The 65551-nt window shown below is 44.8% G+C and overlaps 2 protein-coding genes across 2 annotated transcripts; both read left to right on the plus strand.

The window, feature by feature from the left end:
- Window positions 1-15706: 15706 nt before the first annotated feature.
- Window positions 15707-25930, plus strand: LOC134821024 (major surface trophozoite antigen 11-like). The gene is made up of 10 exons (XM_063831687.1): window positions 15707-15710; window positions 15901-16163; window positions 16550-16709; window positions 17758-17907; window positions 18053-18205; window positions 19745-19897; window positions 20912-21040; window positions 24835-24987; window positions 25173-25325; window positions 25632-25930. Exons 1-10 carry the CDS (start codon window positions 15707-15709, stop codon window positions 25928-25930), a joined length of 1617 nt encoding a protein of 538 aa, XP_063687757.1.
- LOC134820724 (plasminogen-like) lies at window positions 24898-37595 on the plus strand. Its single transcript, XM_063831299.1, has 15 exons — window positions 24898-24987; window positions 25173-25325; window positions 25632-26091; window positions 26262-26541; window positions 26859-27021; window positions 28951-29062; window positions 29323-29400; window positions 29609-29724; window positions 30154-30253; window positions 30641-30886; window positions 31178-31259; window positions 35374-35519; window positions 36562-36674; window positions 36780-36909; window positions 37469-37595. Exons 5-15 carry the CDS (start codon window positions 26896-26898, stop codon window positions 37498-37500), a joined length of 1281 nt encoding a protein of 426 aa, XP_063687369.1. The 5' UTR covers window positions 24898-24987; window positions 25173-25325; window positions 25632-26091; window positions 26262-26541; window positions 26859-26895; the 3' UTR covers window positions 37501-37595.
- The last annotated feature ends 27956 nt before the right edge of the window (window positions 37596-65551 follow it).

Consider the following 65551-nt stretch of genomic DNA (forward strand, 5'->3'; position numbering starts at 1 on the left):
CTAGATAAGTACTCTAGGTAGGTACTCTAGGTAGATACTCTAGGTAGGTACTCTAGATAGTACTCTAGGTAGGTACTCTAGGTAGATACTCTAGGTAGGTACTCTAGATAAGTACTCTAGGTAGGTACTCTAGGTAGGTACTCTATGTAGGTACTCTAGGTAAGTACTCTAGGTAGTTACTCTAGGTAGGTACTCTAGGTAGGTACTCTAGGTAGGTACTCTAGGTAGGTATTCTAGGTAGGTACTCTAGATAAGTACTCTAGGTAGGTACTCTAGGTAGTTACTCTAGGTAGGTACTCTAGATAAGTACTCTAGGTAGGTACTCTAGGTAGATACTCTAGGTAGGTACTCTAGATAAGTACTCTAGATAAGTACTCTAGGTAGGTACTCTAGGTAAGTACTCTAGGTAGGTACTCTAGGTAGGTATTCTAGGTAGGTACTCTAGATAAGTACTCTAGGTAGGTACTCTAGGTAGATACTCTAGGTAGGTACTCTAGATAAGTACTCTAGGTAGGTACTCTAGGTAGGTACTCTAGGTAGGTACTCTAGTTAGATACTCTAGGTAGGTACTCTAGGTAGGTACTCTAGGTAGGTACTCTAGTTAGATACTCTAGGTAGGTAATCTAGGTGGGTACTCTAGGTAGGTACTCTAGGTAGATACTCTAGGTAAGTACTCTAGGTAGGTACTCTAGGTAGGTACTCTAGGTAGGTACTCTAGGTAGGTACTCTAGGCAGATACTCTAGATAAGTACTCTAGGTAGGTACTCTAGGTAGGTACACTAGGTAAGTACTCTAGGTAGGTACTCTAGGTAGGTACTCTAGGTAGGTACTCTAGGCAGATACTCTAGATAAGTACTCTAGGTAGGTACTCTAGGTAGGTACTCTAGGTAGGTACTCTAGTTAGATACTCTAGGTAGGTAATCTAGGTGGGTACTCTAGGTAGGTACTCTAGGTAGATACTCTAGGTAAGTACTCTAGGTAGGTACTCTAGGTAGGTACTCTAGTTAGATACTCTAGGTAGGTACTCTAGGTAGGTAATCTAGGTGGGTACTCTAGGTAGGTACTCTAGGTAGGTACTCTAGGTAGGTACTCTAAATAAGTACTCTAGGTAGGTAATCTAGGTGGGTACTCTAGGTAGGTACTCTAGGTAGATACTCTAGGTAGGTACTCTAGGTAGGTACTCTAGGTAGGTACTCTAGGTAGGTACTCTAGGTAGGTACTCTAGGTAGGTACTCTAGGTAGGTACTCTAGGTAGATACTCTAGGTAAGTACTCTAGGTAGGTACTCTAGGTAGGTACTCTAGGTAAGTACTCTAGGTAGGTACTCTAGGTAGGTACTCTAGGTAGGTACTCTAGGTAGGTACTCTAGGTAGGTACTCTAGGTAGATACTCTAGGTAGTACTCTAGGTAGGTACTCTAGGTAGGTACTCTAGGTAGGTACTCTAGGTAGGTACTCTAGGTAGGTACTCTAGGTAGGTACTCTAGGTAGGTACTCTAGGTAGGTACTCTAGGTAGGTACTCTAGGTAGGTACTCTAGGTAGGTACTCTAGGTAGGTACTCTAGGTAGGTACTCTAGGTAGGTACTCTAGGTAGATACTCTAGGTAGGTACTCTAGGTAGGTACTCTAGGTAGGTACTCTAGGTAGGTACTCTAGGTAGGTACTCTAGGCAGATACTCTAGATAAGTACTCTAGGTAGGTACTCTAGGTAGGTACTCTAGGTATGTACTCTAGGTAGGTACTCTAGGTAGGTACTCTAGGTAGGTACTCTAGGCAGATACTCTAGATAAGTACTCTAGGTAGGTACTCTAGGTAGGTACTCTAGGTATGTACTCTAGGTAGGTACTCTAGGTAGGTACTCTAGGTAGGTACTCTAGGTAAGTACCCTAGGTAGGTACTCTAGGTAGGTACTCTAGATAAGTACTCTAGGTAGGTACTCTAGGTAGGTACTCTAGGTAGGTACTCTAGGTAGGTACTCTAGGCATAGTACTCTAGGTAAGTACTCTAGGTAGGTACTCTAGGTAGGTACTCTAGGTAGGTACTCTAGGTAAGTACTCTAGGTAGGTACTCTAGGTAGATACTCTAGGTAGGTACTCTAGATAAGTACTCTAGGTAGGTACTCTAGGTAGGTACTCTAGGTAGGTACTCTAGGTAGGTACTCTAGGTAGGTACTCTAGGTAGGTACTCTAGGTAGGTACTCTAGGTAGGTACTCTAGGTAGGTACTCTAGGTAGGTACTCTAGGTAGGTACTCTAGGTAGATACTCTAGGTAGGTACTCTAGGTAGGTACTCTAGGTAGGTACTCTAGGTAGGTACTCTAGGTAGGTACTCTAGGTAGGTACTCTAGGTAGGTACTCTAGGTAGGTACTCTAGGTAGGTACTCTAGGTAGGTACTCTAGGTAGGTACTCTAGGTAGGTACTCTAGGTAGGTACTCTAGGTAGGTACTCTAGGTAGGTACTCTAGGTAGGTACTCTAGGTAGGTACTCTAGGTAGTACTCTAGGTAGGTACTCTAGGTAGGTACTCTAGGTAGGTACTCTAGGTAGGTACTCTAGGTAGGTACTCTAGGTAGGTACTCTAGGTAGGTACTCTAGGTAGGTACTCTAGGTAGGTACTCTAGGTAGGTACTCTAGGTAGGTACTCTAGGTAGGTACTCTAGGTAGGTACTCTAGGTAGGTACTCTAGGTAGGTACTCTAGGTAGGTACTCTAGGTAGGTACTCTAGGTAGGTACTCTAGGTAGGTACTCTAGGTAGGTACTCTAGGTAGGTACTCTAGGTAGGTACTCTAGGTAGGTACTCTAGGTAGGTACTCTAGGTAGGTACTCTAGGTAGGTACTCTAGGTAGGTACTCTAGGTAGGTACTCTAGGTAGGTACTCTAGGTAGGTACTCTAGGTAGGTACTCTAGGTAGGTACTCTAGGTAGGTACTCTAGGTAGGTACTCTAGGTAGGTACTCTAGGTAGGTACTCTAGGTAGGTACTCTAGGTAGGTACTCTAGGTAGGTACTCTAGGTAGGTACTCTAGGTAGGTACTCTAGGTAGGTACTCTAGGTAGGTACTCTAGGTAGGTACTCTAGGTAGGTACTCTAGGTAGGTACTCTAGGTAGGTACTCTAGGTAGTACTCTAGGTAGGTACTCTAGGTAAGTACTCTAGGTAGGTACTCTAGGTAGGTACTCTAGGTAGGTACTCTAGGTAGATACTCTAGGTAAGTACTCTAGGTAGGTACTCTAGGTAGGTACACTAGGTAAGTACTCTAGGTAGGTACTCTAGGTAGGTACTCTAGGTAGGTACTCTAGGTAGATACTCTAGATAGTACTCTAGGTAGGTACTCTAGGTAGGTACTCTAGGTAGGTACTCTAGGTAGATACTCTAGGTAGGTACTCTAGGTAGGTACTCTAGGTAGGTACTCTAGGTAGATACTCTAGGTAGGTACTCTAGGTAGGTACTCTAGGTAGGTACTCTAGGTAGATACTCTAGGTAGGTACTCTAGGTAGGTACTCTAGGTAGGTACTCTAGGTAGGTACTCTAGGTAGGTACTCTAGGTAGGTACTCTAGGTAGGTACTCTAGGTAGGTACTCTAGGTAGGTACTCTAGGTAGGTACTCTAGGTAGATACTCTAGGTAGGTACTCTAGGTAGGTACTCTAGGTAGGTACTCTAGGTAGGTACTCTAGGTAGGTACTCTAGGTAGGTACTCTAGGTAGGTACTCTAGGTAGGTACTCTAGGTAGGTACTCTAGGTAGGTACTCTAGGTAGGTACTCTAGGTAGGTACTCTAGGTAGGTACTCTAGGTAGGTACTCTAGGTAGGTACTCTAGGTAGGTACTCTAGGTAGGTACTCTAGGTAGGTACTCTAGGTAAGTACTCTAGGTAGGTACTCTAGGTAGGTACTCTAGGTAGGTACTCTAGGTAGGTACTCTAGGTAGGTACTCTAGGTAGGTACTCTAGGTAGGTACTCTAGGTAGGTACTCTAGGTAGGTACTCTAGGTAGGTACTCTAGGTAGGTACTCTAGGTAGGTACTCTAGGTAGGTACTCTAGGTAGGTACTCTAGGTAGGTACTCTAGGTAGGTACTCTAGGTAGGTACTCTAGGTAGGTACTCTAGGTAGGTACTCTAGGTAGGTACTCTAGGTAGGTACTCTAGGTAGGTACTCTAGGTAGGTACTCTAGGTAAGTACTCTAGGTAGGTACTCTAGGTAGGTACTCTAGGTAGGTACTCTAGGTAAGTACTCTAGGTAGGTACTCTAGGTAGATACTCTAGGTAGGTACTCTAGGTAGTACTCTAGGTAGGTACTCTAGGTAGGTACTCTAGGTAGGTACTCTAGGTAGATACTCTAGGTAGGTACTCTAGGTAGGTACTCTAGGTAGGTACTCTAGGTAGGTACTCTAGGTAGGTACTCTAGGTAGGTACTCTAGGTAGGTACTCTAGGTAGATACTCTAGGTAGTACTCTAGGTAGGTACTCTAGGTAGGTACTCTAGGTAGGTACTCTAGGTAGGTACTCTAGGCAGATACTCTAGATAAGTACTCTAGGTAGGTACTCTAGGTAGGTACTCTAGGTAAGTACTCTAGGTAGGTACTCTAGGTAGGTACTCTAGGTAGGTACTCTAGGCAGATACTCTAGATAAGTACTCTAGGTAGGTACTCTAGGTAGGTACTCTAGGTAGGTACTCTAGGTAGATACTCTAGGTAGGTACTCTAGGTAGGTACTCTAGGTAGGTACTCTAGGTAGATACTCTAGGTAGGTACTCTAGGTAGGTACTCTAGGTAGGTACTCTAGGTAGGTACTCTAGGTAGGTACTCTAGGTAGGTACTCTAGGTAGGTACTCTAGGTAGGTACTCTAGGTAAGTACTCTAGGTAGGTACTCTAGGTAGGTACTCTAGGTAAGTACTCTAGGTAGGTACTCTAGGTAGGTACTCTAGGTAGGTACTCTAGGTAGGTACTCTAGGTAGGTACTCTAGGTAGATACTCTAGGTAAGTACTCTAGGTAGGTACTCTAGGTAGGTACTCTAGGTAGGTACTCTAGGTAGGTACTCTATAAAATGGTACCATAGTAATATAGTGTGGTAACCAATTAATGGTTGGAAACATATTTTATGCTTACCAAATCGTATTCTTAGCCCCATATTTATTTCCACTTTCTGGCTGCCAATCACAAGCTATAATAGGATTGTTATATAAGCATCTTTGAACGTGTTCCAAATAACATAATGGTAACAAAACACAACTTTTCGATATATGTTAAATAATACTGCTGTTCAAATGACAAAGGCTAGAACCGCACGCAACACCGAGACCTCGAGATGAGGATAGAATTACACACACACTAATAACCGGGCTCTTTTTACATAATTCACATTCCAGAACAACAACAGAATAGTTCCTTCAACATTAGATCATTATATCGCATAACGAACGCGCTAAATCTCTCTAAGTAAGTCAGGCACGTAGACAGGGGGGGGCTAGGGGGGCGGCAGCCCCCCCCCCCCCCCCCCCCCCCCCCCGGAAAAAATCAAACCCCAGAAAAAAGATAAGCCCCCTAATCCCCATGGTCGCCTGGTAACTGGGCTGTGTTTATGACTGCAGTCAGTCAAAGATTTGAACTGTGGATTAGTAAATATTTGTCATAACATCCAAGCAAACATTCTAGAAGACTTCTATAAATAGTCAATAGTGTCCCCTAGACCGTAGGAAATGTAAAAATCTTAAGACGATGAGGCCTGAGACCTGAGTAAGTCGTAAATTCTGATTGGAGAATGCAGATTGCTGTTGTGAAGTTACCAAATTTACGTGAGTACTTGATTCTTTTCAATCCCAGTTTATTGCTGTCCTACAAATTTCTTTAATGCCAAATGTCGTCTAAAACACCCTGTTTCGCAAAAATTTTCCGGGGGGCTGCGCCCCCCTAGCCCCCGCCAAGAGGCTCTGCTCCTGGACCCCGCTGGGGGCTGCGCCCCCAGACCCCTGCCACAGCTTGCTCGCTTCGCTCGCTGCGCAGCTGGATTGGACACGTCGGCTCGCTTCGCTCGCCGACAGCCCCCCTCAAAGAAAAATCCTGGCTACGTCCCTGAAGTAAGTGACTGTTCATATGTCAGCTCTCCTCCAAATATGTACTTGGGTTTATATAATACGCGTGACATTTTCATCATCAGACGAAAGTTAAGAGCTTATGAGTTATAGAGTTGTTTGAAAAATTCCGGTCCTCGATAAATTGTGGCGACCTTGATCTGCTTTATAATATGTGTAATTGGATGTATTTTGCTCGAGATCAATGATTTAATGAACCGACAAAGTTTTCGGATATTATTTTGTAAAAATTTGAAATTACGGTGCAAATTAGATCTAGCTACCAAGACACTATCACGATCTAATTACTCAAAATAAAATAGTAACAAAATGCAGTGGGAAACTTGTGACCGCACCAAAAACCTTTCTCCTGGAGGAGGAGGAGGAGGAGGAGGAGGAGGAGGAGGAGGAGGAGGAGGAGGAGGAGGAGGAGGAGGAGGAGGAGGAGGAGGAGGAGGAGGAGGAGGAGGAGGAGGAGGAGGAGGAGGAGGAGGAGGAGGAGGAGGAGGAGGAGGAGGAGGAGGAGGAGGAGGAGGAGGAGGAGGAGGAGGAGGAGGAGGAGGAGGAGGAGGAGGAGGAGGAGGAGGAGGAGGAGGAGGAGGAGGAGGAGGAGGAGGAGGAGGAGGAGGAGGAGGAGGAGGAGGAGGAGGAGGAGGAGGAGGAGGAGGAGGAGGAGGAGGAGGAGGAGGAGGAGGAGGAGGAGGAGGAGGAGGAGGAGGAGGAGGAGGAGGAGGAGGAGGAGGAGGAGGAGGAGGAGGAGGAGGAGGAGGAGGAGGAGGAGGAGGAGGAGGAGGAGGAGGAGGAGGAGGAGGAGGAGGAGGAGGAGGAGGACGAGGAGGAGGAGGAGGACGAGGAGGAGGAGGAGGAGGAGGAGGAGGAAGAGGAGGAGGTAAGTACTCTAAGTGGGTACTCTAAGTAGGTACTCTTAGTAGGTACCTTAAATGGGTATTCTAGGTAGGTACTCTAGGTTAGTACTCTAGGTAGGTACTCTTAGTAGGTACCTTAAATGGGTACTCTAGGTAGTTACTCTCTTAGTCCTTATGTAGGAATCTAGGTAGAAATTTCTGGGAGGAAATCTAGGAAAGGTTCTCTAGGTAGGTAAAAAAAAAAAAAAAACCCAAATTTTTTTAGGTGGGTACTCTAGGTGGGAACTTTAGGGTATATTGGTAACAAGGTGGGTAACTCTAGGTATTTTGGAAACTCTGGGTAGGTAATGGGGAAAGGGTATTCTAGGTAGATATTTTTCTCGGTATTTTAAAATTTTAGGTGGGGTACTCTGGTAGGTTACTCTAGGGGGAAAGGGGTTACTCTGGGTAGGTACTCTGGGGGTTTAAAGGGGGTACCTAGGAAAGGTCCTCTAGGTAGGTACTCTAGGTAAAGGAGCCTTTATTTATTAAATCAAAATTTAACCCAAAAAACCCTAAGTTTTTAAAAAACAAAATTCCCCAACAAGGCTCCGGTTCAGCAAATGCAAAATTTTACACAATGTTTTTAAGGAAGGTCATTTGATTCATTGATCATATGCCCCCCTAAAGCATTGTGTATCTACTCACCAAAAAAAATGGGTGTCCTTTTACTAAAAATGCTTTCCCAATTGATTTTAAAAAGGGAATCATTTTATTACGCCGACATCTCAAAAGGGTTTACTGCACTCTTTTCAAACCCAAAATATAGTTTTATAACCATTTCAAGATGGTTTTTTTAAATTAAATCATTTTAAATCAGTTTGCCCGGGGTAGGTAGGGGGGAGGAGGGGAGGGGGGGCGGAGGGGCCGGGAGGAAAGGGGAGGGGGGGAGGAGGGGAGGGGAGGGGAGGGGAGGGGGGGAGGGGAAGAGGAGGGCGGGAGGGGGGAAAACGGGAGGGGAGGGGGGCGGGGGAGGAGGGGTAGGGGAGGGGAGGGGAAGGCGGGGGGAGGGGGAGGAGGGGGGGCGGGAGGGGTGGGGGGCGGGAGGGGAGGCCGGAGGGAGGGGAGGGAGGGGGCGGAAGGGAGGGGAGGGGAGGGGACGGGGGGGCCGGAGGGAGGGGAGGGGAGGGAGGGAGGGGGGCCGGAGGGACCCGGGGGCGGGCGGGGGCCGGGACGGGACGGAGGGGAGCGGGGGGGGGGGGGAGGGGAAAGTCTTAGTGGGAAACTTAAGTGGTACTTTTAAAGGGTGGGGGTACCTTACTTGGTCTTTAGGTAGGGGTATTTCTAGGTTAGTTTAGGGGTAGGGGTATTTCTTAGTGGTACCTTAAATGGGTATTTTGGGAGGTTTTTATTTGGGTAGGGAACTTAGGAAAGGGGTACTGGGTAGGTACACCCCCCCTGGTCGGTTTTGGGACGGGAAATTTTAAAAGTTAGGGGTCTAGGAGTTATTTCCTCGGTGGGGTATTTAAGCGGGTCTTTTGGGGGGGTTAAAGGTACTTGGGGGGTTTGGGTTTTTAAATTTAAGGTTTTGGGCCAACCCTAAAATTAAAAATCAAATTTTCAAAAACCCCAAAGTTCAAAAAAAAAATACAAAAATCCCTTTAAATTTATTATCAAAAAGCTTTAAAAAAGGTTAGGGGCGAAAAACCCCTTTGCATTTGATTACCCCAAAAAAAAAATTGGGGTTTTCTTCCAAAAATTGAAATTTAGAAAAAAGGGGGAAATTTAAATCCGAAAATTTGTTTGCCCATTTTAACAAAAATGTTTTTAAATTTTTAAAAATTTTATTTTACTTTTAATCCCCCTTAAAAGGGAGGGTAACTGCAAGGGGGAAAAAAAGGGGGAACTTTTCCCGGGGAAAAATTTGTTTTAAAGGGGAAGGGGGTATTTACTTGGGGGAAAGGGGAAAATTGGCTCCCCGGGAAACGGGGCCCTTAAAATTTACCCCGGGAAAAAAGGGGGAAATTGGGAAAGGGGGTTACGGGGTTTTTATTGTTTAGCTTTCGGGGAAACTTTCGGGGTTGGGGGTCCGGGGACGGGGTAATTTTTTTGGGTTTTAAAAGGGGGATTTTAAATTACCACCCAAAACTTAAATTTTTAAAAATTACAAAGGGGGTCCTTAAAACTTTTCGTTTCTTATTTAAAGGGAAAAAGGGCCCCGGGGTGCGGGGTTTTGGGGGTACTTTTAAAACGGGGGTACCCCGGGTCCGGGGGGTTTATTTTACAAAATAGCCCCCGAATCGGGGTTGTAAAAAAATGATTTTTTTTTGAAAATTTTTGGTTTTTAAAATTTTCCCCTTTGGCCCCGGCAAAGGAAAGGAGTACCACAATGACTAATTTTAAACCATTTTCCAAATTTTTGTTTAAAAATTAATACAATTTTAAATAAATTTTTTAAATTTGGGGGTAAAGGCCAGCCCCAAAAAGGTGTTTTTCCCTGCAAAATTTTTTTTTGGGAAGAAAAATTGGGCCCCTTTTCCCCCTTTTTCCCAAAAATTTTTGGGGGGTTTTGGGGGGGGCCCCCCCTGCAAATTTTAAAAAACCCTTTACGTTAGTTACTTGGGAGGGTTTAAACCGGAAGGCCGGAAAAAAACGGGGAACTTGGGGGAAAAAATAGGGGGTTTAAGGTTCTGGTTAGGGAAAGTTTTGGACTACGGGGGAAACTGGGTGCCTTATTTAATTTATTTACGGGTAAAAAAACCGGAAAGGGGTTTTTTTGGGGTTTAACTGGTGGGTTTGGAACTTGGGTAGCGGGGTACGGGGTTTTTTAAACCCCGGGGACCTGGGTCCCTGAAATTTACTAGGAAAACGGTACTGAAGTACGGGGTTTAAAGCTGGCTTCGGGTTCGGGGTGTTTGGACGGGGTACTTTTTTTGGGGAAAAGCCTTAAAAGGGGGTACCAACCCAAATTTTAAACTTTTTAACTTACTGATTTAAAACTTATTTTTGGGGGTTAATTAAAAAAGCGGGGTCCCGGGTACCAAAAAATAAGTAGGCCCCCCGGTTATTTATCCTGGTAGGGGGTTAAACTTAGCTTTTATTTTAAACTTTTCGGGGTTATTGGGTTCGGGGTAGGGGTACGGGGAAACGGGTAGAAAAAAAAACCGGAAGGGGGTACGGGGTTTTGGGGTATTGGGGGGTTTTCCGGGAACCTTTTTGGGTACCCGGGGAACTGAAATTAACGGTAGGGGGAAATAAAAATTTATTTTAGGCACCCGGGTAAGCTGGTTGTACGCTTTTATTTGAAAACTTGGGTTTCCCCCTTTTCCCGGGTTTATGGGGGGGGGGCGGGTCCCCCCCCGGGGATTTTCCCCTACCCCGGGTAGGGGTAGCTGGGAAGCTGGGTGTAGTGGGTGGGGGGGTTAGCGGGGTAGCGGGGTTTACCCGGGTAGCGGGGTGTAGCGGGGTTTACCCGGGTACCGGGGTTTGGGGTTCGGGGGTCCCGGGTTTGGGGTAGCTGGGTAGCTGGGTACCCCGGGTAGCGGTAGCTGGGAGCCGGGTAGTTTTGGGTGCTGGGGGTAGCTGGGTAGCGGGGTAGCTGGTGCTGGGTAGCTGGGTACCCGGGTTGCTGGGTACGGGGGAAACCTGGGTGCTGGGTACCGGGTAGCGGGGGTGGGCGGGTTTACGGGGTAGGGGGGGTAGATGGGTAAACTGGGTAGCTGGGTACTGGGTGCGGGGTAGTGGGTATTTGGGTAGCTGGGTAGCGGGGGTCCCTGGTAGCTGGGTAGCGGGTTTGTGGGAAACTGGGGGGGGGTAGCTGGGTAACGGGGGAGCTGGGTACCCGGGAGCGGGGTTACCCGGGTAGCGGGGTCCCTGGGGCTGGGTACCCGGGTGCGGGGAAACTGGGTGGGGTTGTTGGGTATGGGTACCCTGGGTAGCGGGTTTTGCTGGGTACCCGGGTAGCTGGGTACTGGGAAACCGGGGTAGCTGGGTATGGGTAGCTGGGTAGCTGGGTAGCTGGGTACCCGGGTAGCTGGGTGGGCTGGGTGCTGGGTAGTTTGGGGTAGCTGGGTAGCGGGTAGCGGGTTTTGGGTAGCGGGGTATTTGGGTGGGTTGGGGTACTGGTAGCTGGGTAGGGGGTACCCGGGTAGCTGGGTACCCGGGTAGCGGGGTATGGGTCCCTGGGAAAGGGGGTAGCGGGGAAATTGGGGACCCTGGGTCCCCGGGTACCCTGGGTACGGGGTAGCGGGGTAGCCGGGAAAGGCGGGTAGTGGGTACCCGGAAAGTGGGTGGTTTGGGTAGGGGGTTAGGGGGTACGGGACCGGGTCCTGGGTAGCGGTAGGGGGGTAGCGGGTACGGGGTTTGTGGGTAGCGGGGTTGCTGGGTAGCTGGGTAGGGGTGCTGGGACCCCGGGTATTTGGGAAAAGGGGTTTTGTTGGGAGCGGAAAAAGGCTGGGTCTGGAAAATTTTCCCCAAATTTTCCCAAAATTTAAAGGTATTTGCCCAAAAACCCTGTCGAACGATTAAATTTCTGCGCCCCTCTTGGTGATTATAAATTCTACAAGTTTCGTTTGGCATTAATTAAAAACCGTTGTGATTTTCAAAAAAAGGGCAAATTTTTACGTGATTCAAGCTCGCAAATCCCTCGTAAAATTTTTAATCTTAAGCTTTTAAAATCCATTTTAAAATTTTAGTTTTTTAAAAAATAAAAATGTTTTAGGCGATTTTCTTTTTGTTTTTGTAATAAATTTTGGGTCAACTTTCCCCCCCTTTAAAATTCTGAAACAATTTGACATGAAGAGTGGCTACAATCTTGTGAACAAATTTTACGATCAGGGCGGCTGGGAATGAAATTTAATTAACCCCTGGAAAACGAAAAGAAACCACCCCCTCGTCTGACAGGGGTGCTCAACAAAGGGGGTGTAAAAATACCCTTTCCCTTTAAAACCTTTTCCCACTAAACCCCCTTTACTTCAAATCCCCCTCAAAAACCAGAGCTAGCAACCTAGAAACCAAGAAACCCACTATAGCACCAAAACGAACCCCTCCGACTAAATTTGGGAAGGGGGCTGTATTGTTTGTCCTGTTTTTTTGTGCCCAGGACTGGGGGCCTAGGTTACTAGGGTAACTAATTATTTCAATTATGGTTATTGTAAAAATTTAAATTTTAACTAGGGAAAAAACCTATTTTTTTGGGAAAATTTTAAATAGCGCCCCTTGGTAATGTTTTTCCCTTTCTTACTTTAGTGTAACTATGGAAACTTTATTCTTTTTACTTGTAGTGTAACTTAAAAAGAAAAAGGAATTTTAAACCGGTTTTCCCCCCGAAGTTTAAGGCCTTGAAGGTGGAAAACTTTTTGGAAAACCAAAGGAATTTGGGCCCACACTAATAGTGAAATTATTTAACCGGGAATGTTTTATAACCACCAAAAGGCTTTTTAAAATACAGTTTTTGGGTAATGGCCGACCTTTGCCCCCCGGGAACCTTTTTTAAATTTGCCCCATTTTTTTGGGGGCACTTTTTCCCCAAAAAGTAATTGGAAAATATTTATTTTAATTTTGGGTAACTATATTAACTTTTTAAAATTTTTTAATTTAAATAGGGCCCCTTTATGGAAAACCTTTTATTTTAATTTTAACTGTATTGTAACTATGGTAACTGTTTAATTTCTTTTTTAAAAAATTTTGTAGTGTAACTATGGAAAATGGTTACCTTTTTTAAAATTTGAAAGTGTAACTAGAAAACAAGTAGGTAACTTTGGTAACTATTTGTGTAACTTGGAAAACTAAATTGAAACAAAGGGAAACCCAGTCGTGTTTAAACAGGTGTAAAAAAAGGGAACGGGTGTAATAGGCCCTTTTCTTGTTATGGAAACTGTAAAAATTTTGGGTCCCCCGGGTATTAAACTTTAATGTGGTAACATGGAAAACTAGTGGTGTAACTTGGAACTGTATGTAACTATGGAACTAGAAGGAAAAACTAGGGAAAAATATTTGTTTTAACTAGGGGCCCTAGTATGAACTAGGTAACTAGTGGTGAAACTATGGAATATTTGTGAAACTATGGTAACTATGTGTAACTATGGAAATAGTAGTGTAACTAGGTTAACTAGTAGTGAAAACAGGGAACAGTAGTGTAACAAAGGAAACTATTTATAAAAACAATTTAAACTCCCCTCGGAACTTTGTTTCGGGTTGGAGTGTACGGGTGTCCTGCGGGACAGAAGCTAAAAAACCCCGGACAGGTGAGATTACGACTGGCCCCAGGCCCACTACTCTACCCGGACCCCCCTTTCTGTCCCCCTTTTGGGCGGGGCCCGTCCAGTGGGGGGGCGCCCTTTTAAATTGTCCCCCCTGCCCTTTGGGGCATGTTCTCCAGATATGAGGGTTAGTAGTAACTATGGTAACTTGTTTTTCCCTTGGAAATTTGTGGGGGTTCCCTTTAATAATTTGTAGTTTTAAACAAGTAACTTGTATTTTTAAAAAGGAAATTGTGTTTTAACAAGGTAACTTGTATTTTAATTTGGGTAACTTGTAGTTTTCCCTTGGTAATTGGGAAATTTTAACAAAGGAAACTTGTATTTTAAACAAAGGTACTTTTTAGTTTAAATAAGGAAACTTGTAGGTTAAAAAAGGGAAAATTTTTAGTTTTTTTAACTCGTTTTAAATGGTAATAAATTACAGATACGGGGGTAATATGTAACTTTGGAAAACTATAAGAGTTTTTACTTGGAAACAAAAATCCTCACCCCGCGGGGTTAGAGTGTTTTAAAGCTTGTCCTGTCGGAACCTTTGCTGAACAGTCCGGTTCGTTTATGTGCTCTCATTGCCCGGAGGGTAGATACAGGACAGGGGGGTTTTACAGGGGGTATTGAAATAACCTTTAAACTTCTTTCTTCTCTTTATTGTATAACAAAACGTTAAACACTTTTTTCCCTTCCTTTAAATACTTACTTTTTTAAGGGGGGTTTTCCCAAACCTTCCTTATTTTCCCCTTTATTTCCCACCCTTTTAATTTTTAAAAACTATTAAAATTTTCTCTTCACCCATTTCTTGTTTTATATTATCATTATGTTTAAAAAATCCGGCCCCTTTTGGAGGGGGAAAAACTGGTTTAGGGAATAAAAATTTTTCATTTTAAAAAGGGGGGGGGGGGTGGGGGGGGGGGGGGGGGGGGTTTTGGGGGGGGGGGGGGGGGGGGGGGGGGGAAAGGGTTTGAAATTTGGGTGAACCCCCAAAATTCTTAAATCCGTTTAAAACCCCTTTTCCCCCCATTTTTAACCTTTTTTTAATTGTAAGGTTTTGAAACCCTTTTTAAGGAAAACCCCCTATGTGTTTTGTAACATTGAATTTTGTGGGAACTTTCCTAAGGCTTTGAATTTAATTTTTTGGTGTGTCATGGTCTTTTTTCCCCCCGGGGTAATTTTTATTTTCCTTTTTAAACCCAAGTAGGTAAAGGTTTTAGTTTTTTAAATTGGGTTTGTTTAACCAGGGACTGCAGGGAAAAAGGAAAATTTTATTATTTTATTAAACAAAATAGGAAATTTTTGGAATTGAGTAAAAAATTTTGGGTTTGGGGAATATTAAACTTGATTTTAAAAGGGGGAAAGGGGGGGGGGGGGGACGGGGTTTGGCAGTGCGTAAAGTCCCCAAAGGGTCTTACATTTCCTAAGGTAGTTTAATTTATGGTAACTTTTATTTTTAATTATGGTGATATGGAAACCTTGTGGGTGTAACTATGGAAAACTTGTTCAGGGGCTGAAGTGCCCTAAGGGGGTACACTTTAAGGGGGGGACGCTTGTTTTGACTGTATACGGGAAACCCTTTACAACGACGCGGGGGGAATGAGGGAGTGAAAAAGGATCCCCGGGCGGGTTTCTTTTCTAAAGGAGGTAAATTCTTTGCTAAATGTGGCTATTTAATATTTATTTACAATAACACACGTGCAATTAGTTTATTTACATACTGACTTTGCATGTGCAATTTTGTATATTAACTAATGAATAACCTTCAACGTGCAATTAACATTGAAATTTTAACGTGCATGTTTTTAATCAAATAGCATCGCACGTGCTGGTTTGTAATCAATTAATATTGCACGTGCAGGTTTGTTTAAAAAATCAAATTACCTTTGCCGTGCGGGTTTTTTAAAAAATTAACATTCCCCAAAAGTTTCAGGGTTTGTTATCAATTAACTTTGCCTTCGGTTTTTAAAAAATTTAACATTGCACTTTGGGGCTTTGGGGTTTTGAAAATCAATTAAACCTTTTTGAAAATTTGCCGGGGGTTTTAAAATTAATTTAAACCATTGCACGTCCCGGTGACGAGAATTTTTGGGCCGTGCCCGGGGGGTTCAGTACAGCCCAGTCGGGTTCCTCTTCCAGCACCAAGGAAAGGGCCCGGAGAATAAGTCCAACTTCCCACAAGTGCCAAAAGTGCCAAAAAGGTCATTTAAAAAAATTTTATTTTTCAGTACTATTTAGTGCGTTTTCGGGTAAACTTGTAAAGCATGTTATTAAGTGAAGATAAGAGATCTAGAACCACTAACCGTTTATTTACTAGATATTTATTTATTTTTTTAAATGGGTTTTTATTTATTTTTTCCCGTATTTTTTTAAAATTCTGGGAAAGGGTTTAGAAAAATTTTTAAAGGGACCTTTAAAAATTTAATTTTTTAAATTGAAAAAAGGTTGTAATTTTCTGTCCCCGGGGTCCCTACTCAGTTTCAGGGGTTAACCAGATGTGGGAAAAACTATAAAACCATTTTTGAAACCCTCCAGTCCCCGGGTGTATTATAGAAACCCGATGTGTAACACAAAAAACCGGATGTAGTAATTTTAGCCCCCATATTAGAAAACTTTTAAAAAACCCAGTTTGTATTTAACTTTTTAGTCCCAAAACGTAGAAAAAATATAGTAACCAGATTTTAGAAAACTTTTGTAACCGGGACGTGTAACTTGTAAAAAAGGACTTTAGTAATTTTAATTTTCTGTCGCCAGGTCACTACTCAGATCACGGAGTAGCGGAATGTGATCCTTGTCCCCCCGGATCCTTTATAGACTTCACCGGGGCTACTTACTGCAAGTCCTGTCCTGTCGGCCACTACCGCCAGAAGCCGGGATATGACGACTGTGAGCCGTGTCAGAAGGGCTCAGCTGCTGAGGTGGAGGGGAGTTTGCAGTGCCCTAAGTGTCTGGTGGGCGAGCACCAGGGCCAGGAGGGACAGGCTACGTGCGACAAGTGTCCCGCCGGCTACTTCCAGGTAATGTGCGACAAGTGTCCCGCCGGCTACTTCCAGGTAATGTGCGACAAGTGTCCCGCCGGCTACTTCCAGGTAATGTGCGACAAGTGTCCCGCCGGCTACTTCCAGGTAATGTGCGACAAGTGTCCCGCCGGCTACTTCCAGGTAATCCAGGTGCATATTATCTTCTTTATCCCCTGTTTTTCTTATTTTCAGAGTGACTTTGTTAACTGGATCCTCTCGCCTGTAAAAGGGACTTCTAGCCTAATAATATAGGGACTAATGGGTGAAATGATGATTTGTACTTTCACCCACTAAAGTCTCCTCATTTTCCTCAGATAATAATATAGGGACTATTGGGTGAAATGATGATTTATACTTTTACCCACTAAACTCTTTTTCCTCAGAACAAAGTAGGAGCGGAGAAGTGTGAGGCGTGTCCAGCAGGAACATTCTCCCAGCAAGGGTCTGGGTACTGCGTGAAATGTCCGGCTGGATCCTACACTGACAAGGAGGGACAGGGACAGTGTTATCTCTGTCCTGCTGGGTCTTTCAATGACGACGAAGGTAGTTGTGGTTATTATCTAGCATTAATTTATTAGATGATCATATATTCAATTAGATAAGTTAAGTCTCTAACCCTCCCCCTCCCAGGCCCCTAACTCTAACCCTCCCACCTCCCAGGCCCCTAACTCTAACCCTCCCCCCCCCCAGGCCCCTAACTCTAACCCTCCCCCTCCCAGGCCCCTAACTCTGACCCTCCCCCCTCCCAGGCCCCTAACTCTAACCCTCCCCCTCCCAGGACTCTAACCCTCCCCCTCCCAGGCCCCTAACTCTAACCCTCCCCCCCTCCCAGGCCCCTAACTCTAACCCTCCCCCCTCCCAGGCCCCTAACTCTAACCCTCCCCCTCCCAGGCCCCTAACTCTAACCCTCCCCCCTCCCAGGCCCCTAACTCTAACCCTCCCCCTCAGGCTCTACAGGGTGTGACCCATGTGCAGCAGGAAGTGCGGCCCCTAACTCTAACCCTCCCCCTCAGGCTCTACAGGGTGTGACCCATGTGCAGCAGGAAGTGCGGCCCCTAACTCTAACCTCCCCCTCAGGCTCTACTGGGTGTGACCTATGTGCAGCAGGAAGTGCGGCCCCTAACTCTAACCTCCCCCTCAGGCTCTACAGGGTGTGACCTATGTGCAGCAGGAAGTGCGGCCCCTAACTCTAACCTCCCCCTCAGGCTCTACAGGGTGTGACCTATGTGCAGCAGAAAGTGCGGCCCCTAACTCTAACCTCCCCCTCAGGCTCTACAGGGTGTGACCCATGTGCAGCGGGAAGTGCGGCCCCTAACTCTAACCCTCCCCCTCAGGCTCTACAGGGTGTGACCCATGTGCAGCAGGAAGTGCGGCCCCTAACTCTAACCTCCCCCTCAGGCTCTACAGGGTGTGACCTATATGCAGCAGGAAGTGCGGCCCCTAACTGTAACCCTCCCCCTCAGGCTCTACAGGGTGTGACCCATGTGCAGCAGGAAGTGCGGCCCCTAACTCTAACTCTCCCCCTCAGGCTCTAGAGGGTGTGACCCATGTGCAGCAGGAAGTGCGGCCCTAACTCTAACCTCCCCCTCAGGCTCTACAGGGTGTGACCTATGTGCAGCAGGAAGTGCGGCCCCTAAAGCTGGAGCTGCTATGTGCGAGGTTTGCGGGGCTGGTTTCTACTCTGAACAGGGGGCTGACGAGTGTTTAGAGTGCAAACCCGGACATTACAACGACCAGGACGGTACGTTGTTTTACTTGTTACCATGGTTACACTCCTGTTATCATGGTTTTACCTTTATCTTTGTTGTGTTAGTGTTAGTAAACTTGGTGTTCATCATTAATTAGGAGTCAAACTTACCTTGAAAAAAATTTACATTTCACCCCAGGTTCCGGGACCTGTATAGCGTGCAGTGCAGGAAGTTTTGCACCAGGCACTGGTAATACAGAGTGTGTTCCTTGTCCGGCCGGCCAATACTCTGAGAGTGATGCTGCTGATAAGTGTGTAGATTGTCAAGCTGGTACTGTTGCTGAAGTGGAAGGTTAGTGCTCCGTTACCATGGTTACACTCCTGTTATCATGGTTACACTCCTTTTATCATGGTTACACTCCTATTTACGGGTTTATCAATCGTTTTTATCTAAGAGATGTATCAGTTCAATTCTTTTCTAACTGAATTACGTAACCAAATAAGGTAATAACCCTCCCCCTACACCAGGGTCCACGTGATGCCCAAATAAGGTAATATCCCTCCCCCTACACCAGGGTCCACGTGATGCCCAAATAAGGTAATAACCCTCCCCCTACACCACGGTCCACGTGATACCCAAATAAGGTAATAACCCTCCCCCTACACCACGGTCCACGTGATGCCCAAATAAGGTAATAACCCTCCCCCTACACCAGGGTCCACGTGATACCCAAATAAGGTAATAACCCTCCCCCTACACCACGGTCCACGTGATGCCCAAATAAGGTAATAACCCTCCCCCTACACCAGGGTCCACGTGATACCCAAATAAGGTAATAACCCTCCCCCTACACCAGGGTCCACGTGATGCCCAAATAAGGTAATAACCCTCCCCCTACACCACGGTCCACGTGATGCCCAAATAAGGTAATAACCCTTCCCCTACACCAGGGTCCACGTGATACCCAAATAAGGTAATAACCCTTCTCCTACACCAGGGTCCACGTGATGCCCAAATAAGGTAATAACCCTCCCCCTACACCAGGGTCCACGTGATGACCAAATAAGGTAATAACCCTCCCCCTACACCACGGTCCACGTGATGCCCAAATAAGGTAATAACCCTCCCCCTACACCAGGGTCCACGTGATGACCAAATAAGGTAATAACCCTCCCCCTACACCAGGGTCCACGTGATGCCCAAATAAGGTAATAACCCTCCCCCTACACCAGGGTCCACGTGATGCCCAAATAAGGTAATAACCCTCCCCCTACACCAGGGTCCACGTGATGCCCAAATAAGGTAATAACCCTCCCCCTACACCAGGCTCCACGTGATACCCAAATAAGGTAATAACCCTCCCCCTACACCAGGGTCCACGTGATGCCCAAATAAGGTAATAACCCTCCCCCTACACCAGGGTCCACGTGATGACCAAATAAGGTAATAACCCTCCCCCTACACCAGGGTCCACGTGATGCCCAAATAAGGTAATAACCCTCCCCCTACACCAGGGTCCACGTGATGCCCAAATAAGGTAATAACCCTCCCCCTACACCAGGGTCCACGTGATGCCCAAATAAGGTAATAACCCTCCCCCTACACCAGGCTCCACGTGATACCCAAATAAGGTGATAACCCTCCCCCTACACCAGGGTCCACGTGATGCCCAAATAAGGTAATAACCCTCCCCCTACACCAGGCTCCACGTGATGCCCAAATAAGGTAATAACCCTCCCCCTACACCAGGCTCCACGTGATGCCCAAATAAGGTAATAACCCTCCCCCTACACCAGGGTCCACGTGATGCCCAAATAAGGTAATATCCCTCCCCTTACACCAGGCTCCACGTGATGCCCAAATAAGGTAATAACCCTCCCCCTACACCAGGCTCCACGAAGTGCGCTGCTTGCTCTGCTGGTACTTTTGCGTACGGGGAAGGGAACCTCAAATGTAAAGAATGTTCCAAAGGTTCCTTCTCTGGTAGTGACGGTATGGACCACTGCAACAAGTGCTCTGCAGGCTCCTTTTCTTCTGAAGACGGTTAGTGCTCTGTTACCATGGTTACGCAGGTATGGAATTAAACAGGAATTAAACAGGAATTAAACAGGAATTAAACAGGAATTAAACAGGAATTTAATACAGCAATTCATAAAGACGATCAGAACTCTAAAAATCGAGAGAATGCTATAAAAATAAAATCTTAAAAATTAACCGTGTTACAATTTCTCGAAAGAAAAAAAATCGAATATAATAATTTAAATACGATTAAAAAGTCATGGAGATGAGATCTATGTCTCGGTGCATAAGTTAAAAGTAGTCACGGAAAAACCCACCCCCCCCCACCCCACCCCCACCACCACCAAAACCCCCCCCCAAACCCCCCCCAAACCCCCCTCCCCCCACTACCCCCACCCAACCCCCCCCACTAAAACCCCCCCCCTAACCCCCCACTAACCCCCACCCCAACCCCCCCCCTCCCCCCCCACACTAAAATCACCTCACCCCCCCTAAACCCCCCTAAACCCCCACACCCCACCACACAAACCCCCCACCACAAACAACCCCACCCCAACACCCCCAAACCCCCCCTCCCCCCCCCTAACACCACCCCTCCCCACACACTAACACCACACCCAACAAACCCCCCCCAAAAACCCCCCTAACCCCCACTAAAACACCCCCTAAACCACACCACCCACCACACTAACCCCACATAACACCACAAAAACACCACATAACCTACCCTAAACACCACACTAACACCCTAACACCCCACTAAACCCCCCCTAAACCCCACTAACACCCCCATAAACCCCCACTAAACACCCCCCTTAAAACCACATTAAAAACCACCTAACACCACACTAACACCACACTAACACCACACTAACACCACACTAACACCCACTTTCCCCCACACTCCCCTCACACAACCCAAACCCCCTAACACCACATAACCCACATAACACCAAACTTAAAACCCCCACTAACCCACACTAACACCCCTAAACCCACTAAACCACACTAACACCACACTAACACCACACTTCGCAGGTTCCTCTAATTGCACATTGTGTCCCGCGGGCAGTTTAAATTGGGCAGGGGGGAGCCTATCCCGCAACCCCTGCTCTTTGGTACCCCCCGGCAACTGGGAAAGGGTCTCTAAAGTTTCTCTGCCTGTGGGTCCCGGGTCCATTTCTGGCAAAGGGGGGTATTGATAAAACCCCTCCCCAAAACACTAAACCCCCCCCCCTCCCCCCCTTCTTTTACCCCCCTAACCCCCCCTACCCAAAAATTTTTCCCACTTTAAAACCCTCCCCCAAACCCCTTTTTCTCCCCCCCTAACCCCTCCCTAACCCCTTTTCTTACACACTAACCCCCTTCCCCCCAACCACTTATTTTTACCCCCCTAAACCCCCCCCTAACCCCTTACTCCCACCACCCCTAACCCCCCCTAACCACTTTCTTTCCAACCCAAAACCCCCCCCCTAACCCCTTTTTTTACCACATAAACCCCCCCCCTAACCCCTTACTTCTACCCAAATAACCCCCCCCCTAACCACTTACTCCTTTCCACACTAACCCCTCCCCTCACCCCCTTTCTTCACCCCACTTAACCCCTCCCCTAACCTCTTACTCTACCACACTAACCCCTCCCCCTAACCACTTACTTCTACCACACTAACCCCTCCCCCTAACCACTTACTCCTACCACACTAACCCCTCCCCTCACCCCTTACTTCTACCACACTAACCCCTCCCCCTAACCACTTACTTCTACCACACTAACCCCTCCCCCTAACCCCTTTTCTCCACACTAACCCCCCCTGACCCCTTTTTTCCTACAACCCCCAAACCCCCCCCTTTAACCCCCACCCCCCCACCCAAAAACTAACCCCCCCCAACCCTATTCTAACATAACCCCTCCCCAAACCCCTTACTTTTTCCCCCCTAAACCCCTCCTTCCTACCCCTTACCCCACTAAAACCCCCCCCCTCCCCTTACTTCTACCAAAAAACCCCCCTTAAACCCCCCCCCCCTCCCCCCCCTTACTTTTCCACCCCTAACCCCTCCCCTCCCCCTTTTCTACCCCACTAACCCCCCCCTACCCTTCTTCTACCCACTAACCCCCCCCCCAAAACCCCCTTTCTTTACCCCACTAACCCCTCCCCCTAACCCTTACTTCTTTTCCCCATAACCCCCCCCCCTCACCCCCCCTTCTTTACCACATAACCCCCCCCCCCCTAACCCCTTTCTTTACCCCACTAACCCCCCCCTCACCCCCCTTTCTTCTACCACACTAAAACCCCCCCCCAAAACCCCTTTCTTCTACCAAAACTAAACCCCCCCCCCTACCCCCTTTCCCCATAACCCCTCCCCCCCCCCTTTTCTTTTCCACATAACCCCCCCCCCTAAACCCTTAAATTTAACATTTAAACCCCCCCCCCTAAACCCTTCCCCCTACCACACTAAACCTCCCCCCAACCCAAATTCTTTTTTTCCCCCTAAAACCCCCCCCCTAACCCTTTCTCTACCCCCTACCCCCCCCCCAACCTTTTTTCTCCCACTAACCTCCCCCTAAACCCCCTTTCCTTTTAACCCACAACCCTCCCCCCCCTTTTACCCCCCACCCCCCTCCCCCCCCCCCTTTTCTTTAACCCCCCCCCCCCTCCCCCCCTTTTTACTTCCCCCATTAAACCCCCCCCCCAACCTTTACCTACCCCCCACCACCCATAAGCCATAAACACAACCCCCACCCCACCCACAACCAACACCCCCACCACACCCATACCCCACCCCCATCCAACAACCCCCCACCCACCCACCCCCCAACCACTACACACCCCCCACCCACCCCAACAAACCCCCACACCCCACCCTACACATCTACACCCCCTACCCTCCAACCCTTCCAAACCCACACCCCCACCCCATCATACCCCCCACCCCCACACCACCAACACCACCCCCCCCACCCCACCCAACCAACCACCCCCACCCACCACCCAACAACACCCCCCCCCCACCCCATCAACCAACATCAACCCCCACCCCACCACCAAACACCCCCCCCCCCCACCCCCCCCTCCCAACCCCCCCCACCCCCCCCCCCCCCCCCCCCCCCCCCCCCCCCCCCCCCCCCCCCCCCCCCCCCCCCCCCCCACCCCCCCCCCCCCCCCCCCCCCCCCCCCCCCCCCCCCCCCCCCCCCCCCCCCCCCCCCCCCCCCCCCCCCCCCCCCCCCCCCCCCCCCCCCCCCACCCCCCCCCCCCCCCCCCCCCCCCCCCCCCCCCCCCCCCCCCCCCCCCCACCCCCCCCCCCCCCCCCCCCCCCCCCCCCCCCCCCCCCCCCCCCCCCCCCCCCCCCCCCCCCCCCCCCCCCCCCCCCCCCCCCCCCCCCCCCCCCCCCCCCCCCCCCCCCCCCCCCCCCCCCCCCCCCCCCCCCCCCCCCCCCCCCCCCCCCCCCCCCCCCCCCCCCCCCCCCCCCCCCCCCCCCCCCCCCCCCCCCCCCCCCCCCCCCCCCCCCCCCCCCCCCCCCCCCCCCCCCCCCCCCCCCCCCCCCCCCCCCCCCCCCCCCCCCCCCCCCCCCCCCCCCCCCCCCCCCCCCCCCCCCCCCCCCCCCCCCCCCCCACCCCCCCCCCCCCCCCCCCCACCCACACCCCCCACCCCCACAACCCCCCCCCCCCCCACCCCAACCCCAACCGCCTCCCCCCCACCCAACACCTCCACCCACCCCCTCCCACCCACCCACATTCCACCCCCCCACCCCTCCCACCCCATTCCATCCCCCCACCCCTCCCCACACCCTAACCTACACCCCCCCCCCACCCCACCCCCCTTCAACCCCCCACCCCCCCACCCCCAACCGACCCCCCCACCCCCCCCCACCCCCCTTCTACTACCCCACCTCACCCACCCTCCCCTCAACCCCCCCTTACCAAAAAACCCCCCCCACCCCTCAAAAAACCTTAACCCTTTCCCACCTACCCCCTCCCCTCAACCCCTTCTTCTACCACCCCAACCCCCCCTACCCTTTTTCTACCAAAATAACCCCCCCCTCCCCCCCCTCCACACTCCCCCCCCCCTCCCCCCTTTCTTCAACCCTCCCCCCCCAACCCCACTTCCCCCCACATCACCCCTTCCCCCCAAAAACCCTTCCCTTTTACCCCCTAACCCCCCCCCCTACCCCTTACTTTACCCCCCCCCCCTCCCCCTAACCCCTTTTCTACCCCACTAAAAACCCCCCCCCAAACCCTTTCTTCAAACCCCAAAAAACCCCCCCTCACCCCCTTTCTTTAAACACTAAAACCCCCCCCCCCCCTTAAAATTTTTACCCCAATAACCCCCCCCCAAAACCCTTTTCTTTCCCCCACTAACCCCCCCCTCACCCTTCCCCTTTTCCCCACAAAACCCCCCCCCCTAACCTCTTAAATTTACCCCACTAAAACCCCCCCCTCCCCCCTTTTTTCTACCACACAACCCCTCCCCCCAACCCTTTCCCTTTTACCCCACAAAAACCCCCCCCCCTAACCCTTACTTCTCCCCCCCTAACCCCTCCCCCCAACCCTTCTTCACCACACAAAACCCCCCCCCCTAACCCTTATTTACCAACTAAAACCCCTTTCCCCTTTAATTACTTTACCCCACTAACCCCTCCCTCACCCCTTACTTCTACCACACTAACCCCTCCCCCTCACCCCTTACTTCTACCACACTAACCCCTCCCCCTAACCCTCTTACTTCTACCACACTAACCCCTCCCCCTCACCCCTTACTTCTACCACACTAACCCCTCCCCCTAACCTCTTACTTCTACCACACTAACCCCTCCCCTCACCCCTTACTTCTACCACACTAACCCCTCCCCCTAACCTCTTACTTCTACCACACTAACCCCTCCCCCTAACCCTCTTACTTCTACCACACTAACCCCTCCCCCTAACCCCTTACTTCTACCACACTAACCCCTCCCTTGTCAGGACAGTCAGAGTGTTCCCCGTGTCCAGCTGGACACGCTCAAAGTCTCCCTGCTCAGGACTCCTGCTACATCTGTCAACCAGGCCAGTACTCACCCACTGAGGGTAGCACTAGGTGTTCCCAGTGTCCCGCTGGTTCCTTCTCCAACCAAGCAGGTTAGTAACCTAGTAACCAGTTTGTAACCTAGTAACCAGCTAGTAACCAGCATTAGGTGTTCTCAGTGTCCGGCTGGTTTCGTCCTAACAACCTGTCACCCTGACAACATGTCACCCTAACAACCTGTCACCCTAACAACCTGTTACCCTAACGACATGTTACCCTAACAACCTGTCACCTTCAGGAAAGTCCTTCTGCACGGTGTGTCAGGGAGGTTGGTACCAGCCCTACCCCAAGCAGAAGGAGTGTAAGATCTGCCAAGCAGGGACTGCTCAGGGTAAGGAGGGGGCTACAGAGTGTAATGTGTGTGAACCTGGCTCCTTCAGCAACAAAGATGGTTAGTGATATTTTTATATTTTCAACCTTACAAACTGTCACCCTAACAACCTGTCACCCTAACAACCTGACCCCTAACAACCTATCATTCTAAAGTTCTAACAACCTATCACCCTAACAACCTGTCACCCTAACAACCTGTCACCCTAACAACATATTCCCTAGCAATCTGACCCCTAACAACCTGTCACCCTAACAACCTATCCCATAACAACCTATCCCCTAACAACATATCACCCTAACAACCTGACCCCTAACAACCTGTCACCCTAACAACCTATTCCCTAACAACCTATTACCCTAACAGGAGCACTAGATTGCATCCCCTGCGCTGAGGGATCCTCCCAAGGTAACGAAGGGCAGACTAGCTGTAACGTATGTAAAGGAGGGCAGTACGCCGGAGGGGAAGGTAACCTGAAGTGCGGGGAGTGCGCTGCAGGCTCCTTCTCCCAGTCAGGGGCGGGTAACTGCACCCTCTGTTCTGCTGGTTCCTACTCCACCTCCACCTCCTCCCGCTCCAAGTGCTCTCTCTGTGAACCCGGCAGGTTCGCCTCAGGAGAGGGTAATACGGAGTGTCTGAGTTGTGAGGCCTGGGTCCTATGCTGAGTACTGGGGGACCGGACAGTGCGACCTCTGTGCTCCCGGACACTATGTTAACTTCAAGGGATCTACCAAGTGTTTGGAGTGTAAGGTTGGGTTTGAAGCTCCTGCAAATGGGACGGCTCTCTGCGCTGCTTGCCAACCTGGCTCCTTTGCTAATGAAACTGGTTTACACTTTACACACTTTCTGCTCACATACTCAGTTCTCATTTCTCCTCAGTTCCTCTTTGTTACTGTCTATTTACCAGTCTATTTACCACTTGTAACCTGACTCCCCCTCTATCTGTCTATATACCACTTTATTTACCACTTGTAACCAGTCTTCCCCCTCCTCCAGGATCAGTGAAGTGTACGGAGTGCTCCCCTGGTCAGTTTAACCCGTACGAGATAGCAACCTCCTGTACACACTGTCCGGCTGGGTCGGTGTCTGGAGAGAGTGGAGCTGCTGAGTGTACAGAGTGTGGAGGGGGGAGTGTTGCTGGGGAGGATGGGCTCGCTCAGTGCACTCAGTGTACTCCGGGTTATTACTCTGTGGAGAGGACTCTGTGTGCTCCTTGTGCTCCTGGCTCCTTTAACAATATTACCGGGGCCAGCCAGTGTCAACTGTGTGGTGTGGGGTGAGTGAGGGTATTGTTTGTTATTTTTCAATCATGAAATTAAATGCCAAAGATATACAACTTACAATTTTTGACTGGTTCAAATTCTTTGATGGCCTTCAAATCAGTACGAATAATAAAAAATTGGCCAAGGAATAAGAATTTTAGTGCCAAAAATGTGGACCCCCAAGTGGTATCAAAACTCGAATTAAATAGGTAATAATTATTTTAGTCTCTTGAGTCTTGACACCACTCTAGGGTTAGAAAAGGGTTCCTGCTAGTGTTATATAATACACAAACTAGCAATTACGTTACTTAATCATTTAATTAAACACCAGGTACGACGCCCCCCAGAACGCGAGTCTTGCTTGTGACATGTGTGAGCCCGGTGCCTTCTCCGACAACCCCGGCACACCTGAGTGCAGTCTCTGTTCTCCGGGTCATGTTGTGGATATCTCCGGAGCTGAGGGATGTGATGCTTGTCCTCAGGGATACGAACAGGTATTATAAGGGGTGTGATGCTTGTGCTCAGGGATACGAACAGGTATTATAAGGGGTGTGATGCTTGTCCTCAGGGATACGAACAGGTATTATAAGGGGTGTGATGCTTGTCCTCAGGAGTACGAACAGGTATTATAAGGGGTGTGATGCTTGTCCTCAGGGGTACGAACAGGTATTATAAGGGGTGTGGTGCTTGTCCTCAGGGATACGAACAGGTATTATAAGGGGTGTGATGCTTGTCCTCAGGGATACGAACAGGTATTATAAGGGGTGTAGTGCTTGTCCTCAGGGATACGAACAGGTATTATAAGGGGTGTGATGCTTGTCCTCAGGGATACGAACAGGTATTATAAGGGGTGTGATGCTTGTCCTCAGGGGTACGAACAGGTATTATAAGGGGTGTAATGCTTGTCCTCAGGGGTACGAACAGGTATTATAAGGGGTGTGATGCTTGTGCTCAGGGATACGAACAGGTATTATAAGGGGTGTGGTGCTTGTGCTCAGGGATACGAACAGGTATTATAAGGGGTGTGATGCTTGTCCTCAGGGGTACGAACAGGTATTATAAGGGGTGTGATGCTTGTGCTCAGGGGTACGAACAGGTATTATAAGGGGTGTGATGCTTGTCCTCAGGGATACGAACAGGTATTATAAGGGGTGTGATGCTTGTCCTCAGGGGTACGAACAGGTATTATAAGGGGTGTAATGCTTGTCCTCAGGGGTACGAACAGGTATTATAAGGGGTGTGATGCTTGTCCTCAGGGATACGAACAGGTATTATAAGGGGTGTGGTGCTTGTCCTCAGGGGTACGAACAGGTATTATAAGGGGTGTGATGCTTGTCCTCAGGGGTACGAACAGGTAATATAAGGGGTGTGATGCTTGTCCTCAGGATACGAACAGGTATTATAAGGGGTGTGATGCTTGTCCTCAGGGGTACGAACAGGTATTATAAGGGGTGTAGTGCTTGTCCTCAGGGATACGAACAGGTATTATAAGGGGTGTGTTGCTTGTCCTCAGGGGTACGAACAGGTATTATAAGGGGTGTGATGCTTGTCCTCAGGGGTACGAACAGGTATTATAAGGGGTGTGATGCTTGTCCTCAGGGATACGAACAGGTAATATAAGGGGTGTGGTGCTTGTCCTCAGGGGTACGAACAGGTATTATAAGGGGTGTAGTGCTTGTCCTCAGGGATACGAACAGGTATTATAAGGGGTGTGTTGCTTGTCCTCAGGGGTACGAACAGGTATTATAAGGGGTGTGATGCTTGTGCTCAGGGATACGAACACGTATTATAAGGGGTGTGATGCTTGTCCTCAGGGGTACGAACAGGTATTATGAGGGGTGTGATGCTTGTGCTCAGGGATACGAACACGTATTATAAGGGGTGTGATGCTTGTCCTCAGGGATACGAACAGGTATTATAAGGGGTGTAGTGCTTGTCCTCAGGGGTACGAACAGGTATTATAAGGGGTGTGATGCTTGTCCTCAGGATACGAACAGGTATTATAAGGGGTGTGATGCTTGTCCTCAGGGATACGAACAGGTATTATAAGGGGTGTGGTGCTTGTCCTCAGGGATACGAACAGGTATTATAAGGGGTGTGATGCTTGTCCTCAGGGGTACGAACAGGTATTATAAGGGGTGTGATGCTTGTCCTCAGGGATACGAACAGGTATTATAAGGGGTGTGATGCTTGTCCTCAGGGATACGAACAGGTATTATAAGGGGTGTGATGCTTGTCCTCAGGGGTACGAACAGGTATTATAAGGGGTGTGATGCTTGTCCTCAGGGATACGAACAGGTATTATAAGGGGTGTGATGCTTGTGCTCAGGGATACGAACAAGTATTCTTAGTACTAACTACCAGTGTTTGTTAGACTGACAGCAGGTCTATCGCTCTATTCCAGCTATATAATATAATTTCAGCCTAAAGCAGGAGCGACTGAGTGTAAGATTTGTCCGGAGGGAACCTACACTGACTCAGAAGGAAGTGATAACTGTGTGTCCTGTCCGAGAGGAACGTACCAAAATAAGCAGGGTTAGTAACCTAGTAACCAGCTAGTAACCTAGTAACCAGCTAGTAACCAGCTAGTTACCTAGTAACCAGCAAGTAACCAGCTAGTAACCAGCTAGTAACCAGCTAGTAACTGTGTGTCCTGCCCGAATGGAACGTACCAAAATAAGCAGGGTTTGTTTATGAAAAAGTTAAAAGAAGACCTGATTTAACCATAAAACGTTAGTTTATAAACTTGTATAACCACTGATTTATATCAGCGGTAACCATGGTAACTATATCAGGAGGTAACACCTGCTCTCCTTGTCCTGATGGGAAGACTACATCAGCTGAAGGAACGACCGGAATAGAAAAGTGTTATTGTAAGTATTGAATGTAACCCCCCCTCCCCCTCCCCCAGTGTTATTGTTAGTATTGAATGAAGCACCCCCTCCCCCTTCCTTTTATGAGGGATTTTATTAGACTCCAATTTTGCACAGCGAGAACTGTTTGTTTTTCAACTTAGTTAACGTTTAGCTTAACTTTAAATTTTTATACATTTTTACAAAATAGTGTAACCCACTTTTGCAGGGGAGCAGTGCCCTATCGGTTACCATAGAAACTCGGAGACTAATGATTGTGACGAGTGTTCTCAGGGAACCTTCACAGACACTGTAGAGTCTCCTGAGTGTACGCCTTGTGCTATGGTGGGTTATACAACAACAACGTGTTACGCCACTGTAACACACACAACACACCAGTGTTACGCCACTGTTACACTGTAACACACAAAACACACACAACACACCAGTGTTACGCCACTGTAACACACACAACATACCAGTGTTACGCCACTGTAACACACACAACACACCAGTGTTACGCCACTGTAACACACAACACACCAGTGTTACGCCACTGTAACACACTCAACACACCAGTGTTACGCCAATGTAACACACACAACACACCAGTGTTACGCCACTGTAACACACACAACACACCAGTGTTACGCCACTGTAACACAACAACACAGATTCACAGACACTCAACACAGATTCAGAGACACTCAACACAGATTTAGAAAGTTTTAAACTACATTTTGTATAGTTCAGATTAAATAATATTGTCTCCAGGGCTTCTTCAACCCGATCAGAAGACAGAGAAAGTGTCTTCAGTGCCCTGTAAAACACTGGACCAGATCTACTGGCTCCATTCACCCCACCGACTGTATCGGTAAGTAACCTAGTAACCAGATAGTAACCTAGTAACCAGATAGTAACCTAGTAACCAGATAGTAACCTAGTAACCAGATAGTAACCTAGTAACCAGATAGTAACCTAGTAACCAGATAGTAACCTAGTAACCAGATAGTAACCTAGTAACCAGATAGTAACCTAGTAACCAGATAGTAACCTAGTAACCATATAGTAACCTAGTAACCAGATAGTAACCTAGTTACCAGATAGTAACCTAGTAACCAGATAGTAACCTAGTAACCATATAGTAACCTAGTAACCAGATAGTAACCTAGTTACGAGATATTAAACTAGTAACCAGCTAGGAACCTAGTTACCAGATAGTAACCTAGTAACCAGCTAGTAACTGTAACTTTATGATCAGGACCTATAATGACGATGTGTGATGGCACTAATATGACGGGTAACTGTACGACTTATTACGATGTAGAGCTATCAGTGCCCTTCACCGCTCAGTCCCTTGAAGTAAAGGCCGGCAAGTTCAAGGTCTGTTCAGGCAAGAAAATGTACCTGAAATGTGAGATGATCTCCTACCCGTTCAGGGTTGATGACGTCACTGATGACGTCACCAGACAGCTCTCTTTCAGTCCGCTCAGTTTGGAGTCTGACAGTGAGTTAACAGTATTTAGTGTGTCTTGTTAAACTTATAATTATCATAAAACATTGTTACATATTATGTCTGATTAAACATTGTTACATATTATGTCTGATTAGTGAACATTGTTAAATATTATGTCGATGATTGATCTAAGAATATAATTTGGTATGAGGGAATCTTCTCCTTGATTCAATAATATCACATGTAAAATGCTTTACTTTAACAGTAAAAAAGTCAGTGTAACTATAGTTACAAAGGCAGTGTTACTATGGTAACTTTACCACTCCCCCTTTCTCCTCTCAGTTGACGACTCGTTCTGCTACGAAAACAGAGGAGAAGAGTTCGCTCCCACACGTTTCTACAACGCCACTATCAACGGACACGGGTGAGTGGCTTTTCATAGCTGTGAGGGAACTCTCAGACACTTAATACTTTAGTTACTATAGCAATTATAATCCATGCTCTATAATACTCTTGTTGCTATAGCTACTATAATCCATACTCTATGCTCTAGTTGCTATAGCAACTATAATCCATATTATAAACTCTAGTTGCTATAGCAACTATAATCCATACTCTATGCTCTAGTTGCTATAGCAACTATAATCCATACTCTATAATACTCTTGTTGCTATAGCAACTATATTCCATACTCTATGCTCTAGTTGCTATATCAACTATAATCCATACTCTATAATACTCTTGTTGCTATAGCAACTATATTCTATACTCTATGCTCTAGTTGCTATATCAACTATAATCCATACTCTATAATACTCTTGTTGCTATAGCAACTATATTCCATACTCTATGCTCTAGTTGCTATATCAACTATAATCCATACTCTATAATACTCTTGTTGCTATAGCAACTATATTCTATACTCTATGCTCTAGTTGCTATATCAACTATAATCCATACTCTATAATACTCTTGTTGCTATAGCAACTATATTCTATACTCTATGCTCTAGTTGCTATAGCAACTATAACCCCATGTAATCTCACTTCCACTGCAGGTGTAAGAACTGGATATAGCAACTATAACCCCATGTAATCTCACTTCCACTGCAGGTGTAAGAACTGGATATAGCAACTATAACCCCATGTAATCTCACTTCCACTGCAGGTGTAAGAACTGGATATAGCAACTATAACCCCATGTAATCTCACTTCCACTGCAGGTGTAAGAACTGGATATAGCAACTATAACCCCATGTAATCTAACTTCCACTGCAGGTGTAAGAACTGGCTATAGCAACTATAACCCCATGTAATCTCACTTCCACTGCAGGTGTAAGAACTGGCTATAGCAACTATAACCCCATGTAATCTCACTTCCACTGCAGGTGTAAGAACTGGCTATAGCAACTATAACCCCATGTAATCTAACTTCCACTGCAGGTGTAAGAACTGGCTATAGCAACTATAACCCCATGTAATCTCACTTCCACTGCAGGTGTAAGAACTGGCTATAGCAACTATAACCCCATGTAATCTAACTTCCACTGCAGGTGTAAGAACTGGCTATAGCAACTATAACCCCATGTAATCTAACTTCCACTGCAGGTGTAAGAACTGGCTATAGCAACTATAACCCCGTGTAATCTCACTTCCACTGCAGGTGTAAGAACTGGATATAGCAACTATAACCCCATGTAATCTCACTTCCACTGCAGGTGTAAGAACTGGCTATAGCAACTATAACCCCATGTAATCTAACTTCCACTGCAGGTGTAAGAACTGGCTATAGCAACTATAACCCCATGTAATCTCACTTCCACTGCAGGTGTAAGAACTGGCTATAGCAACTATAACCCCATGTAATCTAACTTCCACTGCAGGTGTAAGAACTGGCTATAGCAACTATAACCCCATGTAATCTAACTTCCACTGCAGGTGTAAGAACTGGCTATAGCAACTATAACCCCATGTAATCTCACTTCCACTGCAGGTGTAAGAACTGGATATAGCAACTATAACCCCATGTAATCTCACTTCCACTGCAGGTGTAAGAACTGGCTATAGCAACTATAACCCCATGTAATCTAACTTCCACTGCAGGTGTAAGAACTGGCTATAGCAACTATAACCCCATGTAATCTCACTTCCACTGCAGGTGTAAGAACTGGCTATAGCAACTATAACCCCATGTAATCTCACTTCCACTGCAGGTGTAAGAACTGGCTATAGCAACTATAACCCCATGTAATCTAACTTCCACTGCAGGTGTAAGAACTGGCTATAGCAACTATAACCCCATGTAATCTAACTTCCACTGCAGGTGTAAGAACTGGCTATAGCAACTATAACCCCATGTAATCTAACTTCCACTGCAGGTGTAAGAACTGGCTATAGCAACTATAACCCCATGTAATCTAACTTCCACTGCAGGTGTAAGAACTGGCTATAGCAACTATAACCCCATGTAATCTAACTTCCACTGCAGGTGTAAGAACTGGCTATAGCAACTATAACCCCATGTAATCTAACTTCCACTGCAGGTGTAAGAACTGGCTATAGCAACTATAACCCCATGTAATCTAACTTCCACTGCAGGTGTAAGAACTGGCTATAGCAACTATAACCCCGTGTAATCTAACTTCCACTGCAGGTGTAAGAACTGGCTATAGCAACTATAACCCCATGTAATCTAACTTCCACTGCAGGTGTAAGAACTGGCTATAGCAACTATAACCCCATGTAATCTCACTTCCACTGCAGGTGTAAGAACTGGCTATAGCAACTATAACCCCATGTAATCTAACTTCCACTGCAGGTGTAAGAACTGGCTATAGCAACTATAACCCCATGTAATCTAACTTCCACTGCAGGTGTAAGAACTGGATATAGCAACTATAACCCCATGTAATCTCACTTCCACTGCAGGTGTAAGAACTGGCTATAGCAACTATAACCCCATGTAATCTCACTTCCACTGCAGGTGTAAGAACTGGATATAGCAACTATAACCCCATGTAATCTCACTTCCACTGCAGGTGTAAGAACTGGCTATAGCAACTATAACCCCATGTAATCTAACTTCCACTGCAGGTGTAAGAACTGGCTATAGCAACTATAACCCCATGTAATCTCACTTCCACTGCAGGTGTAAGAACTGGATATAGCAACTATAACCCCATGTAATCTAACTTCCACTGCAGGTGTAAGAACTGGCTATAGCAACTATAACCCCATGTAATCTAACTTCCACTGCAGGTGTAAGAACTGGCTATAGCTCTATAGCAACTATAACCCCATGTAATCTAACTTCCACTGCAGGTGTAAGAACTGGCTATAGCAACTATAACCCCATGTAATCTAACTTCCACTGCAGGTGTAAGAACTGGCTATAGCAACTATAACCCCATGTAATCTAACTTCCACTGCAGGTGTAAGAACTGGCTATAGCAACTATAACCCCATGTAATCTAACTTCCACTGCAGGTGTAAGAACTGGATATAGCAACTATAACCCCATGTAATCTCACTTCCACTGCAGGTGTAAGAACTGGCTATAGCAACTATAACCCCATGTAATCTCACTTCCACTGCAGGTGTAAGAACTGGCTATAGCAACTATAACCCCATGTAATCTAACTTCCACTGCAGGTGTAAGAACTGGCTATAGCAACTATAACCCCATGTAATCTCACTTCCACTGCAGGTGTAAGAACTGGATATAGCAACTATAACCCCATGTAATCTAACTTCCACTGCAGGTGTAAGAACTGGCTATAGCAACTATAACCCCATGTAATCTAACTTCCACTGCAGGTGTAAGAACTGGATATAGCAACTATAACCCCATGTAATCTCACTTCCACTGCAGGTGTAAGAACTGGATATAGCAACTATAACCCCATGTAATCTAACTTCCACTGCAGGTGTAAGAACTGGCTATAGCAACTATAACCCCATGTAATCTCACTTCCACTGCAGGTGTAAGAACTGGCTATAGCAACTATAACCCCATGTAATCTCACTTCCACTGCAGGTGTAAGAACTGGATATAGCAACTATAACCCCATGTAATCTCACTTCCACTGCAGGTGTAAGAACTGGCTATAGCAACTATAACCCCATGTAATCTAACTTCCACTGCAGGTGTAAGAACTGGCTATAGCAACTATAACCCCGTGTAATCTAACTTCCACTGCAGGTGTAAGAACTGGCTATAGCAACTATAACCCCATGTAATCTCACTTCCACTGCAGGTGTAAGAACTGGCTATAGCAACTATAACCCCATGTAATCTAACTTCCACTGCAGGTGTAAGAACTGGCTATAGCTCTATAGCAACTATAACCCCATGTAATCTCACTTCCACTGCAGGTGTAAGAACTGGATATAGCAACTATAACCCCATGTAATCTAACTTCCACTGCAGGTGTAAGAACTGGCTATAGCAACTATAACCCCATGTAATCTCACTTCCACTGCAGGTGTAAGAACTGGCTATAGCAACTATAACCCCATGTAATCTCACTTCCACTGCAGGTGTAAGAACTGGATGGACACTCAGCACCCGGAAGCGGGAGATAGCACGTACTGTGCTAATCCTGACCCTAAACAGAAGAGCGAGCCGTGGTGCTACACACACGACCCTGCCGTGGAATGGGAATACTGCTCTGTTCCTAAGTGTGGTCAGTAGTGTTACTATTATTTTAATATTATCTAATACTGCTCTGTTCCTAAGTGTGGTCAGTAGTGTTACTATATTATCTAATACTGCTCTGTTCCTAAGTGTGGTCAGTAGTGTTACTATTATCTAAGTTTTACTTTATATAGTCACTAATATTATCTAATACTGCTCTGTTCCTAAGTGTGGTCAGTTTTACTTTATATAGTCACTAATATTATCTAATACTGCTCTGTTCCTAAGTGTGGTCAGTAGTGTTACTATTATCTAATACTGCTCTGTTCCTAAGTGTGGTCAGTAGTGTTACTATTATCTAAGTTTTACTTTATATAGTCACTAATATTATCTAATACTGCTCTGTTCCTAAGTGTGGTCAGTTTTACTTTATATAGTCACTAATATTATCTAATACTGCTCTGTTCCTAAGTGTGGTCAGTAGTGTTACTATTATCTAAGTTTTACTTTATATAGTCACTAATATTATTTAATACTGCTCTGTTCCTAAGTGTGGTCAGTTTTACTTTATATAGTCACTAATATTATCTAATACTGCTCTGTTCCTAAGTGTGGTCAGTAGTGTTACTATTATCTAATACTGATCTGTTCCTAAGTGTGGTCAGTAGTGTTACTATTATCTAATACTGCTCAGTTCCTAAGTGTGGTCAGTAGTGTTACTATTATCTAATACTGTTCTGTTCCTAAGTGTGGTCAGTAGTGTTACTATTATCTAATACTGCTCTGTTCCTAAGTGTGGTCAGTAGTGTTACTATTATCTAATACTGCTCTGTTCCTAAGTGTGGTCAGTAGTGTTACTATGTAATACTATTTAATATGATCTAATACTGCTCTGTTCTTAAGTGTGGTCAGTAGTGTTACTATGTAATACTATTTAATATGATCTAATACTGCTCTGTTCCTAAGTGTGGTCAGTTTTAATTTATATGGGGTGTTACTATGGTTACATTACCTTGTATAGTAGTGTTACTATGGTGACGTTACCTTATATGGTAGTTTGCAGACAATTAACCACTTTGATCCTTCCTCAGTTTGGGACTTTGAGTGCTACACTGGTACTGGGTTTGAGTACAGGGGCACTCTAGCCCGCACTGAACAAGGCTACACTTGCCAGAACTGGCAGAGCGACTGGCCCCATCCTCATGTTAGTTTAATATTTTATTTGTTATTTGCTAAACTTTATTTAGGAGGAGAACTTAATACGAGACTAAGCGGCTCCTTCATAAAATAACGAAATGTTTATCTGCAGAGTTATCACCGTGGTAACGGGGCAGGAGACCATAACTACGGCAGAAACCCGGGTAACAACGAGCGAGCCCCGTGGTGCTTCACAACCAACCTTTTCAAAAGATGGGACTACGTTAACCCTGGACGATGCAGTGAGTAATTTCATTATTAGTGCTCCATCTCCTAATAAGGGCATCACGTGGGGAGAGCTTCATCTCCTTATATGGGCATCACGTGGGGAGAGCTTCATCTCCTCATATGGGCATCACGTGGGGAGAGCTTCATCTCCTTATATGGGCATCACGGAGGGGGGGGGGGAGCTACTTTTAAAGCTAGTGTAGATTGGTAATGAACTAAGAACATTCATAAAGTTCTTCCCACTACTTCGTAGCAACTAGCAATTTATTGTATTTGAGATAATGTGAGGTTAATATCGAGTTAATGGTGAGTGGGGGGGGGGGGGGGGTGCAATTAACGGTGGATATTTTTGGCCCAATCTCCAGTTACTGAGCTTTTGTAGAACACGATCTAATTTTAACGTCATACCGCCTGCAGTCCGCGGTTGTGGAGCAATAGACTAACAGGTGCATTATAAAGCGTTATCTGGTATTAAACTATAGAAACTGGGTTAGTGTTACTATACATCACTATGGTAACTGCATATATTACTATGGTAACTATTTATGTGCTTATATATATTGTTTTTTTCAGGTCGTGACAAGTTTCCATTCTACAAAGAATAGTAATAATATCAAGATATCTTTTGGTTACCATGGAAACTATCAAGATATTCCTGCAATAAACGTGATTTTAATTTTAAGTATTGTTTGTTCTATAGCGTAAAATATAACAGACTGTGTTTCAATTGGTTTATAAAGTAATTATAAATTGATACACAAAAATCACTTTTTGTACCGAAAGTAGAAGGACTATTGAGTTGTTGAAACATATTTAATAACAAAATTTGTAGCTATTTTTATGCATATTCTCATTCAAAGAGTGAAATTCAAAAATTAATTAAACTCAAAGTTGTTCAATTAATTTTGTTGTGAAAATGGGGGATGAAAATTAGCTTAGCTTAGAATTAAAAACAAAAACTTTGCCAAAGCATAAAGTGAGGTTCACGTGTAAAATGTAAAATGAAAAGCCGCGCGCGAACCATCATTTAATTTTGATTTCTTGGAGCAGTTCAAAGAAATTCACTTCCACTTTACTTAGTCAGTCTTAATTTGGTTACTTAGTCAGTGTTACTATGGTTACTTAGTCAGTGCTACTATGGTTTCTTAGTTAGCGTTACTATGGACATGATTACTTAGTCAGTGCTTCTATGGTTACTATAGTTACTATGGTTACTATAGTTACTATAGTTATTATAGTTACTATAGTTACTATGGTTACTGTGGCTACTGTTGTTACTATGGTTACTATAGTTACTATAGTTACTGTGGTTACTGTGGTTACTATAGTTACTATAGTTACTATAGTTACTGTGGTTACTGTGGTTACTATAGTTACTGTGGTTACTGTGGTTACTATGGCTACTGTTGTTACTATGGTTACTCTGGTTACTGCGGTTACTATGGTTACTATAGTTACTATGGTTACTATAGTTACTAGAGTTACTGTGGTTACTGTGGCTACTGTTGTTACTATGGTTACTATAGTTACTATGGTTACTGTTGTTACTATGGTTACTGTGGTTACTGTGGCTACTGATGTTGCTATGGTTACTATGTTGATATGAGAACAATGTCGGCAGTGCTGCAAGACAAAGTGCTATGATAAGAATTAATCCCCTGCAAACTCTACATGCCACGAGCCCACTAAGACGGCTACTGAAAGCTAATTAATCTAGCGGATAAGACTCTCTGGCCACGTGTTTAATGTTTTGCGATTAGAATGACACGTGTTTTACAACATATCTAGTTTTGTGAGTGTGTGTTGTGTGGTGTCGTGTTTTATGTGTTACACGTAGTAAGCAGGTTCCAGTTTGTTACTATGGTTACTATGGTTACTATGGTTACTATGGTTACTATGGTTACTATGGTTACTATGGTTACTTACTTTTTATAGGCCAATATCTTTGACTAGCTTAGTTATGAAAGTCATGGAAAGAATTATTCGAGATGAACTTTTGAGTAGATGTTATGATAAAATTGATCCTCGTCAACATGGTTTCCTGCCTCACAAATCTTGTGCAACTCAGATGGTTGAATTCTGCGATAGCCTATCCCTCTCTCTTAACAAGAACATTAGATCTGATATTGTTTACTTCGATTTTGCCAAAGCATTCGATTCCGTTAACCACGACTTAATACTATACAAGCTAAAATTTTATTATAACATCGATGGAATGCTTCTCCAATTTATGAAAAGTTACCTCTCCGGACGTCAGCAATGTGTAGTTGTTAATGGGGCTATCTCTGCAACCCTACCGGTGTTGTCAGGTGTTCCTCAAGGGTCAATAATCGGACCAACACTTTTTGTTCTTTTCATAAATGATATATATTCTGGACTTTCTCAGGGCACTAATATCCTTTTATACGCTGATGATACTAAAATGTGGAGAGAGATATCCCAAGAGGAAGACCACCATATACTTCAAAGCGATATTAATTATCTCATGACATGGGCAAGAACTAATAAGATGAAGTTTCATCCTGATAAATGTAAGGTCTTAGCTATACTTAAGAGGTGGTCTCCCTTAGATGGCATTTTACCATTTACACGTTACACTTACTCTATGGGCCAAACTCTTCTTGATTATACAGATTCTGAAAAAGATTTAGGCATAATCATGACGTCTAATCTAAATTTTAATAGCCAGGCCGATGCTCTATATGGTAAAGCTAACCAAAAATTTGGCATGCTTAAGAGAAATTGTCATTTTATTAATGATCTGAACAAGAGAAGAGTCTTGTATCTTACTCTTGTACGCTCAATATTCGAACACTGTCCCATCATTTGGCGACCAGCGTCCAGTAGCACTATCAATAGGCTTGAAGGATTGCAGAAAAGGGCCCTCAAATGGATTCGTAATGATTACGGTGTAAGCTATAGTGTAGAGGAAATCTATAATGCCCATTGTAAACAGTTAAATATTCTGCCCCTAAAGTACAGGTTTGATTACCATGATCTCAAGTTCTTTCATTCCCTAGTGCATCAATACCACCCATGCACCACTCTGCCTCAGTACCTTACTTTCTTCTCCGGGTCAAGCCGACTGAGAAGCTCACATCTTGATCACTTATCAGTAATATCTTCAATTCCACCTGGCTCAGCTATATCTAAATCTTACTTTTATCGAGCTCATCTCACTTGGAACCGACTTCCTCTTTCCCTTCGAGAGATTATCAGACCAGGTGTGTTTAAAACAGAACTTATTAAACACATCTGGAAGGAACATGTTTGTACTGCATCTGTAGATATTGACCCTAGTTCAGATCCTGACAATTCTTTTTCTCCAGACTACGGGTAGTGTATTTCTCTATTATTTTTGTTTTAATTTTTTTTGAGGTACTCATCACGCATTTTTGCTTTATTCGGATACAATTTTGATTTAGTCTTTTATATTCAATTATTTAAATTTTATCGTTAAAACTTCATTCCATTGGAAATATTACAAATCAGCCAATTGTAATTGAGAATTTTTGGGTTGTGGCAATTATTCTTAAAAACCTAGAAATGCCTCCTAAGTTCACAGCTCATATTATTTGCCCATTTTTCTCCTTCTGCACTTGGGGCCCAATGTAATTGCTCGACTTTTCATCAGGTCTCTCGAGGCCTTTTGTTTGGTTATTTGGGTGTATTGGTGTCCCCTGATTGTTATCATCGCTGTACACTTGTCAAGGCATTTTTTGGTTTCTCTAGTCCATTTTTAGAAATTCTATACAACATTGATATTGTAATAAATTCTGATGATAATAATTGAAAGATTTCAATAAAAAAAAAATGGTTACTACAGGAAAATACCTGGATTACAGATCTGAACTGACAGAGTAGAGGTGTTACTAGTAATGACAAATATATTACATAATATTGTCTCTTTTCATTTATTGCAAGATGTCTATCATGGTAACCATGGAAACTATCCAACTTTGCGTTTTCCTCCCATCTTTGCAATTAATCACTTCTAACGTTTATAAATCTGGGTAAAATAATTTTGCTGAATATTCTTTTAACTCTTTTAATGTGAAATATGGTTTGTAAGACACTTGACAGTACTATTTATTTGCAATACTCGCATGTTTAGTACGCATGTTTAGTGTAACTACACTATACTACTACTTTGTCTTGGTCAGCCTTGTTGTGCTCTATCTTTCTTGAGCCTAACTAGGACTGAGTGCAGTAGGACGGTAGGATGGTAGCGTGGAAGTAAGTATGTAAGTGTACACTATGTCTATACTACTATAATAGATGCAGATTATTCGTAAAATTGGGGTGAGGGTAAAAATATAAATAAAATAAAGGAAAATAACAAAAATAAGGTTTACCGTAACTGTTGTTTTGTTGAGTAACATCTAGGTTAACTTGTTGATCAGTTACTACGGTTACTTTTGAAAGTAACTGTTTTGAGGGCAGGTGTACATGGTTACTATGGTTACCGCTGTAGAGTGCGAACAAAGCTGCTATTTTGATAGCGCCCTTGCTGGCTCTAACAAAGCAGCACTGTATTATAGTGAGTTATCGTATCATCCTCACGTCAACCCTTTGTAACCATAGTAACCTTTGTGGGCAGAGAAGATTACACTACAACAAAATGTCTTGCAAATAGTATTGACACTAGTGGCTACAAGTGGTTACTATGCACACTATCGCTCCGGCCTTGAAATGGTGCACGTTTATCTGCTGACGAGATTTATTTGCTTTTTGACGTCAGTACGCTTAGTTACCACTGTCAGTAACCATAGTTACCACTGTCAGTAACCATAGTTACCACTGGCTTCATACAGTAATTTCTGTAATAACTAATAACACATTCTCTTTGCATTTTTATTTCTAGTCTTGTTGTAGGCCCTTTTCGTACTTTATCAGCCCGTTTAGTGCCAAGAAGATAAATATGTTTCCATGGTTACTGTGGTTACTCTGGTAACTACATATTATTAAAGTACCAAAAGGATAAGTATGTTTGTTTCTGTTAGAGAAACTGTTCTTAACTGATATTCTGAATATACTACTACTAAATGGTTACTATGGTTATTATATGGTTACTGTGGAAACTATTCTGTAGTTCCCAACATAAGTTTAGAATTTACTTTAATTTTGTTAATCAAGTTTTTAAAATGGTAATGAATATTACTTATTATTTTAAAGATAAACAAGTAAACTCTACATTTGGCATAAGGAAACATTACAACTCCTTATATGGGCAACAGGTGACACAGGATCATAGGAACCATTACAACTCCTTATATGGACAACAGGTGACACAGGATCATAGGAACCATTACAACTCCTTATATGGGCAACAGGTGACACAGGATCATAGGAACCATTACAACTCTTTATATGGGCAACAGGTGACACAGACTCATAGGAACCATTATAACTCCTTATATGGGCAACAGGTGACACAGGATCATAGGAACCATTACAACTCCTTATATGGGCAACAGGTGACACAGAATCATAGGAACCATTACAACTCCTTATATGGGCAACAGGTAACACAGAATCATAGGAACCATTACAACTCTTTATATGGGCAACAGGTGACACAGAATCATAGGAATCATTACAACTCCTTATATGGGCAACAGGTGACACAGGATCATAGGAACCATTACAACTCCTTATATGGGCATCAGGTGACACAGGATCATAGGAACCATTACAACTCCTTATATGGGCAACAGGTGACACAGGATCATAGGAAACATTACAACTCCTTATATGGGCAACAGGTGACACAGGATCATAGGAACCATTACAACTCCTTATATGGGCAACAGGTGACACAGAATCATAGGAACCATTACAACTCCTTATATGGGCAACAGGTGACACAGGATCATAGGAACCATTACAACTCCTTATATGGGCAACAGGTGACACAGGATCATAGGAACCATTACAACTCCTTATATGGGCAACAGGTGACACAGGATCATAGGAACCATTACAACTCCTTATATGGGCAACTGGTGACACAGGATCATAGGAACCATTACAACTCCTTATATGGGCAACAGGTGACACAGAATCATAGGAACCATTACAACTCCTTATATGGGCAACAGGTGACACAGGATCATAGGAACCATTACAACTCCTTATATGGGCAACAGGTGACACAGGATCATAGGAACCATTACAACTCCTTATATTGGCAACAGGTGACACAGGATCATAGGAACCATTACAACTCCTTATATAGGCAACAGGTGACACAGGATCATAGGAACCATTACAACTCCTTATATTGGCAACAGGTGACACAGGATCATAGGAACCATTACAACTCCTTATATGGGCAACAGGTGACACAGGATCATAGGAACCATTACAACTCCTTATATGGGCAACTGGTGACACAGGATCATAGGAACCATTACAACTCCTTATATGGGCAACAGGTGACACAGGATCATAGGAACCATTACAACTCCTTATATGGGCAACTGGTGACACAGGATCATAGGAAACATTACAACTCCTTATATGGGCAACTGGTGACACAGGATCATAGGAACCATTACAACTCCTTATATGGGCAACAGGTGACAAAGGATCGTAGGAACCATTACAACTCCTTATATGGGCAACAGGTGACACAGGATCATAGGAACCAGCACAACTCCTTATATGGGCAACTGGTGACACAGGATCATAGGAACCATTACAACTCCTTATATGGGCAACAGGTGACACAGACTCATAGGAACCATTACAACTCCTTATATGGACAACAGGTGACACAGGATCATAGGAACCATTACAACTCCTCATATGGGCAACAGGTGACACAGAATCAAAGGAACCAATACAACTCCTCATATGGTCAACAGGTGACACAGGATCATAGGAACCATTACAACTCTTTATATGGGACACAGGATCATAGGAACCATTACAACTCCTTATATCGGCAACAGGTGACACAGGATCATAGGAACCATTACAACTCCTTATATGGGCAACAGGTGACACAGGATCATAGGAACCATTACAACTCCTTATATGGGCAACTGGTGACACAGGATCATAGGAACCATTACAACTCCTTATATGGGCAACAGGTGACACAGGATCATAGGAACCATTACAACTCCTTATATGGGCAACTGGTGACACAGGATCATAGGAACCATTACAACTCCTTATATGGGCAACAGGTGACACAGGATCATAGGAACCATTACAACTCCTTATATGGGCAACAGGTGACACAGGATCATAGGAAACATTACAACTCCTTATATGGGCAACAGGTGACACAGGATCATAGGAAACATTACAACTCCTTATATGGGCAACTGGTGACACAGGATCATAGGAACCATTACAACTCCTTATATGGGCAACAGGTGACACAGGATCGTAGGAACCATTACAACTCCTTATATGGGCAACAGGTGACACAGGATCATAGGAACCATTACAACTCCTTATATGGGCAACAGGTGACACAGGATCATAGGAACCATTACAACTCCTTATATGGGCAACAGGTGACACAGAATCATAGGAAACATTACAACACCTTATATGGGCAACAGGTGACACAGGATCATAGGAAACATTACAACTCCTTATATGGGCAACAGGTGACACAGGATCATAGGAACCATTACAACTCCTTATATGGGCAACAGGTGACACAGGATCATAGGAACCATCACAACTCCTTATATGGGCAACAGGTGACACAGAATCATAGGAACCATTACAACTCCTTATATGGGCAACAGGTGACACAGGATCATAGGAATCATTACAACTCCTTATATGGGCAACAGGTGACACAGGATCATAGGAACCATTACAACTCCTTATATGGGCAACAGGTGACACAGAATCATAGGAACCATTACAACTCCTTATATGGGCAACAGGTGACACAGGATCATAGGAACCATTACAACTCCTTATATGGGCAACAGGTGACACAGGATCATAGGAACCATTACAACTCCTTATATTGGCAACAGGTGACACAGGATCATAGGAACCATTACAACTCCTTATATGGGCAACAGGTGACACAGGATCATAGGAACCATTACAACTCCTTATATGGGCAACAGGTGACACAGGATCATAGGAACCATTACAACTCCTTATATGGGCAACAGGTGACACAGGATCATAGGAACCATTACAACTCCTTATATTGGCAACAGGTGACACAGGATCATAGGAACCATTACAACTCCTTATATAGGCAACAGGTGACACAGGATCATAGGAACCATTACAACTCCTTATATTGGCAACAGGTGACACAGGATCATAGGAACCATTACAACTCCTTATATGGGCAACAGGTGACACAGGATCATAGGAACCATTACAACTCCTTATATGGGCAACTGGTGACACAGGATCATAGGAACCATTACAACTCCTTATATGGGCAACAGGTGACACAGGATCATAGGAACCATTACAACTCCTTATATGGGCAACTGGTGACACAGGATCATAGGAAACATTACAACTCCTTATATGGGCAACTGGTGACACAGGATCATAGGAACCATTACAACTCCTTATATGGGCAACAGGTGACAAAGGATCGTAGGAACCATTACAACTCCTTATATGGGCAACAGGTGACACAGGATCATAGGAACCAGCACAACTCCTTATATGGGCAACTGGTGACACAGGATCATAGGAACCATTACAACTCCTTATATGGGCAACAGGTGACACAGACTCATAGGAACCATTACAACTCCTTATATGGACAACAGGTGACACAGGATCATAGGAACCATTACAACTCCTCATATGGGCAACAGGTGACACAGAATCAAAGGAACCAATACAACTCCTCATATGGTCAACAGGTGACACAGGATCATAGGAACCATTACAACTCTTTATATGGGACACAGGATCATAGGAACCATTACAACTCCTTATATCGGCAACAGGTGACACAGGATCATAGGAACCATTACAACTCCTTATATGGGCAACAGGTGACACAGGATCATAGGAACCATTACAACTCCTTATATGGGCAACTGGTGACACAGGATCATAGGAACCATTACAACTCCTTATATGGGCAACAGGTGACACAGGATCATAGGAACCATTACAACTCCTTATATGGGCAACTGGTGACACAGGATCATAGGAACCATTACAACTCCTTATATGGGCAACAGGTGACACAGGATCATAGGAACCATTACAACTCCTTATATGGGCAACAGGTGACACAGGATCATAGGAAACATTACAACTCCTTATATGGGCAACAGGTGACACAGGATCATAGGAAACATTACAACTCCTTATATGGGCAACTGGTGACACAGGATCATAGGAACCATTACAACTCCTTATATGGGCAACAGGTGACACAGGATCGTAGGAACCATTACAACTCCTTATATGGGCAACAGGTGACACAGGATCATAGGAACCATTACAACTCCTTATATGGGCAACAGGTGACACAGGATCATAGGAACCATTACAACTCCTTATATGGGCAACAGGTGACACAGAATCATAGGAAACATTACAACACCTTATATGGGCAACAGGTGACACAGGATCATAGGAAACATTACAACTCCTTATATGGGCAACAGGTGACACAGGATCATAGGAACCATTACAACTCCTTATATGGGCAACAGGTGACACAGGATCATAGGAACCATCACAACTCCTTATATGGGCAACAGGTGACACAGAATCATAGGAACCATTACAACTCCTTATATGGGCAACAGGTGACACAGGATCATAGGAATCATTACAACTCCTTATATGGGCAACAGGTGACACAGGATCATAGGAACCATTACAACTCCTTATATGGGCAACAGGTGACACAGAATCATAGGAACCATTACAACTCCTTATATGGGCAACAGGTGACACAGGATCATAGGAACCATTACAACTCCTTATATGGGCAACAGGTGACACAGGATCATAGGAACCATTACAACTCCTTATATGGGCAACAGGTGACACAGGATCAAAGGAACCATTACAACTCCTTATATGGGCAACAGGTGACACAGAATCATAGGAACCATTACAACTCCTTATATGGGCAACAGGTGACACAGACTCATAGGAACCATTACAACTCCTTATATGGGCAACAGGTGACACAGGATCATAGGAACCATTACAACTCCTTATATGGGCAACAGGTGACACAGGATCATAGGAACCATTACAACTCCTTATATGGGCAACAGGTGACACAGACTCATAGGAACCATTACAACTCCTTATATGGGCAACAGGTGACACAGGATCATAGGAAACATTACAACTCCTTATATGGGCTACAGGTGACACAGGATCAAAGGAACCATTACAACTCCTTATATGGGCAACAGGTGACACAGAATCATAGGAACCATTACAACTCCTTATATGGGCAACAGGTGACACAGAATCATAGGAACCATTACAACTCCTTATATGGGCAACAGGTGACACAGGATCATAGGAACCATTACAACTCCTAATCTGGGCAACAGGTGACACAGGATCATAGGAACCAGCACAACTCCTTATATGGGCAACAGGTGACACAGAATCATAGGAACCATTACAACTCCTTATATGGGCAACAGGTGACACAGACTCATAGGAACCATTACAACTCCTTATATGGGCAACAGGTGACACAGACTCATAGGAACCATTACAACTCCTTATATGGGCAACAGGTGACACAGGATCATAGGAAACATTACAACTCCTTATATGGGCAACAGGTGACACAGGATCAAAGGAACCATTACAACTCCTTATATGGGCAACAGGTGACACAGAATCATAGGAACCATTACAACTCCTTATATGGGCAACAGGTGACACAGGATCATAGGAACCATTACAACTCCTAATCTGGGCAACAGGTGACACATGATCATAGGAAACATTACAACTCCTTATATGGGCAACAGGTGACACAGGATCATAGGAACCATTACAACTCCTTATATGGGCAACAGGTGACACAGGATCATAGGAAACATTACAACTCCTTATATGGGCAACAGGTGACACAGGATCATAGGAACCATTACAACTCCTTATATGGGCAACAGGTAACACAGAATCATAGGAAACATTACAACTCCTTATATGGGCAACAGGTGACACAGACTCATAGGAACCATTACAACTCCTTATATGGGCAACAGGTGACACAGGATCATAGGAAACATTACAACTCCTTATATGGGCAACAGGTGACACAGGATCAAAGGAACCATTACAACTCCTTATATGGGCAACAGGTGACACAGGATCATAGGAACCATTACAACTCCTTATATGGGCAACAGGTGACACAGGATCATAGGAACCATTACAACTCCTAATCTGGGCAACAGGTGACACAGGATCATAGGAACCAGCACAACTCCTTATATGGGCAACAGGTGACACAGAATCATAGGAACCATTACAACTCCTTATATGGGCAACAGGTGACACAGAATCATAGGAACCATTACAACTCCTTATATGGGCAACAGGTGACACAGGATCATAGGAACCATTACAACTCCTAATCTGGGCAACAGGTGACACAGGATCATAGGAACCAGCACAACTCCTTATATGGGCAACAGGTGACACAGAATCATAGGAACCATTACAACTCCTTATATGGGCAACAGGTGACACAGACTCATAGGAACCATTACAACTCCTTATATGGGCAACAGGTGACACAGACTCATAGGAACCATTACAACTCCTTATATGGGCAACAGGTGACACAGGATCATAGGAAACATTACAACTCCTTATATGGGCAACAGGTGACACAGGATCAAAGGAACCATTACAACTCCTTATATGGGCAACAGGTGACACAGAATCATAGGAACCATTACAACTCCTTATATGGGCAACAGGTGACACAGGATCATAGGAACCATTACAACTCCTAATCTGGGCAACAGGTGACACATGATCATAGGAAACATTACAACTCCTTATATGGGCAACAGGTGACACAGGATCATAGGAACCATTACAACTCCTTATATGGGCAACAGGTGACACAGGATCATAGGAAACATTACAACTCCTTATATGGGCAACAGGTGACACAGGATCATAGGAACCATTACAACTCCTTATACGGGCAACAGGTGACACAGAATCATAGGAAACATTACAACACCTTATATGGGCAACAGGTGACACAGGATCATAGGAAACATTACAACTCCTTATATGGGCAACAGGTGACACAGGATCATAGGAAACATCACAACTCTTTATATGGGCAACAGGTGACACAGGATCATAGGAACCATTACAACTCCTTATATGGGCAACAGGTGACACAGGATCATAGGAACCATTACAACTCCTTATATGGGCAACAGGTGACACAGACTCATAGGAACCATTACAACTCCTTATATGGGCAACAGGTGACACAGGATCATAGGAACCATTACAACTCCTTATATGGGCAATAGGTGACACAGGATCATAGGAACCATTACAACTCCTTATATGGGCAACAGGTGACACAGGATCATAGGAAACATTACAACTCCTTATATGGGCAACAGGTGACACAGGATCATAGGAACCATTACAACTCCTTATATGGGCAACAGGTGACACAGGATCATAGGAACCATCACAACCTTAGATTACGAGATTATTATTGAACATACGGCATAAAGATAGCTGCTACTAGCCATCGTTATGACATGGTTATGACATGGTTGTGACATGGTTGTGACATGGTTATGACATGGCTATGACATGACCATGTCAAACTTGCCCCCCCCCCCCCCTGGACGTGAGCAGGTAACTTGCCCCACTGGATGTGAGCAGGAACACAGAATAGTTACCACAGTAACCATATAATAACCATAGTAAGCATGTAGAAGTAGTATATTCAGAATATCAGTTAATATGGAATGGTTATGACATGGTTATGACATGGCTATGACATGGTTATGACATGGTTATTGGTTATGACATTGTTATGACATTGTTATGACATGGTTATGACATGGTTATGACATGGATGTGAGCAGGAAACTGCCCCCCCCCCCCTGGATTTGCACAGGAAACTTGTCCCTCTGGATTTGAACAGGAAACTTGTCCTCCCCTGGTTGTGAGCAGGAAACTTGCCCCCCCTGGTTGTGAGCAGGAAACTTGCCCCCCCTGGTTGTGAGTAGAAAACTTGCCCCCCCCTGGTTGTGAGCAGGAAACTTGCCCCCCCTGGTTGTGAGCAGGAAACTTGCCCCCCCCCCCTTGGTTGTGAGCAGGAAACTTGCCCCCCCTGGTTGTGAGCAGGAAACTTGTCCTCCCCTGGTTGTGAGCAGGAAACTTGCCCCCCCCCCTTGGTTGTGAGCAGGAAACTTGCCCCCCCTGGTTGTGAGTAGAAAACTTGCCCCCCCCTGGTTGTGAGCAGGAAACTTGCCCCCCCTGGTTGTGAGCAGGAAACTTGCCCCCCTGGTTGTGAGTAGAAAACTTGCCCCCCCTGGTTGTGAGCAGGAAACTTGCCCCCCCTGGTTGTGAGCAGGAAACTTGCCCCCCCCCCTTGGTTGTGAGCAGGAAACTTGCCCCCCCTGGTTGTGAGCAGGAAACTTGTCCTCCCCTGGTTGTGAGCAGGAAACTTGCCCCCCCTGGTTGTGAGCAGGAAACTTGTCCTCCCCTGGTTGTGAGCAGGAAACTTGCCCCCCCTGGTTGTGAGCAGGAAACTTGCCCCCCCCTGGTTGTGAGTAGAAAACTTGCCCCCCCCCCTGGTTGTGAGCAGGAAACTTGCCCCCCCTGGTTGTGAGCAGGAAACTTGCCCCCCCTGGTTGTGAGTAGAAAACTTGCCCCCCCCTGGTTGTGAGCAGGAAACTTGCCCCCCCTGGTTGTGAGCAGGAAACTTGCCCCCCCCTTGGTTGTGAGCAGGAAACTTGCCCCCCCTGGTTGTGAGCAGGAAACTTGTCCTCCCCTGGTTGTGAGCAGGAAACTTGCCCCCCCCCCTTGGTTGTGAGCAGGAAACTTGCCCCCCCTGGTTGTGAGTAGAAAACTTGCCCCCCCCTGGTTGTGAGCAGGAAACTTGCCCCCCCTGGTTGTGAGCAGGAAACTTGCCCCCCCCCCCTTGGTTGTGAGCAGGAAACTTGCCCCCCGCTGGTTGTGAGCAGGAAACTGCCCCCCCCTGGTTGTGAGCAGGAAACTTGTCCTCCCCTGGTTGTGAGCAGGAAACTTGCCCCCCCTGGTTGTGAGCAGGAAACTTGTCCTCCCCTGGTTGTGAGCAGGAAACTTGCCCCCCCTGGTTGTGAGCAGGAAACTTGCCCCCCCCCTGGTTGTGAGCAGGAAACTTGTCCTCCCCTGGTTGTGAGCAGGAAACTTGCCCCCCCTGGTTGTGAGCAGGAAACTTGTCCTCCCCTGGTTGTGAGCAGGAAACTGCCCCCCCCTGGTTGTGAGCAGGAAACTTGTCCTCCCCTGGTTGTGAGCAGGAAACTTGCCCCCCCCTGGTTGTGAGCAGGAAACTTGTCCTCCCCTGGTTGTGAGCAGGAAACTTGCCCCCCCTGGTTGTGAGCAGGAAACTTGCCCCCCCTGGTTGTGAGTAGAAAACTGCCCCCCCCCCTGGTTGTGAGCAGGAAACTTGCCCCCCCTGGTTGTGAGCAGGAAACTTGCCCCCCTGGTTGTGAGTAGAAAACTTGCCCCCCCTGGTTGTGAGCAGGAAACTTGCCCCCCCTGGTTGTGAGCAGGAAACTTGCCCCCCCCCCTTGGTTGTGAGCAGGAAACTTGCTCCCCCCTGGTTGTGAGCAGGAAACTTGTCCTCCCCTGGTTGTGAGCAGGAAACTTGCCCCCCTGGTTGTGAGCAGGAAACTTGCCCCCCTGGTTGTGAGTAGAAAACTTGCCCCCCCCCCCCTGGTTGTGAGCAGGAAACTTGCCCCCCCTGGTTGTGAGCAGGAAACTTGCCCCCCCCCCCTTGGTTGTGAGCAGGAAACTTGCCCCCCCTGGTTGTGAGCAGGAAACTTGCCCCCCCCCCCTTGGTTGTGAGCAGGAAACTTGCTCCCCCCCCCTGGTTGTGAGCAGGAAACTTGCCCCCCCTGGTTGTGAGCAGGAAACTTGCCCCCCCCCCCCCTTGGTTGTGAGCAGGAAACTTGCTCCCCCCTGGTTGTGAGCAGGAAACTTGTCCTCCCCTGGTTGTGAGCAGGAAACTTGCCCCCCTGGTTGTGAGCAGGAAACTTGCCCCCCCTGGTTGTGAGCAGGAAACTTGCCCCCCCTGGTTGTGAGCAGGAAACTTGCCCCCCCCCCCCCTTGGTTGTGAGCAGGAAACTTGCCCCCCCTGGTTGTGAGCAGGAAACTTGTCCCCCCCTGGTTGTGAGCAGGAAACTTGTCCCCCCCCCTGGTTGTGAGCAGGAAACTTGCCCCCCTGGTTGTGAGCAGGAAACTTGCCCCCCCCCCCCCCATCCTGGTTGTGAGCAGAATACTTGCTGCATAATGATAAGACTCGTCATGTAACACTTTATTAAAACTTTCTTCGTGCTAAAAATAGACAGAGTTATTATTATCTTGCTTGTCATCCGTAAATCATGTAAATTGTTCTTAATTCAGTTTGATTTATTGGAGTTATAATCATATCTTTATTAAGTAGGTACTGATGATGAAAGAAATTATTCTACCAATATTATGAAGATTTGGAACTTGAACACTCATCCGTTGTATGATATTGAGAAAAACAGTTGCAGTCACGTGACGTTCATTGCGGTAATAATCCCTGATTATAATTACTTTGCTTTACCTTGCTTTATCGTGTCGAGTGTCAAGTCAAATGCTTAGTGTCTGAGTGCAGTGAACGTACAATTAATATATAAAGGAGCATATTAAGCGCCACGTTTGCTTGACCCCTATGTTTATCATTACACATTAGCCGTATTGAAAAAGTTTTAAAATTTAATGATAGTAATTGCAGCAGTCTTATAGCAGTATTATTATTGTAATAGTTAAGTAATTAAGTAATCAAATAATGAGAAAATGTTGCACCTAGACAGTAGAAACTTATTTTACCCCCCGCCCCCCCCCCCCCCCCCCCCCCCCCCTTAAGAGATTGAAATATTCTTTTATTTTTAACTACTATTGTAGAAACTTATTCTCGGTGGATCAGGATTCGGGGTGAACCGATTACGCCTCAAATAATTAATTTCGTTTTTATAACCAAGAAGAACATTGTATCGCATGGTATGACGCCACGTGTAATGACGTCACACCACGTGGTATGACGTCACACCACGTGTAATGACGTCACACCACGTGGTATGACGTGGCACATGTTATGCTGCCACATGAGGGGGAGGAGCTCTAGAGTCTAACTCTAGATGACTTTAGTAAAGGCCGGCTCCAAAATATATGGCCGACATATGTAATCTTATTTCAGCACTGAGAGCAATACTGTAGTTATAGTAATAGTTCTGTTCTGATCAGTTTGCTCGTTTTGAAGTGATGTTTGTTGCAATGTTACGCCACTACAGCAAACCAGTGGCGTAATGTTACGCCACTACAACAAACCAGTGGCGTAACGTTACGCCACTGGTTTGTTGTTTTATGCGGCAAGTCTTGTTCGGCCGCAAAAGCGTATAAGTCAGGTGATGATTTGGGGCGTGTATAATAATACGAGCTAGTGTAATACTGTACGAGCCCGTATTCGGAACGTGTGCAACATCTATCTAGCAGAGTACGATAGATTACATAGATTTATAATTTATTTAATTTATTTCTCGTTAATTTACCTAACATATTCATTTATTTAGCTAGCCTGATGGTTATCAGAGAGAATTACTATTAATGTAATGTACTGCAAGCTGGTATCAAGTCCAGACGCCATCATTTCATTTCCATTACAATAACCCTGTGTAGTCATTGACTATACTGATTAAATGCGGTCTTAGAGCAATTGTTTGATTTTGTGTTGCAAATTTCATCGTACTATAATATTAAGTGGAACTACTTTTCAGTTTTTAAGTTTTCATATTGAACTTAGTCACGACTTAAGTTAAGCGTCCCCAGCTGCCCCAGTTACAACTCGTGTAGGTATTGTACTCCGACATGCCCAGAACTCCCTGTTTTTAGAAAAACAGCTGCAGTCACGTGACGGCTAGCCCTGCTCTGATTGGCCGAGAGCCAGAGTCACGTGACAGGAGTCCTGGCCTCTGATTGGCTGTCGAGCGGGAAGGTGACGCGTGATTGGTGGGTGAGTAGGGGAGGTGGCGCGGAGCATCGCGGGGCTACATAATGTGATCTGGGGTTTGAAGTCCGGTAATGCTAATAGTAACTGGCTCATCACACGTTATTCGCTCTCTTAGTAGCTCGTATTTATCTGCTGCTCACCTAGCACTACCGTTAATACTGCTCACCTAGCACTACCGTTTCTAGTGCGACTACTGCTCACCTAGCACTACCGTTTCTAGTGCGACTACTGCTCACCTAGCACTACCGTTACTACTGCTCACCTAGCACTACCGTTTCTAGTGCGACTACTGCTCACCTAGCACTACCGTTACTACTGCTCACCAAGCACTACCGTTTCTAGTGCGACTACTGCTCACCTAGCATTACCGTTTCTACTGCTCACTTAGCACTACCGTTAATACTGCTCACCTAGTACTACCGTTAATACTGCTCACCTAGCACTACCGTTTCTAGTGCGAGTAGTGCGACTACTGCTCACCTAGCACTACCGTTTCTAGTGCGAGTAGTGCGACTACTGCTCACCTAGCACTACTGTTTCTAGTGCGAGTAGAGCGACTACTGCTCACCTAGCACTACCATTTCTAGTGCGAGTAGTGCGACTACTGCTCACCTAGCACTACTGTTTCTAGTGCGAGTAGAGCGACTACTGCTCACCTAGCACTACCGTTTCTACTGCGAGTACTGCTCACTTAGCACTACCGTTTCTACTGCGAGTAGAGCGACTACTGCTCACCTAGCACTACCGTTTCTACTGCGAGTAGTGCGACTACTGCTCACCTAGCACTACCGTTTCTACTGCGAGTACTGCTCACCTAGCACTACCGTTTCTACTGCGAGTACTGCTCACTTAGCACTACCGTTAATACTGCTCACCTAGTACTACCGTTAATACTGCTCACCTAGCACTACCGTTTCTAGTGCGAGTAGTGCGACTACTGCTCACCTAGCACTACTGTTTCTAGTGCGACTACTGCTCACCTAGCACTACCGTTTCTAGCACTACCGTTACTACTGCTCACTTAGCACTACCGTTTCTAGTGCGAATAGAGCGACTACTGCTCACCTAGCACTACCGTTTCTAGTGCGAGTAGTGCGACTACTGCTCACCTAGCACTACCGTTTCTAGTGCGAGTAGTGCGACTACTGCTCATCTAGCACTACCGTTTCTAGTGCGACTACTGCTCACCTAGCACTACCGTTTCTAGTGCGAGTAGTGCGACTACTGCTCACCTAGCACTACTGTTTCTAGTGCGAGTAGTGCGACTACTGCTCACCTAGCACTACCGTTTCTAGTGCGAGTAGTGCGACTACTGCTCACCTAGCACTACTGTTTCTAGTGCGAGTAATGCGACTACTGCTCACCTAGCACTACCGTTTCTAGTGCGAGTAATGCGACTACTGCTCACCTAGCACTACCGTTTATAGTGCGATTACTGCTCACCTAGCACTACCGTTTCTAGTGCGAGGAGTGCGACTACTGCTCACCTAGCACTACCGTTTCTAGTGCGACTACTGCTCACCTAGCACTACCGTTTCTAGTGCGAGTAGTGCGAGTAGTGCTCACCTTGCACTATCGTTTCTAGTGTGAGTAGTGCGACTACTGCTCACCTATCACTTCCGTTTCCGTAAAATAAAATACGCCACCATGTATCACGGATCGGGAAATTGTGCGGCCATCCACAAAAGAAAATCGGCCGCATTTCTTGTTGAACAGTGCAGAACCCATCCTTTTGTTATTTTGTGGAAAACCTGTTTTTCTATTATCTATGGTAAATAGCTACTGTTCTAATAATGCAAATTATACTTTATCAGCACGTGTAAGGTTCGGAAGCCGTGACAACTTATTTGCAAGCCTATCCTTACTGGAGATTTGATAGATGAAATCTTAAGAGCCTTATTACTCTAGTAGCCAGAGTGTAGTTACTACACACACAGCGCCCACGTGACACACACAGCGCCCAAGTGACACACACAGCGCCCACGTGACACACACAGCGCCCACGTGACACACAAAGCGCCCACGTGACACACATAGCGCCCACGTGACACACACAGCAGTCCATTATTGGTACAAGCTGTGCCCTGAGGGGTGCGCTTATCTCTTGATATACAGATAATGTTGTACTCAAGTAGGAGATGGTGATATACAGATAACGGAGGGATGTAAATCTGTTACACGGCGTCTCCCTTCGTTTAAATGATGTGAGATTGCGCTTATCTCTCTAACCAAGAATGTCAGTTTATAGGGGTCGTGTAGATACTAGATATAACTCTACTCGAGTCACGTAGTACAGGGGGTGGGGGGCTACTACACGTAGTACTGGGGGGGGGGGGGGGGGGTGGGGGCTACTACACGTAGTATGTTTAGAGGTCATGTAGTGTGTTTTGTCATGTAGTGTGTTTTGGGGTTGCGAGAAGGATCACGCCTTTAAAAACACGTGCAAAATCTGACTGTGAAAACTTTCACAGAGCGTGTTTAGAGGTTGTGACTCGTGAGAGTTACTATACTAGTAGTTACTATAGTAACACTACTAGAAAGAGTCGTTGCGGCTCGTCTGTTTCACCCTTATACACATTCTCTTTCACTATTAGTACTAATATTAATAATAAACAGATTCCTAAGTAATGTTAACTTATAAGTTATAGTAACACTACTATGAATGTAGTTACTATACTCTATAGCAACACTACTAGAAATGTAGTTACTATAGTAACACTACTAGGAATGTAGTTACTATAGTAACACTACTAGGAATGTAGTTACTATAGTAACACTACTAGGAATGTAGTTACTATAGTAACACTACTAGGAATGTAGTTACTATAGTAACACTACTAGGAATGTTGTTACTATAGTAACACTACTAGGAATGTAGTTACCATAGTAACACTACTAGGAATGTAGTTACTATAGTAACACTACTAGGAATGTAGTTACCATAGTAACACTACTAGGAATGTAGTTACTATAGTAACACTACTAGGAATGTAGTTACTATAGTAACACTACTAGGAATGTAGTTACCATAGTAACACTACTAGGAATGTAGTTACTATAGTAACACTACTAGGAATGTAGTTACTATAGTAACACTACTAGGAATGTAGTTACCTAAGTAACACTACTAGGAATGTAGTTACCATAGTAACACTACTAGGAATGTAGTTACCATAGTAACACTACTAGGAATGTAGTTACCATAGTAACACTACTAGGAATGTAGTTACCATAGTAACACTACTAGGAATGTAGTTACATAGTAACACTACTAGGAATGTAGTTACCATAGTAACACTACTAGGAATGTAGTTACCATAGTAACACTACTAGGAATGTAGTTACCATAGTAACACTACTAGGAATGTAGTTACCATAGTAACACTACTAGGAATGTAGTTACCATAGTAACACTACTAGGAATGTAGTTACCATAGTAACACTACTAGGAATGTAGTTACCATAGTAACACTACTAGGAATGTAGTTACTATAGTAACACTACTAGGAATGTAGTTACCATAGTAACACTACTAGGAATGTAGTTACTATAGTAAACACTACTAGGAATGTAGTTACCATAGTAACACTACTAGGAATGTAGTTACCTATAGTAACACTACTAGGAATGTAGTTACTATAGTAACACTACTAGGAATGTAGTTACCATAGTAACACTACTAGGAATGTAGTTACCATAGTAACACTACTAGGAATGTAGTTACCAAAGTAACACTACTAGGAATGTAGTTACCATAGTAACACTACTAGGAATGTAGTTACCATAGTAACACTACTAGGAATGTAGTTACTAAAGTAACACTACTAGGAATGTAGTTACCATAGTAACACTACTAGGAATGTAGTTACCATAGTAACACTACTAGGAATGTAGTTACCATAGTAACACTACTAGGAATGTAGTTACCATAGTAACACTACTAGGAATGTAGTTACTATAGTAACACTACTAGGAATGTAGTTACATAGTAACACTACTAGGAATGTAGTTACCATAGTAACACTACTAGGAATGTAGTTACCATAGTAACACTACTATGAATGTAGTTACCATAGTAACACTACTAGGAATGTAGTTACCATAGTAACACTACTAGGAAGCTGATTGATTCTCCCACACGTATACTGCGAGTGTAATTATATTAGATTCTCTTTTTCTAATTATTTCTTCTCCCCTTATGCTACAGTAGTCGCTGTAGTCCCCTTATACCGTGTAATTTGTTTTAACTTTGTGTTAACTTCTCGTCTTATACCGTGTAATTTGTTTTAACTTTGTGTTAACTTCTCGTCTTATACCGTGTAATTTGTTTTAACTTTGTGTTAACTTCTCGTCTTATACCGTGTAATTTGTTTTAACCTTGTGTTAACTTCTCGTCTTATACCTTGTAATTTGTTTTAACTTTGTGTTAACTTCTCGTCTTATACCGTGTAATTTGTTTTAACTTTGTGTTAACTTCTCGTCTTATACCTTGTAATTTGTTTTAATTTTGTGTTAACTTCTCGTCTTATACCTTGTAATTTGTTTTAATTTTGTGTTAACTTCTCGTCTTATACCTTGTAATTTGTTTTAACTTTGTGTTAACTTCTCGTCTTATACCTTGTAATTTGTTTTAACTTTGTGTTAACTTCTCGTCTTATACCTTGTAATTTGTTTTAACTTTGTGTTAACTTCTCGTCTTATACTTGGTAATTTGTTTTAACTTTGTCTTAACTTCTCGTATTTTTTGTGAACGAGTAATACTACCAAGAAGGGGTATCCTAGGAAGTTACTTGAACTTATAATACCCCTATAATACCCCTTCTCAATTAATTACCCTCCATCAAGTTTCCTATCATTCGGCTGAGTCAAGTCTCCTGAGCCTAGTATCCAAGAATTCAAATATTTCGGCCACACACATGACAAATACAACCGCATTTTGAATATTTTAGCGTGAAAATTTACAACAAAAAGACCAAACAAACTTCTAAATTTGTATTGCGTGTATGTTGTAAGCAAAATAACTAATTTAGCCAACATCTCTAGAAACAAGCATTTGAGGGCGTAATATGATTCATAAGTTGTATAATATTCATATATATTATGTATTATATATTATATGTGTCTTTGCGAACATTAGGAAAGTTGTTACTATAGTATCTACCAGCTACCTAGTTGCTAGGTAACGGTAACTCTACGACATTCAACTTTTGAGATAAGCCAAAAAACAGCTGTTCTTCGATATCTTAAAAGCCCAAATACAAAAATCCCAAATTTGCACCTTATATCATATTATATTAGTGGTATTTTAATATTTTGCCCCGTAAGAATAAGATTTAGGACTAGCGACACAGATTGAGAAATTGGGTACCTAGATGATTTTGACATAACAAAGGACCCGTACACACTCAATACAACACTCAATAGTCAATACAACTACACTACACTATTAGATTACTCAGTATCATACACGTTCAGAGATCTCTTGCGCTCACAATTAATAATTATCAATTATTATTTCCGCTCAAATAGGGTCCTCAACGAGCGAGTCACGAGTGTACAAAGGTTAAAAATAGTTAGCGCAGCGGGGTCTGAGTGTAGTGTTCAACTTGAATACTACACTGACAGGGGTTCTATTCCGTATCGTGACAATCTGCACCTTCTACAGTTACACACGCTGCAAACGCATTACACGTGATCAGTTTCCTGAGCCCTGATTGGCTGCATCAGCGCGCGCGTGAGTGTGCACGTGGAGGCGCGCGCGTGTCCACCTCGTCAGATTATCTGCTATGGTTGCCCATTTCCTTTGTTGTAGCCTGCTAACTGGTTTGGTAGTTGTACCATTATTAGCTTGTTAATTGTAATCTTCTCTCTATTGCCGCTTTTACTAAACAGCTTGATATTTAGTGATGTTGTTATCTTCTACAATTAGCCAACATGTCTAATTCTTACTTCACTATAACTAGTACTGGTAGTGTAACCATGGTAACCACTGGTAACCATGGTAACTGTAACCATGGTAACTGTTTCCACTGCTATTTCACAATGTTCCACATTCTCGGTAATCTAATTTATCCCCTGTCACCATGACAACACATGTTTTTCTATTGTCACTGACCTTTTTTGCGTTGTACAGGCTTATTCCCCAGTATCTATATAATTTACCTTCAGGTTACTTTACCTGGCTATACGTGTATTACTAGAAAAAACCGCTTGTCCTTAGCACTATTTTCCCCAGAGAGCATGTTTTTGACTGGGAGTACACCCTGCTACTGGGAGTACACCCTGCTACTGGGAGTACACCCTGCTACTGAGAGTGTTTCTTTTAATTTCCTGACAGTTCCCTGCTATTGTGAGATCTGTTTACCAGAATAGCAAAGTGTCATTGTTCCTGCCTGATGTTGCTATGGTTACTTGCCTGATGTATTGTAACAGTGTCACGTGTATTGTAACAGTGTCACGTGTATTGGTTATCACTAGTATTGTCGCTATTTCAGTCTTCTTATCCATAGTTAATAATGAGACTGCATATTTTCATATTCCTTCTCCAGCTTCAGTTACACTACTAGTTACTACTACTTACCTTCAGTTACACTACTAGTTACTACTACTTGTCTTACCTTCAGTTACACTACTACTACTTGTCTTACCTTCAGTTACACTACTAGTTACTACTACTTGTCTTACCTTCAGTTACACTACTAGTTACTACTACTTACCTTCAGTTACAGTTACAGCTCAATTATAAGACGTCAACTCCTCTCACTATCATTTGCTCGTCAGGCTGTTGCTATGGTTACTGTTGCTATGGTTACATGTCTGCAATACTCTTATTCTCCTCATTCTACTTATCCGCAACTCATCAACTAATTAAACCAATTATATTGCTGCTTTATAAGTTTATAGTGTAGCCTTCAGTTAGTGCTGTTATTTCTTCTTGTACTTGTACTGATGGATAATGCTATTATTGTCATAGTTTCCACTCTTATTAAGTATAAATAGACATGCCCCCTATCCTAGCAGCATGCTCCCTTGTATTCTATTAGGTGGGTGTATTGCTCACATAGCTCACCAGTCTGTCTCTATTTAGACTGTTATTGTATTACTCCTTTATAATATATACTTATACTTACTGTTACTTGCTACAGTCCTATTTAGACTGCTTAATTAGATATTGTCGTCATTACACTCCCTGCAGGTTTCTCATTAGCGTTCAAGCTTATACAACAAAGGTAACAATATTAATTACATAGCGTTACCCTGGCAACAGTGTCACGTGATACCTGCAATCCTGCATTGCCCTGGCAACCGTGATACCTGTGTTACCATGGCAACAGTGTCACGTGATACCTGCGTTACCCTGGCAATAGTGTCACGTGATACGTGTGTTACCCTGGCAACAGTGTCACGTGATACCTGTGTTACCCTGGCAACAGTGCCACGTGATACCTGTGTTACTTTGGGCACAGTCGGGGGGGGGGGGGGGGGGGGGGGGGGGGGGGGGTACTAACTGTGTTCCAAAACACTTTCGTACAAAATGATGGGTATATGAGCTCATTTCCCAGAAAAAACAGTTAGTACATGTTACCAAGGGGGGTGTCCAACCCCAAAAAATCCATTTTACCTCAAATTTCAATTTTGGGAATGGGCATTTTGGGTTTTAAAGGTTTTTGAGTTTTTTTGGGTTCTTTAAAATATTTTTGTAACTTTTTATCTAATTCGACTACATTAAAAAGTAAATTAAGCTATTATTAATTGTTAAACAGAATGTAATTATTATATAATCTTAAAAAGTGGCCTCCGTTGACTTTTCCACTTGAGAAGGTGCAGCCGTGCAGCTACTAGTACTGGTAGTGTAACCATGGCTACTAGTACTGATTCGTGGATAATGTGTCATGTTTCAGTACATCACCACCAATATAATGCCCTTTTGAAAGGTTGGGTGTCTTAATTATTATCCGAAAAAAAACAGTTAGTACCGTGGGTGGGGGTCTTTTGTAAAAATTCCAAAAATTACACTTAGTCGACGTCACGTACGAACCTTAGTACCCGAAACCCCCCCCCCCCCCCCCCCCCCCCCCCCCCCCCCCCCCCCCCCCCCCCCCCCCCCCCCCCCCCCCCCCCCCCCCCCCCCCCCCCCCCCCCCCCCCCCCCCCCCCCCCCCCCCCCCCCCCCCCCCCCCCCCCCCCCCCCCCCCCCCCCCCCCCCCCCCCCCCCCCCCCCCACCCCCCCCCCCCCCCCCCCCCCCCCCCCCCCCCCCCCCCCCCCCCCCCCCCCCCCCCCCCCCCCCCCCCCCCCCCCCCCCCCCCCCCCCCCCCCCCCCCCCCCCCCCCCCCCCCCCCCCCCCCCCCCCCCCCCCCCCCCCCCCCCCCCCCACCCCCCCCCCCCCCCCCCCCCCCCCCCACCCCCCCCCCCCCCCCCCCCCCCACCCCCCCCCCCCCCCCCCCACCCCCCCCCCCCCCCCCCCCCCCCCCCCCCCCCCCCCCCCCCCCCCCCCCCCCCCCCCCCCCCCCCCCCCCCGGCACAGTGTTACGTATAATGTTCGTGTGTATGTGTTATTGTTTGTGTGTAATGTTTGTGTGTAATGTTTGTGTGTAATGTTTGTGTGTAATGTTCGTGTGTAATGTTTGTGTGTAATTTTTGTGTGTAGTGTTCGTGTGTAATGTTTGTGTGTAATGTTTGTGTGTAATGTTTGTGTGTAATGTTTGTGTGTAATTTTTGTGTGTAATGTTTGTGTGTAATGTTTGTGTGTAATGTTTGTGTGTTATGTTTGTGTGTTATGTTCGTGTGTAATGTTCGTGTGTAATGTTTGTGTGTAATGTTTGTGTGTAATGTTTTAAAACAGTAAGATGGCTTATAAAATGTTATTGGTAAGAAATGATTAGTTGTTTGTAATTCTCCCAGGGTGTATGATTTATGTTTAATTTCTATTCAACAATTCCTCGATCTCCTGCATTCTTCTAAAATAATTACTATAGTTACTACAGTAACGTAGTTTCCATGGTTACTGCATTCTTCTTATCAGGGACTGTTCACTCTCATAATTCAAATTTCAAACATATTTTGAATTTTTCATTCCTTAATCTCATCCCTGTTTTCATTGTGTTATAGTTGTAACGGGTTTGTAGGTGTGTGTATCTCTCATCTCGCTAGCTTTGTGAACACTAGTTTGTAGCAGTTAGTGTAACAACTAATTAATCTGGTGTGTGTAATTAGTGTAATTAAGTAATTAGTTAATTAGTGTAATAACTAGTGTAATTAGTTAATTCGTGTAATCTATTCATTATTTTCTTATTATAACTAAACTAAAATTTAAACTATAACAGAATTTCAAACGTTTTTATCGATCGCTCAATTGCTAAACATTAGTGTTCTTTAGAGGGGGAGAGGGGGGTCCAGCCTGTTCTTTAGGGGGGGGGGGGTCCAGCCTGCTCTTTAGGGGGGGGGGGAGGTCCAGCCTGTTCTTTAGGGATGGGGGGGGGGGGGGGGGTAACTTACCCAATGAATATTATACGGGGCTTTACGGTAGGCATTACGTAAGTAGGTTACCTAGCAAAGCTATTAGCTCTAAAGTACCCAGCCCTCATCACATTAGAGAATCAATGTTTTGTCAGTATCAGTATCAGTGATTCAGTATCAGTGATTCAGTAGTAGTATTCTGTATCAGTAGTATGTATGTAGTATGTTTAATGTATATTGGTTTTATGTTGCTTTATTCACTGTGTGGTAGGAACTAAAAGAAGCAGACAATGAAACACTATTCAGTAACTGCTAACTACAATGGTAATTTGGTAACTATGGTAACTAATATACTACGGTTGGTTACTAGGTTAACTAACTAACTATGGTAACTATGGTAACTGAATAACATGGTTACTTAGTATCTATGGTCACTATGACAACTGTAGTAATTAGATAACTATGGTTACTCAGTAACTATTTTAACTAAGTAGTAAGTAACTATTTTAACTAAGTTAACATGATAACTATGTTAACTGTGGTAACTGTGGTAACTGTTGTAACTGCGGTAACTGTGGTAACTGTGGTAACTATGGTAACTGGGGTAACTTAGTAACGTAGTAATGTAGTAACTATGGTAACTTAGTAACTATGATTACTCAGGATGTATATTTTGTGAAATGTATTTACGTCGCGTCGTTAGTTCTACTAAACAGGTTACTCAAATATGCACTGTAAAAAAAATGTATAAGCCTGAAAATTAACCAAAAAGCAATTATTTTGATAGAAAAACACGAGTCATTAGTCTAATGGTAACTATGGTAACTTTAATTACTCATCAGTCTATGTAATCAGTCTATTTAATGAGAAGTTTGCTAACAATCAGGTGAAACTTAATCCTTTGTGAAAACTATTTCAGTAGTAGTAGTAGTAGGGCTATTTAGAGCACACTATTTCGGTAGCAGTAGTAGTAGGGCTATTTAGAGCACACTATTTCAGTAGCAGTAGTAGTAGGGCTATTTAGAGCACACTATTTCAGTAGCAGTAGTAGTAGGGCTATTTAGAGCACACTATTTCAGTAGCAGTAGTAGTAGGGCTATTTAGAGCGAACTATTTCAGTAGCAGTAGTAGTAGGGCTATTTAGAGCACAATATTTCAGTAGCAGTAGTAGTAGGGCTATTTAAAGCACACTATTTCGGTAGCAGTAGTAGTAGGGCTATTTAGAGCACACTATTTCAGTAGCAGTAGTAGTAGGGCTATTTAGAATACACTATTTCAGTAGCAGTAGTAGTAGGGCTATTTAGAGCACAACACTATTTCAGTAGCAGTAGTAGTAGGGCTATTTAGAGCACACTATTTCAGTAGCAGTAGTAGTAGGGCTATTTAGAGCACACTATTTCAGTAGCAGTAGTAGTAGGGCTATTTAGAGCCCACTATTTCAGTAGCAGTAGTAGTAGGGCTATTTAGAGCACACTATTTCAGTAGCAGTAGTAGTAGGGCTATTTAGAGCACACTATTTCAGTAGCAGTAGTAGTAGGGCTATTTAGAGCACACTATTTCAGTAGCAGTAGTAGTAGGGCTATTTAGAGCACACTATTTCAGTAGCAGTAGTAGTAGGGCTATTTAGAGCACACTATTTCAGTAGCAGTAGTAGTAGGGCTATTTAGAGCACACTATTTCAGTAGCAGTAGTAGTAGGGCTATTTAGAGCACACTATTTCAGTAGCAGTAGTAGTAGGGCTATTTAGAGCACAATATTTCAGTAGCAGTAGTAGTAGGGCTATTTAGAGCACACTATTTCAGGTAGCAGTAGTAGTAGGGCTATTTAGAGCACACTATTTCAGTAGCAGTAGTAGTAGGGCTATTTAGAATACACTATTTCAGTAGCAGTAGTAGTAGGGCTATTTAGAGCACACTATTTCAGTAGCAGTAGTAGTAGGGCTATTTAGAGCACAC

The sequence above is a fragment of the Bolinopsis microptera genome, chromosome 9 (genome assembly GCF_026151205.1).
Source record: "Bolinopsis microptera isolate Bmic1 chromosome 9, MBARI_Bmic_1.0, whole genome shotgun sequence".
Lineage (NCBI taxonomy): Eukaryota > Metazoa > Ctenophora > Tentaculata > Lobata > Bolinopsidae > Bolinopsis > Bolinopsis microptera.

Coding starts and splice junctions, on each gene's coding strand:
- LOC134821024 (XM_063831687.1), top strand. Junction 17,908..18,052: donor ACATTACAACGACCAGGACG/GTACGTTGTTTT, acceptor ATTTCACCCCAG/GTTCCGGGACCTGTATAGCG. Junction 19,898..20,911: donor CTCCTTTTCTTCTGAAGACG/GTTAGTGCTCTG, acceptor CACACTTCGCAG/GTTCCTCTAATTGCACATTG.
- LOC134820724 (XM_063831299.1), top strand. CDS start 26,896: ATGTGTGAGCCCGGTGCCTTCTCCGACAACCCCGGCACACCTGAGTGC. Junction 29,725..30,153: donor AGTGTACGCCTTGTGCTATG/GTGGGTTATACA, acceptor TATTGTCTCCAG/GGCTTCTTCAACCCGATCAG. Junction 30,887..31,177: donor GCTCAGTTTGGAGTCTGACA/GTGAGTTAACAG, acceptor TTCTCCTCTCAG/TTGACGACTCGTTCTGCTAC.